Raw genomic sequence first — 69,492 nt, 5'->3', positions numbered from 1 at the left:
GTCAATCACAAGCTGTCTAAGTTTAATGTTTATGAAACACCTTCCAAGTTAATTTTTCCTTAGTAGAATGCAATTTTTTTTTAATTTGTAAGGAGTAATTATCTCCTATAAAACTAGTAAAGAATAACATCATCCTTCCATAGTAGTGAAATATGGTACTTTGACTAGATAGCTTAGTAATTGTTACTTATTTTAATTCAATGAATATAGATTTTTTTTTTTCAGAAAAAGAACAGGAGAATTCATTGAAAATATAGTAGTTTATAATAGTTATTTGTTCAAACGAATTTTTGTTCAATATTTTTCTTGAACATTAATATATTAATTCCTGCAACAAGATGGTTGGAAGAAACATATACTTTTTAAGTATTTGTTTTATATATAACATAGACAACTCCAATAATTTTTTGAAGTATGGATTTATATTAGAAAATACTGTTCATATTTTATATAAAAATATAGTGAAGATACAAAAAGAATAAGTAATTTTTAGAAAAAACAACTGCAAAATTATGGATTCACAGTACAGTTGTATACAACTAATATTCAATAAAAGAGTATTATTATTTTGTAAGTCAAAATAAGTAAAATCAACATATTTAAAGAAACAACCATAACTTTTGATATGAAGTCTACTTGTTCTAATTTTATTTGCCCTTGGAGATTTTCTACTATAACAGTTGACGAACATTAAGGTTACTTTCTCAATAAATAGTGACCTCATTTTCTCCGAATCTAAGCACAGAAGATAAAGATCACTTTCAATCCGAACAAAGAAAAAAAGGATTTGTTATGGAGAACCAAGCTATGTCTTCTTCAGGCTCTTCCACACCAAAACCAGAAAAACTCAAAGGTGTTGTTGTGGCCACGGAGAAGTCCAAGGAGAAGGCAACAAGAAACACTGATCTGAAACTAGGTTCTCCTCAGGAGGTCACCTCTGACAGGAGGACTGAGAACCTTTGTTTTGGATCTAGTGATGTCCGAAGAGGAAGAGAGATCATGAAGATTTACCCGTCAAAATCGAACAAGATCTACACATGTCACTTTTGCAAAAAAGGATTCTCCACCTCTCAAGCCCTAGGTGGTCACCAGAACGCCCACAAGCAAGAGCGAGAGTGGGACAAGAAGCGGAAGGAGATGGAAGCAGACTTCCCTGGACTCGCCTTTTTGAACCCTTACCTAGATAAGCCTCACATTCTGTTAGGTGGGTATTCACAAGATGCTTTATCAAATGAAAATCATCTTGGGATCACTCTTGATCCTTTTAAACGTTTAGTTTACCCATCTTTCAATAGAGGAGTCCTCGGAGGACTCGCGGATATGAACGTGACCGTAGTTCCTCGTGTGACTCCTACTCGTTTCTTCACCGGGAACGCTAGCACCAATGATACTGCTTCAAGGGTCCCTGATCCTTTACCAAAAAGGAGTTGTCCATTAATTTCAAGAAACGTTTTTCCTTTTCCTGCTCCTCGAGCCACCAAACTTTCTAGCGATGTGGCTTTACAAGAGAATGTTTTGACCGAAGAGAATTTCATCTCAAAGATTGGAACAAACAATGTTGTGGTGATTGATGATGATGATGATATTCAGCCAGAAGAAGACAAGTCCAAAAGCGGGGGAATTGATTTATCTCTATCCCTTTGAATATCTTTTTTGTTTCTTTATCTTTTCTATGTGTTATTTAATCTTTTATTTTAGAGGTTTCAAAGTTACTAGAGACCTTCTGTTGTTATCCACCACATCTCTGGATGAAGATTATTTTTATCCTTTTTAAGTTATTGTTTTTCATTTTAAATGTTCATTTCCTTGTATCATCTCTTCTTTTATTCACATGTAATTGTGTTTAGTTGAGTGTTTATCCCCCATTCTCTTTTATTTTATTTTATTTTCATTCTAATGTTAATATCTCATGAGTTTACAATACATCATGATTCTCCCAAGGTTGTGTCTTGAATTAAACTAGTGTATTTGGAAATAAATAAGTACAATAGTAAAGCCAATTGACTAGGAACCGATGTCTTCACTCAATGATTTGAAGAGATAATTTTCCTCACAAAAATATTCATACTTTGATTTTACAAATCTTCCATTTAAAGTATGAATGATTGGAAGTTTCAAATATAGATTAGTAATTTATTTTAATATATATATAATATAAATTTTGGTATTTACTATATGTCAGTTTCTCACTCAAGGTCAAAAAATTAATCAGATCTCAAATATGCAAACCTGAAGCACCATAGTCACTTAAATAAGAACATGTGCTTTCTACTCCACAAAATAGGAAATATGGATAGCTAGTGTTAGTCTTTTAAACGAGCTTGAATTACCTTACTCGGAGTACATAGTATATGATGCGAGATAACGTCACCATGCATGATGTCGCATTGGTGACGCAATTAAAGTGGTTGAAAGGGCCAACTTAGCATAAGTGTGTATCATCTTAAATATGTTTTACTCAATTTTGACTTATGAAGTCTTTTAAGACCTATAAAAGTAATCAAAGAGAACGACCTCAATAATATATATAGAAGTGCAAATTGGAAATCTGTTGTGAGTTCTGAGTATAAGAACGTGTCCGATGAATGATCGGTCGAATAGATGGTATATTAAAATTAGACTCTGATTTGTACAAGAAGCTAGAACCAAATAATGAACTTGGTTACCTAAAGGAAATATCAAACAAATGTTATAATTTAAAAATGAGCCGTCAAAATTGATATTATGTACTATCATAACTTGGTTTAAAGAATATTACACTAAGTATTATCGCGTTGTCACTATGCATGAAAAGCATAAAACTTATCGTTATTTCTCTAGAATTAGTTGTGAATTTTTTTGCTCATCATCAATGGGGTTGATCATGTGGGATTGATTGTATTCTTTACTGAAATTATAGTAGGTATCGGTGGAAAACTTGGAAGTGACTGGATCCATGAAAAGAAAATCTTGGATCATAGAGCCTACTGTTGTGAAAGGGTTAACTTGATTCAAGATCATAATCTATAAAAAAATTCATGAGATTTTGGCTTAATTATTTAATCATTCAGTCTGGATGTGAACCATAATTATCGAACACGTGGAAAACTCCCAAAACTCATATTTGATCGCTTTCAGTGATGTAAAAATACGAAGTCATTTTATAAAATGAGACAAAATCAATACTAGGTCTCATCCTCTATTTGTTTCTCTCTTTTTTTTTTTAAAAATGTAGAATTGTTAACAAAAAAAAAAAAAAAAAAAAAAAAAAAAAAAAAATTGTAGAATTGTTATGATGGATGGTTGAGGAAGATGTTTCACAATGTGATGCAAATATGACACAACTGTAAGGATAGGTACACCAAATACTGCCAAAAACCTCATGAAGATTGTACAAAAGGATCAAAAGAGGTATAGTGAATTTCTATATTTCAATGTACTTTGTTTATTCTTGAAATATTGGTTTAAGTTTCATGTACTGTTACAGATTTAAAGAGATTGAAGATTTTTAAATCTTCAAAAAAATAAGTCAGCTGCTGAAAGATCATATTTCTTGAAGCATATTTTAGATATTTATGTCTCCCCTTCTTTCTCTTTGGTTTTTAGTTTTCTTCTTTTGTATTACAGATTTTTCCAACCAAATTAGAAGGTGGCTTGATTACATACTCATATTTTTTTCAAAACAATATAATACAATTGACTATTTATATCGTGGAAGCATAAATATGTTTTTTTTTTTTTTTTTTTGCGTTGGAGTACTATTAGAAGGTGTTGTGGTTAATATTCTTCTTGGTAATGAACATTACCGCATGAGACGACAACGAAGTCCACTCATCTCCCATCTCTGACATGCACAAGTTTGTATTCTTATGTTCAAGATGACAGATTTGCTACAATCAAGAATGTTACCTTATCGAGGATACTGCAAACGACATAAAAAATTAACAATGAAACCAAATAAAACTCTTTTAGGCATTTCACTCAAATACAAAACTGGGGTTGCACGCAACTGTGTAATCTATGCGGCGAGCCGGTCAAGACACTTGATCATTTGTTTTTTGCCTGACCATATTCTTATACGATGTCGAACTGTATATACATCAAACTTGTAACATCCGTGAACCAAAATGTGTATTTTGGGATAAGTTCGATCGACACCAAAGGGGTGTCGATCGACACCAACATTTATATGGTTCGACCAGTTCGATTTAATTATCGATTTTGGTCGGTTTGGTTTAAAGAAAACCAAGGAACCGTGATATTAAAGTGGGAGAACGACCTAGGTCGTGTTTTCATTGTTTTACGCCGCTTGAAACATAGAGAAAATGAGAGAAACAATTTCTTAAGGTTTTGATGAGAGTTTGTGAGATTTGAAGGAATTTTTGGTGAGATCTTTCTGTGGGAGTGAAGATCCAGGGCTAGAGACGTGTTAGAAGCTTGCTAGGAAGGTTGGATTTGTCGTGGTTGCTCAGAAACTTCCTGCAAAGAGGTGAGTGCATGACCATGGCTGATCTAAGCCTGAGATTCCTTTGTTCTTGCTTGTTTGTTGTTGTTTTGTGTGTTTTTCTTGATGGGAATGGTTGGTATAGGTTCCTACGGATGCATAAGGCTTTGGGTTTGAGTATTGGGCGATTTGGTGGTGAATGGAAGCGAGATGCGACTCTCGGCTTCGAGCGGTTCGCGATTGCAGAGTCAGTGTTGATCGACAGCAGTGAAGCAGTATATTTCGACACTGTGAGGTAGTATCGGTTGACACCAAGAGCCAGCGTCGGTCGACACTTGTTTGGTGTCGGTCAACACCTCCCCTCCAGCGAGACGATGTTTGTTTTCCTGGTTTGTATGCTTTGTTTGTTGATTGTTTGGAACATTGATATCTCAGTTGCTTGTGTGTATAGCCCAGTAGATGGGAGGATTATCTCACTGAGTGTTTATCAAATACTCATGCATCTCAATTTGTGTTTGTGGTACAGGTAAAGGCAAAGTGTGATCGTGGAATCAAGGCAATGAAGAGGAGAATCTTTTAGTGGCTCGCTTGGTTGTGTGACTTTTGTTAGGTTGCTAGAGTTGAGTCCTAGAATGTTGTTTATGATTGTTGGTTCTCTGGTTGATGTTGAATGGATCATTAGTTATGATTGGAATTAATACTATTTATTTATTATTGGTTAGTGGATTATTGGTATTATTATTTCCGCTGTTTGGTGTGGTTGTGGTTAGGTGGTTAGTGTGTATGGACCACTAATTTAGATTATTATTATTAATATTATTTATATACTTATTCTTATTATTATTTATTAAAAAAACGGATTAGATCGTTTCAAAACTAGTCGAACACTCCATCTACAAGATCTGGAAGGAAAGAAAAGGGAGAAAACATAAATAACCGCCGAGATCTCCTTTTTAAACTCCTCAACAATAGACATATTGATCGCCAACTGCATCATCTCCTGCACTTCAGTTCGGACAAACGATGACTCTACACTCCTTAGTAGTTGGAGTCTACTCTATGCAGCCCCAAGAACATAGTGACACTATTCTCTGTTTTTATTACTATTATCTAACCCTCTATTTCCAAACTTTTTGTTTTAACGCTTAAATATCTTTTTTTTTTCCTTTCTAATTTTCCCTTTGTAAATATTTTTTTTGTTGGTTAAATTAATATAACATTTCAAAAAGATATATATATATATATATATATATATACTCATAGAAAAAGTTCTTTTGGTTGCTAATTGTTTCCTAAGGCACAAAAAAGCTTAAATTCAATATTTTGTTTTTTTTTTGCCAGCAATTCAATATTTTGTTTATCCACATTTACATCAATTGTCATGAATGTATTATTATTAATTTCTATGACTCACTTTTATTGCTCATATAAATCAATAATTCAGTAATAATTAGCTGTACATTTAATTTATCAAATTTTATGAAACCAATATAAACACATAAAATATCATTCAAGGAAAAAAGTTAACATTGGGCCTTATTTTTTTCTATATAGTTTAAATTTTTTTTTCCAGTTTCACGAAATTAATGTGATTTTCAAACCCAAAAGATATTATACCAAAAATACTTAAATAAGCTTAATCAAGACAGTTAACCTCTTGAGACTTATAATAAATAGGACATAGTCTTTTTCTCATCAATGTGTGAAGTCATAAAAACAAAAACAAAAAACTTCATAAAAGCAATGTTGGTTAGAGTGTCTCAAAAAATATAGTCTCACAATCTAAGGTTTAATTAAGTTGGCGATTCTACAAGAAAATATTCTCTCAAAACAAAGCCACAGCAAAAGTGTTCTCACATAAAAAATAGAGATATGGAGAAGGAGCTTGACCGATACTCCAAATTTTCTCAAGTTTCACAAGTTCGTCAATCTTTGAATAACTCGTCTTTCAATATTGTATGTACTAATGCTTGTTTCTTTGATGCTTCTCTACTCAAATCAGATGTCGAACCATTTAAGAACATTCGTTATAGTTCTAAACATGGTTGTTTGACCATGAGTTTTGATTCCCCTCCTCCTAGTCCTCCAACCTCATTTTTATGTGATTTATCACTAAATCTTGTATGTGGGAATGCTCATATCCCGGAGTTGTTTACAAGGGATCTCATTTCAACCATTGGAATTCGTGATCGTTACTCGGTAGATCTTATTCCAAAATTCGACAAAAACAGTTCTATCATAAATAATTCTAAAGACTGGGGGCTTGATTTGTCTCTTTAGATGTAATTATTAATAATATTGGTGTCTTTAAATTAAATTCACAATATGTGCTTTTTGTAATATTATAATTATAATAAAAAAAGGTTTGCCTATTTAAAGTATTCAAGTTCCATATCACACACATATATGCCTGTATAACATCAAATAAGTACTTCTAAAGTCATATAATAATGTCGCATATAACCTCGATAAAACTTCAATTCCGAACTAGTTTTTAAATAAATAAAAAATATATCGATATTATTTATAGAGGTACGGTTTTCTTGTATTTTAGAAATCTATTACCATGTACCATTTATTTTTAATAAAATGGGTGAGCTCAGTAAGATTACGATAAATTATATGTTTTATAAAATATGTTTAAGACATATTTCGTGAAACTGGAAAAAAAAGTACACTTTTATAAAATATGTTTAAGACATAAATAAATATCAGTTTTTAAGACAACATTAATTTTTCGTTTGCAACTTTGCATTATGCATGCCATCAAAGAACCCCAATTTTTTTAAAAAAAACAAAAATTAATACCATAACTCTCCTAATTTTGTTTTAATTTTAATAAAGATATGTTGAATGCATCTCATCATATATTCATATAATGTATACATACATATTGTCTTGAAGTGTAAACTTATGGATGCATAAACAATTATTATTGTACACATAAATTTTTCTTAAGTATATGGAAAATAGAAATTATTTATTAACATGCATCAAAGTATAATAATTAATAGTCAAGAGAGAAAAAGATTGTATATTTTTTTTTCTATACTTTACAATCATACAAAAATGACTGGTATATTGTTATCCTTATAAATAAATGTATATCTTGGGAAAAATAGGCATATAAAATGTTCATATAATTATTTTTCATTTTTCTGTCACGTCAATTTTTATTTAACAATTTGAAGTTTTTAGTTAATTTATGTGGAATGTGATTAAAAAGTGAAAATAATAAATCTTATTTACGACATAGGAAATATTCTTTTAAGACTTTTTTAAGAGTATATTAATATTCAAATAGTTTTAGAATAAACACAATATCTTTATATCGTATCAATTAATATTACATGATCCAACTAAAAAGAAAACTCTACGGCTTCAATTGGTGACCAAAATTTAGGAAAAGAATGAGGAGCCAAATCATATTCCTCTATATTCCAAATTTTTTTTACCATTTGAAAGTAATATTTTTTTCTCCTACATTCCTCTACATCCTTCAAAAAATAAAGAACAACATAACAAAAATGTTCCTCCCCAAAATTGATGAGGAACAAATGGAACAAGAAAAAGAACAAATATTAAAATTTGTTTTTTATTTTAAAATAAAAAAATATATGTTTATTAAAAAAAATTAATTTTGTAATATAAAAAATTTCATATTTTCACAATATATTGACAGAAAAGATATTTTTGATAGGAATTTTATGTTAAACTAATCTTAAGTCTCTATTTGAAAACGGTATGAATAGTAAAACAAATTTAAATTACTCTTAAAATTTTATTGTATGTTAATATTAATTATTAATATTTAATATGATATATCTAAAATTTAATTTACAAAGTTTATTTTAAAATCAAATGTAAAATTTATTATATATACATTAAAAATAATATTAGTAATATCATTGAAATTTAATTAATTTAATATTTAATATATTTTATAAACATTTTTATTGTTTGGTTACCATCTACTATTTTGTTTTTCTCTGCAGATTTTCTTTTTATTCCAAAAAATCTGTGTATTCCATTATGCATTGTTCTTTTTATTCTTTTATACATAGAATAAAAAAATTTCATTATGTTTAGTGAATACCATGTTTTCTAGGCACAACCTTTGTAAACACGACAATTATATTATTGATTGACATATTTATTTTATTTTATTTTGGTTAACGGTTGGTTGACATAATGATGAGAGAATGTCAATAACGGGTCTATCGTTGGTGGGAACTCAATTAGTTGGAGGTTAAGTATGCATAATATTGTCGCCATACCCCCTATTTAGTGATGTTAAAACGGGTCTTAAGTCCACGGGTCTAAACGGGCCTAGTTTATTTTTTAAAACCCGAATCCACTTAAAAAACATAAAATTATAAACGGATTTATAAGGGCATACCCTAAGACCCGAATACTAACGGGTTTGAGCAAAACATTATCGGGTAGTCCGTTTATTTCATTTGTTTTTTCAGAATTTTCCAGAATTTTCAAAAAATTTCAAAATTCGCCGAGAGAAACTATCTCCGGCGAATCTCCGATTCAGAACAAGAAGGCCGTGTCTTCTTTCTCTAATTCCAATTTCAGGTATGTGCTTTTGATTCTAATTTGATTGTCGTCATTTTGATTCTAATTTTATCAAATGGGTTCTCATGAATAAGTTGGCATATAATCTCTTATCTCTCAATCCTATGCAAGAACATCACTTACTCCATCGTTTAAGTTGTCATATAATCTCTTAATCTTGTGTTATTAGGCTCTGATTTTGTTGTGTTTGTCTCATTTGTTTATTCAGGGCATTGTGTTATTAGGCTCTGATTTAACTGTGTAAAGAACTCTGGCTTCACGTTTTCAGTTGTAGTTCTTTAGAGTGATTACTGTTTATTTTGATAGTTTTTGTTTCTAGTGATTCTCAATCATCAGATTGGTATGAATTTATACGTTAGCATCATCTTACTGCAATTTTGAATTCGCTCTAAGCATTAAGATGAGCTTAGAGCGAATTTGGTTAGGTTCTACCAAGATTATCAGGCTGTTTCTATGGCAAATGCTTCAGGTGTTTCGCCATACCCCCTATAATAGGGGGCCCCTATCAACTATCAAGTATCAACTACATAAGCATGATGATCATTATGGCTTGGCATAGGCAATCAATGATGTCATTTGGTTGAACAGTTTGGTAAATGACTCATTTAACGGATATGCATTCACAACAAACCGCTACTAACGTTTGATTGATTTTAACGTTTAAGTTTATAAGCACTCTAAACCTATAAGGGTATCGAACTTGCTTGCTTTATTCATACTTCATCATGTCGTTTATATATACACGACTTTAGGGTTACAACACAAGGGATTAGGGTTTACAAACAACCGACATTAACAATTAATGGACTGTAGCCCAACAGAAATAACACCCCAATAGATATAGCCCAATACTCCCCCTCACCTTGGAGCATGAGGATCCGAAATACTCAACGTGGACATTATAGCTTGAAACTGAACTCGACCAAGCGCTTTTGTCAATTATCAGCAAGTTGATCCGATGTACCAATATGATGTGTGACAATAGTTCCATCGGAAACAGCAACGCGTACTGCATGACAATCAGTCTCAATGTGTTTTGTGCGCTCATGGAAGACGGGATTTGCAGCTATATGAATAGCGACTTTACTATCACAGAAGAAACATGTGGAAGACGTTTGTTCGATGCCTAATTCTGTTAACAACCGACGAAGCCATTTGATTTCACGAAGTCTCACTGCCATGGCACGATACTCAGCTTCAGCGGAGGAATGAGAGACTGTCTTTTGTTTCTTTGTCTTCCAAGCATGACCACAAAAGCACTGAGTGAACGATGGGTTAACGGACAAGAAGACCAGTCGGAGTCACAATAAATAGTGAGAGTGAGATCAGAATCGGCTTTAAGGAGAATACCTTGTCCAGGACAACCTTTCAAGAAGCTGACAACACAAAGCGCAACATCCCAATGAGCCGCACGAGGTTTCTGCATGATTTGAGCCAACACATGAACCGAGTAACTCAACTCCGGACGTGTATGCGTAAGATAAATGAGACGACCAACAAGACGACGATAGGGCTTCGGATCAAGCAGAAGCGGACCATCATTAGTGGCGAGATGATGGTTTTGCGGTAAAGGTGTAGCCGCTGCAGGCGTAGCACCAATGTCACCACAATCAAAAATAACGGCCAAAGCATACTTTCATTGAGATAAAAAAATTCCTTCAGGGCCACGACTGACTTCAATACCAAGAAAGTATTCTAATTTGCCCAAATCTTTCATAGCAAAACAACGAGACAAATAATCCTTAAATTTTTGAAGCATATAGGCATCATTCCCATAGATGAGGAGATCATCAACGTAGATCAAGACGCGAAGCTCAATCCCTGCACGAGTGTATGAAAAGAGGGAGTAATCCTCATAAGACTGAATGAAACCAAACCGAAGCAAAGCATCCGAAAACTTCTTGAACCAACAACGAGGTGCCTGTTTAAGTCCGTAAAGTGACTTTTTGAGACGACAAACTTTACCAGGGTGTGAATGATGGAAACCAGGGGGAAGTTGCATGTAAACCTCCTCTTCTAAATCCCCATGAAGGAAGGCATTGTTGACATCCATCAGATATACTTCCCATTGTTTAGCAGCAACTAACCGGAGAACGGAGTGGATTGTGGTCATCTTGATGACCGGCGCAAATGTCTCATTATTATCCTCCCCTTCAACCTGATGATTACCAAGAATGACGAGACGAGCCTTGTATCTCTCAATTGTTCCGTCTGCATGATATTTGGTTTTGTACACCCATTGGCACCCAAGAGCTACTTTACCTTCAGGTAGCGTTGTGACATCCAATGTATCCTTGTCTTCAAGCGCCACAACCTCCGTAGTCATTGCATTGTTCCATACTTTGATGTGTATTGCCTCTTTAAAATTCTTTGGTTCCTTGGATTGAGTAATGGTGGCTAAGAATGTTCGATGCCCTGGAGATAATTGTTCATCAAAAACATAATCTGTCAAGGAAGGGAAAAACATACCTTGGACCGTTTGGGAAGACTCGAGTGGGTGAGCAGGTGGAGCGTGATGGGTGTCCGTAGACGGAGACAACACATGATGATTAACAACATAATCACTCAAACGAACATTTTCTTTGCGTACTCTCTCACTACGATGTAGAGGAACAGGTACGGGAGGCTCGGTAAAGGGAACAACAATCGGAGGTTGAACAATGTCGACAGCCGGAGACACAGGTGACGGTGTCAAAGGTACAGTCGGTGTCACTGGAACAATGACCTCATCATGTTGACTCCCCCTCACGGGAGTATCCGGTGGAAAGACAACCTCATGAGGACTCCCCCTTACGCGAGTATCCGGTGGAAGAAGCCAATCGCCATCAAAGTCACTAGAGATCGGAGGAACAGACGACAAAGTGTCCGTATGATCATCATACAGAAAAACCGTCTCTTGAAAACAACATCACGAGAGACAGAAAAAATATTGTTCTCAATGTAGTAAACCTTCCACCCTTTCTTGCCAAAAGCATAGCCAACAAAGATACAAAGACGACTACGCTCCCCAAATTTATCTGTATCCCTAGAAATGCGATGCACATAACAAGCCGAACCTAACACTCGCAATTGATCATAAGCCGGCTTGCAACCATGAAGAATCTCGTACGGTGAAACACCTTTGTGTATTGACGATGGTGTGCGATTGATCTGGTAAGCCGTAGTAAGGACCACTTCTCCCCAAAACTTGATTGGCAAATGGGCTTGAAATAGCAATGCGCGAGCCACATTAAGAATATGTCTGTGCTTGCGTTCTACTCTTCCATTTTGTTGTGGAGTAGCAACACAAGATGTCTGGTGGAGAATGCCTTGTTCCCGAAAGTGCGAAGACAGACACATGAACTTTGTACCATTATCGCTCTGCACCACCTTGACAGTTTTACCGAACTGTTTTTCAGCATACACAAGAAAATTCTGTAAAATACCACAGACCTCTGATTTCTCCAACATTAAGAAGGTCCAAACAGCTCTCGAGAAATCATCAACAATGGTCAAAAAATAAACACCACCACAAGAAGCCGGAACCCGATAAGGTCCCCAAACATCGCAATGAATCATAGAAAAACAGTCGTCTGCTTTATTAAAACTATCATGAAAAATTTATCTTTTCTGCTTGGCTCTAAAACAAGTGTCACAAGAACTATAGCCAGCCAATTTATTTGAACTAGAAAACATAGGTAAATCGGAAAGCACAGAAAACGAAGGATGTCTAAGACGTCGATGCCACAATTGTCGTCAACGGTGGCTTTGACACTGTGTATCTTAGCTGAAACAACCTCTGTCAAGTGGTAAACCCCATCACGCTCTTCACCGCTTCCAATCAAAGTCTTCAAAGAACGGTCCTGCAAAGCACAAAACTCATCAGTGAACCACACAACACACTTAGTTTGCTTGAGGATTTTTGAAACAGAAATTAGTGTGCAATTGAAACTCGGCACATAAAGAACATTGTCTAAAGAGGCTGTGCTTGACAAAGGCAAACGGCCAACACACAACGCAAAGGTCTTGCTTCCATCCGCAAAGCCAACAGAACAAGGAGAAATCCTCTCAATGTTTTGAAGAGAAGAGAGATTTCCTGTCATATGGTGAGAAGCTCTTGTATCAAGAATAATATCACCTAGAGCTTTCTTACCAGATAATCGATCACCACTGGTTCCTTGCTTTTCTTTGCTTGCTTTCTCATCAAGCAACTGCAGCAATAACTTCAGCTGATCTTGTGAAAACTCAGGGAAAGCCGATTGATTTGAAGTTGTAGCATGAGCTGTGACCTCACCTCGACCACGACCTGCTCCTGTTCCTCTTCCTCTCATCCCTCTTCCATTGCCACGTCCTTGAGGAAACTCTTCCCACCAGTCAGGAAAACCGACAAGCTGCCAACAATCGCGTTTTTTGTGCCCTGTTCTGCCACAGTGAGAATAGAGTGTCCTACCTCCTAGTTTGAGAATGGAAGAGGATCCAATCTTATGACTGCCTTGATGATCAGACCGTCCCAAATACGCAACTGATTCTGGTGTTGCTTCCTTGACTAGGGACGACTCATGAGATTCACCTTTGGCTACGAAACCAACGACATCACGTAGCTGTTCACGACTGCGAGCAGATGACAACCATTGTTTTTCACGAATGATCTTCGAATATGCTTCACCAAGAGAAGGTAAGGGTGTTGTGCCAACCAAATTCGTACACAATCCACCAAACCGTGCATCATCATGTCCTAACAAGAATTGATGAACCTTCTCTTTCTCTGTTTCTTTGGCAAACTTGGTTGTTACACCACACGAACACCCGCCGCAAGAACACACCGAAGGGGGACAATAGTTACGCAACTCATCCCACAAAGTACACAATTTTCCATAATAATCCAAGACACTTTGTCCATCTTGTCTACACGAAACAAGTTGAGCCTTGATCTGATGAACACGAACTTCGTTTCCAACAGAGAAACGCTGCTTCAAATCTTCCCACAATTGATGCGTGTTAGAGACAAAAGTCGCAGTAGACTTTACCTTTGACGCAATCGACGAGCGGATCCAGCTGACAATCATCGAGTTAACTGTTTTCCAATTTTCATAGTCATAATCATCAGGAGGAGGTTGCAGAATCGTTCCATTAATGAAACCTGTCTTCCGTTTGGCCTGAAGGGCGTTCATCATCTCCTCAGACCACTCATTGTAGTTATCTTCGTTCAAAGTAATAGAGGAGATAGACGTTCCGAGATTGTCAGAACTGGACAGTAAATACGGTGACACCGCCACTGTCTTTTGCGCAACAAGAGCCGTAGTAGCTGCTTTACTTTCGTCACTTGACATCATCGAAGAACACCAAATTCTCAACTAGAGAAAAGACAATTATCGAAACTATCGATTAACAAAGAAAAACGTTTTATGATTGAGAAGTTTTGATCTTTAGCTCTGATACCACGTAGAATTAGATATCGAACTTGCTTGCTTTATTCATACTTCATCACGTCGTTTATATACACACGACTTTAGGGTTACAACACAAGGGATTAGGGTTTACAAACAACCAACATTTACAAGTAATGGACTGTAGCCCAACAGAAATAACACCCCAATAGATATAGCCCAATACAACGCAAGAAACCTTATCGTTCTTGATGTCTTCAGTCCCACCTAATGCGGCAACCACGAGCATGAAGCGTCTCGAGCAATTCTGATGAGAGCAAGAATCTGAGAGGTGCGAGTAGTTTAAGCTTCTTGAGCCTATTGCAACAGGCTCTCAGAGCAAACTCAAACCCTTCTACAGTCACACGGTTCAGATGAACTAAGTCAACGTCTTGAACCCGACTCAGATTGCTCATCAACATGCATAAAGCCTTATCAGACACCGAGCAATTGCACAAGTTTATCTGCCAAACCAAACACAAGACAACAAATCAAATATGTTTTCAGTTGATGCTTCTCAATTTACGCCTGTAAATATATTTTTTTACCTGTCTTAGGTTTCTTGAGAAGTAAGCTAGTGCCCAGAAACCCGAATCATCAATATTCTCGCAGAGTTTCAGGTCCAAGTAGCCCAATTTTTTGCAGCCGCACGCTATTGCAGCTAAACCAACACCGGTTATATTCTTTAGCCCTCGGAGTTCAAGGTGACTTAGATGTTCTAGCTGGCGGATTTGTTCAACCCCAGTGTCCGTTAGTTCACTGCAGTACGATAGAATGAGTCGGTTCAAGCTCTTGCAACCTCGAGACAAAGCTGCTAAACCATCATCTCCAAAACCGGCACAGCTGCACTCAAAAACCAGAAACGATTAGAAAATGAAACATGTCCTATGCATTTTCCATCAAGAACCTACCAAGAAAAGAAGGAGACGGGTTTGAGGGAAGGAATTTTACCGATATAGATCAAGTTCTAGAAGCTTCGAGCATTTGGAACCAATATGAAAGATCCCTTTGTCTGAGATATTTGTGCAGAGTCCAAGTTTCAATCTTTGAAGATTTGAACACTTTGAGATATATTCTAGCCCTGCGGTAAAATTTCCCAAAGGAATCAAAAACTGTAAGTTACCAAAGCTGATAAGATCTAAAACACAAACGGAGGTTGATGAGTAGTACACATAAATCTGTTTTACCTCTGTCATTTACGCCACAACAGTCAGTAAGATCGAGTTCTTGAAGAAGCTTGGAGTAACATCCAAGCGATTGAAGACCTTTTTCGGATATCAAATGACAAGACTCTAACTTTAAAATCTCCAGATTCCGGCAAGTCTGAGCTAAAGCAGAGATGGCTACATCAGTCACAAATCCGCAGCACGCTAGATTTACAGTTTTCAAATTCAAACAGTTGCGTGCAAGTGCCATCATCCCAACATCCGTTACATCAACACATCTGCTCAGTCCAATCTCCATTAAAGATCTACAGCTAGAGCTTAAGGTTACAAGAGAGGAATCAGAAACACGAGCTCCATCAATCCATATAACCTTGAGATGCTTCAAACCTTTGATGTACTGTAAGAAGCTTGCAGAAACTTCCTGTGAATCACAAAGACCGGAGAGTAAATACAGATTCCGCAGAGTACATTTTCGGGTAACTAGACTAATCCAAGGCCTTAATCGCAAACTTACTGATACACAGTGACTGGCTTTAAGGACTTGAATATCAGGATGGCCTCTAACTATAGAGATCAAGCTAGACAAACTCACACGCTCACACCTTGTTACATCGATCTCCTGTTCATAGCACTTAAACGTTATAAAAAAAACTCGAAAAATAAAGCTTTGTGTGTGATTGTGAAGGCAAAGTAACTACCTGTAATGAAGGAGAACCATTCTCTAGCATTTGTAAGCCAACATCATCTATCAAAGGACAGCTTACCATATCTAAAACCTCAAGCTTTGGCAGCAAAGCTATAGAACGAATCGAATCATTCGTGATCTGAATAAAAAATTCAGAAACCCAACTATTCATATTAGCCAAATCTCACATTGATCACTACAACGATAGAAACTTTGAATCCCATCTCCATCAAATCCCACAAACCAATCAATAAAGTTTTCAAAATTATGCCATTTACCTTAAGATAAGAGACATCAAGAGATTTCAATCCTTTGCAAATCTTACAGAGAAGATCAATCCCAAGATCAGAGATCTCCATACACCATTTCAAGCTAATCTTATTCAGATTACTACATCCAACAACGATCCTCGCTAATCCAACGTCGCTTAAACTCAAACACTTATCCATCCTCAGCTCCCTCAGCCCCTTGGCAGACGACAGCGCCGCCGCTTCCCTATCTCCGAATCCCCAGCAGTGAGACACGTCAACGCGCTCAAGAGCGTGACACATACGAGCCAACGTCTCAAGTCCCCTGGCTCGAACCGCGGTGGATCGGCTCAGGTTCAGCGACTTAATGCCTGACGTAGAAACCGTGCCGTCTAATGCTAAACGTAAAACGACGTCGTCGTCGAGTTTAGGACAGACGGAGAGGTCGAGGGAAGAGAGGTTTTGGTACTTGAGGAGAAGCGCCGGGAGAAACTCGACTCGGAGGAGTCGGATCGTGGTACGACTCAACGAGTCGACTCGGAGACACTCTTTGCTGATTAAACGCCATGTTTTCCGACACGGTGGGTCTAAAAAGCAGTAGATACGAACCAGAAGATCTTCAGACAAAACGGATAAAATTGATGTAGACATTGACATTTGCAACAGAAAGAACAACAAAAAAACAAAAAAACGAAACTTTTTGAGGGGGAAATAAAAAAGGGTTTTCTCCTATATTGGATTTGGAATCAGAAAGTTTGAAGCTTTTTGTTTTATTTAAGTCGGGATGAAGAGGAACACAGCTCGGAGATAGAGTAGAGAATGGTGAACCGGTTTTTCAAGAATCTGAATTCGGTTAACGGATTTCAATTTCGTGTTCATTACTCTGTGAAATCAGTCACACACAGACCTTTCGGATTTTCCCGGTGAGGAAAAAAAAAACAAAAACCGAACGCTCTTCTAGTTTTAGTTTTCTCCTTTTTTTCCCAAGGTTTTATTTATATAAAGGAGAAGGAAAAAAAAAAAAAAACAAGAAAAGGGAGAAGATGAAGAAAGAAGCGGAAATGACAAACACACCCCCTGGAGTACGGAAACACAAGTGTTAAGTTATCTGTGAACGCGTGGTTAGTTTCCCACGTGGTGATGTATGAGTGGTTAGTTACGGAGGCTGTATCGTAAGATCTGGAGCAGGTGATTAGTTTTGTACTAATTGCGGGTCCCACGTAACGTGCATCGACCGTACCTATCTGTTTGACTCACAAACTATATGATAAATCTGAGAAAATGTCATTATAAAACATATAAATAAATAAATATATGAAGAAAGCATTATTCGTTTGTCTGACGTGGATAGTACGCGAGATCGTCGTTTCATGAAGGAGTTAAATAATTGTGACCTTTACAAATTGCTAATTTTTAAAACGATGAACGTGCAATAGTTTATTATTAGTTAAGTAAGTCATACATTAAACATAATAATTATATACTACACTAAATTAAATTCTAATTCGAGTTTTATTACAAAAAGTTTGCAACGTCATGTATATATTAAACAAATAATTATATACTACTAAATTCTAATTTGAACTTATTCCAAAGTTTGCAACGTCATGTATATACTAGGCCTGGCAATATAGCATAAACCATGCCGCTTCGCGTTGGGAATTTCGCTGGATATTATCATATAGTAATTCATACGAATAAGATAAGGGTAGGAGTTGGTTCTACTATAACTTATATATATATAGCATGTATATATAGTTTGATAAGTTGTAATTAAATGGAAGTCATGGATACTTTTTCAACCTCTAAATTAAAATGCTTACATGCTGACATTTGTAATGCGCAGTGGTACTTTGGTGTACGGAACTTCAGAAGTTGACATTTTTTTAGAGAAAAGACATGCACACGTGTGACCAAACTTTCTATCTAAAAATTTTCTCACTGGGTTATCGACATAAAATTACGCTTTTATAAAATACGTCAGCACAATTGAAAGAACAAAAACTACGATAAGAAACCAAAAACAAAAAGAATTATGGATCTAATAATTAGTGACTATTGAATTCTATATTGTTTTTAACATGTTAGACGTTCATTGAATTAGACTTATGTATATTCTATAATTTTTGGTTGAAGAAACTGAACTAATGGTATTATAGCTAGTAGTAGTGGCAATAAAAATCATAATAGTAATGATATATTCAATATATTAATATATATATACATATATAGATGTATTGTTGCTTCTTATTTTTTATGTGAAATCCATAACACAATTGACACATTATTTAGGGGCATATATATAGACTGAAGGATGAGATAACAAGTTGTACAAAGTTTTTGACGTGTTATATATGCATAATCACATATAGCTAGAGAGAGATGTTCGGTTTAATTTGATGTCAAATAAACCCGTTAAATATACTGCAAGAACTAACACGCCTATATATATATTGGAAATCTTATTCAGATTAATGTGTGCTTCAACAGGAGGTAGAACTAAATATGAGTTTTATTTGTTTTCTGATTAATATAAACTCATATTTGTTCCACCACCTGTCAATACACACTTAATCTAAAAGTAAGATAGATTAGTTGGAAACAAAAAAGATAGATTAGTTGGTAAGTTTTTGAACTCTTCTATTATTTTCTTAAATTTATAATTTTTTAAATGTTAAAGATACTTATTAAGCTAGCCATTTAAAATTAACAAATATCTTTCCATTCTCAATCTGAACCTCTTGGTTTATAATGTCACTCATAAAAGGTAAATTGGTTGAGAGTTGAGACAATTTCAATAACTAATAGGTTACTGAAATTTTCAACTATTGAATGGTTTGAATGCAATATGACATCAAATATGCGATTTTTTGTGAAAAGTTATGTGGTAGACAATTAGGCATAACTAAATGCATGATCCTATGTCAAAAAAAAACAAAAACAAAAACATGGAAGCATACCACATTATTGCAACAAATCATCAAAATCAAACCAAATACAAAATGATAGTGGTAGAACCAATTTGTTGTAAGATAAACGAATCCCTAAAGTGAATCTAGAAACCAAAACAACAACGAAAAAAATGACAAACAACATTTTTTTGAGTTTTTTCTTGTCTTTCATTTCATTTAAGTAAACACCAGTTAAAATAAATATATCGATTTTATGTTCATCTAGAGTCAACATTTCTACCACTCAAATCTGAAAGAGTAGTGTGTTTCAATCAACTACACTTTGATCATTCGTTGATTTAGTTAGCTTTATCAAGTTTCGAATATAGTACAAATATGAAGGTTTATATACACTACCACTTTCTATGTTTAGTTTTCCTAAATTATGATTGAATTTTTAAATTCCAAAATACCACAGATCTTACACAATGAGGATTAGAAGGGGTTTACTAGTTCCTAAATAATTAGGATTTTTCTTCATGTGGTAGCTTGAGGATTTTAATATATTGTGATATTTTTAAAAAAATATCAAGCAAAAAAAAAAGGTATTTTTAAAAACCATTCTTGAAAATAGTAATCTCTCAAATCTTTTCAAATGATGATATTAACAACAATTTCTATCTTTTTGGTTTTTACAACCTTGAAGTACTGTCGATCTAAAGGACAAATAATTTTATTCTAGTCAAACCTATTAAAATGTAATGCTACTCAATTAAGTCTCTTATGGACAGCCTAAAGACATATGTAAGCTGTCTTTTAAAAAAATATATATATATATATGTAAGCTGTCTTTAAAAAACAAAAAAAAAAAACATTGTAATACATATCAATAACAATTCGAGCTCGTTCACAAAAAAAAATCAAACATTATATGCTTGATTGCTTGATTGTTAACGATTATATGAAAATAGCCAAACATTTTATGCCACTACAATATAAGCTTAATTAATGAGTAATGGAGACTGATTGGTGATCCACATCAATAACACTGCTATTTCTTAGCTGTAGTTTCTCTTTTCGTGTTTTAGTAGCTTTTTAAATTGTATTTATATCTCACCTGCAATTAAGCTTTTTAAGTTTATACTATTCGAATGCAGAATCTATAGATAAAAGGGCCAATATTTAAATGATTTTTAAAATGTACATAGAATTTTTTGTTTTATATAGAATAAAATGCAATATTTAAAATGTAGATAGGTGGCTGGCTGTGATATACCTGACCAGAATAAGATCTACCCGACTTGAGCCTACAGAAGAAAAAAAGATGACGACAAAGGTGAAAGACTTACCTTGATCTACAAGTTGCGAGATTCTCGCACCTCACGTTCTTCTCTACTTCGTTGACTTCATTTCATTGACCATTGGCTTGGAGAAGGACCAATATAATGGACCCAAATTTTTTATATATATCTTCTTTACTTTTATCCTCTCTTTTAAATACTAGTCACGTAAAATATGTATACATTAATATCCATTTATCATATACCAATTCGTGTTTTATACAACCCGATTGTAACTTGTTTTTAAGAGACGCAACAATGTAGAGAAACAAAACACTTTTATCAAAAAGAAAAAGAAAAAAAAATTACACATGGAAGATTTTAAGTAAATGTTTAAAAAGGCTTTTAAAAAAATCTCATCAAGTGATAGATAGATTTTAGAATAATTAAGATATATCAACAAGACTTACGAACCGTGTGGCAAAAAGTATATACGTACGTATTTTTATCCAAAACAAAATAAAGTACATACGTACATGGTGATATATATATATATACAATGATGTGTTTCCTTTCGTATTGATATAACATTCATTGATTTAAAACAAAGTGAAGAGTAGTGGGGGTTTTATATAAGGGAAACTAATGATGATGATCACATTTTCTTGGTCTAAGACTACACCGAATATGTAGATATTGTTCATATGATGACATCAAATGCAAAAATGAGTTCATTGTCTTCCCAAAGGAAGAATACGAATCTATGCTCATGTGTCACCTCAAATGTTATGGTCCATACAGAAATTTCAATATAATTACCATACATTAAATATGCACCTATTTTATTGATTTTGTTCTATTGTTCAAATTTGGTATCGAATTTAACGCATTTGTTCTCTACTTAACAATTTCTGTCACCGTATTATGTGTTAAGGTTGGTGTCATCGTCTATTACATTTGCTGTTTTTAGGTCTTGTCCTAGCAACAACGGTTTTGTACCATTGGTTGAGTAAATTAAATAGATAAATCGGATCAACCCGGTTTACTATCAGTCCATCACATTTGGCACCGTAGCCTATGTCAATCTTTTTCTCAGTGGATAAATTGAACATGTTTCAATGCAAAGACAATTTGGGCCAAATCACACAGTTGACCTTGATTTAACCTTGGTGACGCTAAAATTAAACCGGGACTTTTCAAGTGGGAAACTGAAGCTGCTTATTAGATTTGCGCTTTAAGTTTAAAATGTTAGATTTGCACTTTATAAACAAAAATAATGAAAGAGTTCGTGACATTATTTTTGTTTTGACTTAAAACTTCAGATGGAAGCACAGAAGAGCTTATTATCTCTGATAAGTTCGTAACGTAATTGCACGCAATGGAAACGAAACTAAACTGGGCCAAACCCATTAATTGAAAAAGAGACACCCAACATTACAGAACTACTTTAGTCCATTGGTGGAATGTTTAATAATGGACTAAACCCATTTTAATAGAAAAGGATTTTTTTCTTATGGTTTACTTTCATTGTTACGTTCTTTCTTTTGGTATCAACTTATTTTTTGGGTATCAACACAACTTACAAACAATGAGACAATTGAATCAACTCATCCTCATGTCATGATGACTGTGACCAAAAAACGCATTTCGAACTTCAAGATGAATGTCACAAACGCAAGGCTATCGCTGATCTATTTACAAGGCAAAGTGTTACTTAAAAGTCGTGGCATGTTGTGATAGAGATGAAGATGAAGAAGAATGGAGGAAGAGACAGACCACAGACATATCGTCCATGGAGATTCCTCGTCTCTTTTTCTTCCAAGCCCGAACTGCTTGCTCTACTAACCGCTTAGCCGCCTTTGGCCGCTCAGCCGTGGAGGAAACAATCTCTACAGCCTCTTGGTTAGAGATCACATCCCATATCTGTTATATTCAATCCAAAGAAATGTAAAGATTGGTTAATAACTTTGCTGATAAGTAATAAATTAGGAGTGTGTACAACTCAGATGATGATTGTAAGTATTTACAATGTAAAGATGATTGTAACCAATATATATTAGGTTTGTAAATATTTACCCCATCACTAGCCAAGATGATGAAGTGGTCTTTAGTAGAGATATGCCTTTGAGTGACTTCAGGGACTGAGACCAATCCGTAATCTTTGATACAGTAGTCACCGAATGCTCTCGACATTGCGAGCCCCGGTGTTTTTGCGTCCGGCTGCCACACACGGTGTACTCCAGGCTCATCTTCTAGACAGAAAACCCGCCCTTGGCATCCAAGTATCCGCTCCTCCTCCTCTGTTTTTTTTTTTTTTTTTTTCAAAGCAAAACAAATTCAAGAATTACGAATCAAGAGTTTACCACAATAAGATTCATATTTTGTATGCTACTCTGAATTCTAGGACCATGGAATCCGAGTTTAAGAGGGATTAAGAAAACTAACGTGGTAGATTCGGTTTGAAATCAAGGGTGAGCTGAACCGCAACCAAGCTTTCCTCGTCCGAAACCGTGGCTAGTACTGCTCTTGAATCGCCTACATTCGCTACATAAATAACGTCACCCTACATACGCCAAAACAAAGCCATAAATTCTCAATGAAGTTTACTAACCATAGGAAATGTATTTCATATTAATTAAGTTTTACCTGTCTGACAATAGTTAGAGCTGTTGAGCCGCTGTAGTAAGCATCGATCTTGCGGTGATGTTCAAGCTCTTGATCAACGGTTGCACATGTTTTGAGATAAGATTGCTTCCATATGTCGAATCTCGAGAGCTTTTTATTAGAGCCTTCGAGATCTAGGTCGGGATATAGTGTGGCCTGAGCAAGAATATTTTGCCAGTTGCAGAGAAGCGATGAAGGCAGTGAGTTTCTTACATGTTTGGATACATAGTGACCCCATGGACCGTGTCCATCGAATATCCCGCAAAATATCATGTCTTCTTGGCACCCAAATCCCTGATTACCAAAGATATACGAGATTTTTACTAACATATAAGATCATTTTCAAAAGATAAATATACTCATCAACGTGGTAAATAGCATAACAGATTATAAAAACCTAGCTGCTGTTGAGTTGCTAACATCAAAAAGAAGCAAGCAAACTAGCAAACAAAAGCAAACACAGAAAGAAAACACCAAATACTAACTTAAGAGAGTAGTAATGTACCTCCCAAACGAGAGCACAGTCCTGGTTAACGCCTTTTTCGCCGCGTTTAGAGAAAATAGAAGCGGAGTTATTAGAACCTTGTGCATTAACATAACCAGAGGATTTCAGAATCAATTCTTTCTTCTTCGCGTCTTTAGCCATATCATCAGCAGCTTCCTTTGCGTCGCTGTTTCCATTGTTGTTCTTCACTCTCTTTATCGAAAATGTTCGAGCTAACCCATTGAACATCGAAGAGAAATGCCCCATTTTTTAATCACCCCAAAAGATGAAAATATCAAGAAACAACGACCTTAACTTTTTTTTGTTATGCTTAACTTGATCCTGAATCTGTTATTAAAAAAAAAACAAGAAAGAAGAAATTGTTTAGTAACTTTTATATATAATACAAGTGTTTAGGGTGAGATATAATGTGAAAAGTAGCAAAAACAAAAAGAATCAAATTTTGCGAGGAAAAAAACAGAGGTTAAAACTTAAAACGTAAGAAGATGAGTCATAGTGTTATGAATCTAGACTACCCAAAAAAAAGTTTAAACACCTTTAGTGGAATATTCGTAAGTATGACATGGATTCCATTGAAACAAGTTTCTGAGATTTATCTTTTTCATATAAATATATATGAGAAAAAAATGATTTTTGACGTGAAGGGAAATCGAGTTTCTGTTTATAGAAAACACATCTAGAGATATTTCTTAATAAGGAAATGAAAAAAAACAAGTTGCAAGAATCCAAGATTCTTCTCTTTTGCTTTTTCCAGGAAAACTAACACAACTTTCTCAGCATGTTGTTGCTTAATACAATATATTAATATATGAATACCCAAAAGGGTAAAGAAGCAAACACACTTAATCTCCATAGATTTGCTTCAAAAATTAGTTTAAAGCTTTTCTGATTTTTATAACCATTTTGGATAAGATAAAATTTCTAAATCTTTACTGACTGAGAAAAAGAAAGTAGAAGAACCCAAGAAAGGTGTCTCTTAAGCTTTCATTTGGATCTTCATTTTCTCAATCAGATTCTTAATAGATGTATAAAGATAGAGAAAGAGAGAGAGACCTTTGAAATGTCACGTAAGGATGAAGCGCCGGAGGTATGATGTAAGCTCGGGAAAAAGCTGACGTAACACCTCAACGGTGAAGAAGATTTAGCTAATGGAGCATCGATGAGAGAAAAATATATCAGAATCCATTTTAATGCTCCAAAGAGATTTAAATGAAACAATTAAGGAATGGAATTGAATTTTTAATTAAAAGTTTTCTGGTACGTTTGTTCCGATCGCTGTTCATTTTTTTTTCTTAATCTTGTGGTAGGAGAAAGGACAAAGAAGTAGCACGACATCGTCTTCGGTTTGGTCTTTTGTGGTTGATATTAAAAAATTCATATAATTCAATTATTACGTTTCTCCAAGATATTTGTAGCATATGTATGAATTCAAATGTACCACAAATATTATTCAATATAATTACATTTCTCCACGATATTTTTTTGATTATGATGATTTATATATATGTTCTCAAAGGAAATCAGTTTGCAATTTAAATTGGTTGATTCGAACAATATTATATAGGTATATAAGGAACAGCGACGACTAAAGAAGTTAAACAATTATCTCAAATTCAAACTCTTTAATTTGAGATATTATAAAATTTTAACAAACATAAAGAACTTAAACAATTTAAAATGGTGTCGAGATTTGACTGTACATTTATATGATTAAGATATTAATATCAGAAAATGTGTAAATTATGAAATGGGTTATGCGATGGCTGGCTAGATGTGTCCCAATCGTTATATCAAAGGCCAAATAAAGCAGTTCCAAAAAAATGAAAAAAAAAACAGTAAAAATTCACAGTTCTTCAAGAATAATAATCAAATATTTTCTGATAATTTTATATTATTGTTATTCTTCACTTATTTTATAGCTGGTATTTTTTCTTTCTTCAATTGCAGAAGTCAAACTACCGTAATTTTTATTTATGCATAAGATAAAGTGATATACATCTTTAGCATTATCCGTAGAGAATGTCAACAGTTCCGTTATGTGTTCTTTAACTATTTATCAAATTATGCTGTGTGTTTAATCATTATTTGAATAATAGCAAGAACAAATGTTCTTAATTAGCATAAAATTAGGTAAGCGAGAGATACAAAACAATAAAATTAGGCAAGCAAGTAAAAAAAATCAAATTCGATAGTTGGAGAATTCAATCATACATATATAAGAATGTTTGATCAAAAAAACATATATAATAGTGTTATCATTGATATTAGGGATTATTTATTTTAAAAAAATTGTTATGAAAGATATTGCTACTTTTTTATATGGCATTGCATCATATGATTATCGTGGTAAACTATATACTCTGGCATGTTAACGACATCAATCTAAAGTAAAATATACACAATATTGTCTGGGAGTGAGTATATTTAAATAAAACCCTTTAACAAAATATATATATATATATATATCTTTAAATACGCGAGCATAGTTGATGTATTATATATGTTTGAATAAAATATTATCAAATTTGCACACATCAAAAAAACAATAATAAATTATTATCAATTATTTTTTCCAACCAAACAAAATTTAGGTCAATATCCCATACTAGTGTAATTTTTAAATTGTATAACTTTCAGTGTGCATATACAAATGTCAGTTTCATTATATTTTGTAAGTACAGTAAAACCTCTATAAATTAATAAGGTCGGAACTATGAAATTTTATTAATTTATAGAGGTTTTAATTTATCGATAAATTAATATTTTATTAATTTATGAAGAGATTTTCTCATTTTCATAATTTTGAAAATTTTCTATTACAACATAAATATTTTTGTTATCATTTACATTTTAAAGAATTTTTTTAATTTATAATATTGGTTATCGTAATTGGAAAATTTTTAATTGTTTACTAAATTAGCTAGGTAAAAATGATAAATGTTAAAAGTTTAGAGTTTAAAATAAATTGCTACTATTATCCTTTATGGTAATGATGAAGTCGAAGAAGATATTGCGGTACCTTTAGAACTAGTTACTAAATAATCAATTCTCATATCTAGACTCTCCATAATTTTTGGATGCGATTGAGAAGACAACAATGCAAAAAATTAGAGCAGAGTTCCAACAAGAATTCAAATTCAAGAATAGGCAAACAACAATAGAGTCACATTTCAATAGATTTTCTTAGATATATATATATATGTTTAGATAATTTGATTATTAATTTATGATATTGATGGGACCATATTTTTACATAGAATTTCCAAAAAAAATATTATCTTATTATTTTATCGAAAAGTGTCATTTTTTACACCGGCCTAACTTGGGACCAGAAAAATTTATTAATTTATAGCGAGTATTAATTTAAAGAGTATTAATTTATAGAAGTTCTAGTGTATATAAAATCTTCTACCATCACCTTCAGATTGAAATGCCTTTTTCTTATCAAAATGAATTGTAGGCTTTCCCGTAAAGAATACAATCATATATTAAGATTATGGTTATCAAACAAATAAATAAAATAATAACAGTACTGATCTAAAACTAGTGTCACCAAAAATAAATGACACAAGAAAACAAGAGAAAAAGTGTTCTAATTGATATTTACCGCAATATAGTGAGAATTTTTTTTTTTTTTTTTTACCTATAAGTCTTATTATGATCGATATAGTTTGTATGGGATTCGGTGAGTTAATAAAAAAATACTAGATATTAAGATATTTTAATGTTTTTGATTGTATTTGGATATGGATTTTGACTACCGACCAAATAAGATGGGTAGAAAAAGCATGAACTCGATAGAAATGACTTGACAATAATGCTCTATTTAACTTTTAGGAAAGTCTAATATAGAAGAAGCCACTGATTATTATTATTTTTCTTAACTCAAGCATTGCTATTTGCATCAACAAAATACTGGTAATTGTAATTCCATCAGAATTTTTCATCAATGTTGAAAAAAAAACTGCTAGAAATAACAAGCAATACACGTAAAAATTCATGCAGACTCTATATCAATTTTTAAAATAAAAAATAATCTCGAAGTTTAAATATATATATATATATAGTATCTGCTATAATTATATCAATATTTACTACATTAGATAATTATACAGAATTTTAAATAATAAATCATCCATTTATATCATAAAAATAAATAATATCTTTTGATATATCAAAGTTTTACAAATTTTTCCGATATTTATAGTACTTAAACTATGTATTTTTTTGGTTGTATAATCAATTTCATAAATTAGAAGTCGATATTGAAAAATAACATTATACATTGATAAATCAACGGTCCCATAACTGTTAATGATAATGACAAAATCGTCTAAAATCACTTACACTCAATTTTGTCTCTATAACTCGAGCACCATCTTGTCATTTTCATAAATACAAATTTTTCTTTGCTATAAGATGTAAATTTCCTAGATATTACATTGAAATTAAGATTAGTTTTATATTTACTGGTTGAAAACCATATATGTTTAGTATTCAATTCATTTATAGTGGCTACAAAAACATGGTTTTTTTTGGGCAAAAAGCTACAAAAATATACCTAGCTTCTTAGCAATCAGGCATTTGTTCATAAATGTTGAGATCTATTGAAACTAAAGTTTAGTACTCTATTGTTCGAGTATAACAATTTTCTTCCAAAAAGTCATAATTTACAAAACATAAACATTTTTCTTATAATGTTTTTACCAACTTACACCTAAAACCTTGATACCCAACAAAAAAAGAGGACATGACCAAGAAATAGTTCTAAGCAATTCCAAAAATAGTTCTATACCATTGACATTTCCACATCTCCACGTTCATGCACAGGCCGCCTGGTAAACCATATAGTTTTAAATATATATAATAATGTTTTGTCTTATATATTTGTATTTTTTTGAAATAATAATTTAATAACTAATTTTCATATACCAAGATATACATGCATTTTAGATCTCTGTAAGTTTAGACTCTGTGCCCAAGAGGATAGTGAATGACAAAACCAATTCTCGACAACTCAAACTTCACCGTTGATAAGAATAAAACGATCACGATAACATCTATATTATAAGTATTATATTCGGTTTAACATAACGATAACATCTATATTATAAGTATTATATTCGGTTTACCATAACGATTGCATCTAAATAAGTATGTCTTTCTCAACAATTAATTAAAAATAAAATAAAAAAACGTACCAAAAAAAAAATAATATCACTCTCAGATATAAATCATTGAATTCAAACTCAAAAACGAATAATTCGAACTAATCATTTGCATAAGTTATTCGAATTTTGAAAGAGCCAATTTATCTTAATCTTTTTATGTATAAAAAATCGAATTGAATGGTTTGCACGCTAGTATAATAACAATATATAAACGTATTGGCTTAGTAATCATTTAACTTCAACATGCGAACTACATGTGCAATTGCTAATTAAAAAACCAACTGATGAGTACTTACTTAAATGGGTAAAAGCTAATGGAGAAAGCCAATTTGAGTAATGCAAAATACATTCTAGTATACTACTATTAAAGTACGTAGGCCGCGCGTACACGTTTTACATAAGGGAACCTAAAGCATAGATAAACAATTTTATATAAAGTATACAAAAAACAATCATATAATATTGGACATGTGAAATGGGCCATGTTTGATTGTACCTAAATCATTGAAACTATAAAAGTAATACTTTATAAAAGGTGCATATCTATATAATTAATAGATTAACATCGATTTAGTGTACTATTTCAAAAAGCTATATAAATAATCATCAAATCACATATAAATATCTCAAACAACAACATTGCTTGTTTGAACGTTTACAAAGTGTAAATATATACAATAGTCAGCTCACGGAAAAAGAGTTGATTGGTTTGGTTCGATTCGCTATTATATCATCATGAGTCCTATATTCCGGTCTAATCAAAGATATTTTTGATTCGCTTACTACTATATTCCGGTCTAATCAAAGGGAATGAACCGAAATTGGAAACCGTAACGTGAGAGGTCGCAATAATAATAATAGTTAGACGCCGTGACGAAATTGGACGTTGAAGGTTCTCTATCGAGTTTCACATTACTCGAGAAGGGGAATAAGTCAGTGGGACAATTATGGGGACTGTGGTTGTGACCGCTTGTGACGGTAGTGGGACCTAAAAAACACGCATAAGAAAACAAGAAACACTGATTCTTCTGTTCTGTGTATTGGTTGGATGACATGAATCCCCAATATGTCGGCAACAATCATGCAACACCAAATCTTTTTCTCTGTTTATAATAATTTTTTGACGTTTTGATTGTAGTAAATAAAGAGAGGGGGTTTTTGACAGGTTGGATAATTGAATTTTCAAACCATTTAACTGCACATTCAAAAAAAAAATTTAAGTAAACAAATAGTCTAGTGTGTATTTAAAAACAGTAACATACTAAAAATAGACCAAAAGATATCCGTCTCTTTCCAATCTTGTGAAACTAAAAGAATACGTGTTCGGTGTTCTTATTAGATCTGAGCCGACGTGGTAATGAGTCATATGACCTATGCATGAACACGTGATGAGAGAGACTCACTAGCTAGCTACTCCACCAAGAGACCTTTTTGGTGTGGCCGTGTGAGCGGAGAGAGGCTCGATTAGTGATCGGTTCCCATTTTTGTGGGGAAGTTTTACAATTCGGCAACCGAACCTAGTCTTCTAGACTAGGTTTTCGCGGGGGCCACTCGCGAGCACAACCTTTCAGAACTTTTTGGATGAAACGTTACATTCTAGGACACATGGCACATGAGAGGCGGTGCACCCGGCTAAGTCACTCTCAAGTTTTAAGTAGAGTCTCATCACAGCCTTTTAAAGATTTTCAAACGGAAGTTACGGAACACTTTTTTTTGGTTTTAAAATCTATTCTGCTAAAATAATGAATTGTATTTGAAATATTTTTCGATGATTAAGAAAATACTAGCTATAGTTTACTAATTAACGGAAATATATATACATAAACTAGATACTGGAAGAAAAAACAATGTAAATAAAGTTACATGGATATACTCTTAGAGCATAATTAGTGGGAGTTGCTGAGGAAGAGAATTGCTTAGAAAATAATATATAATAATAAGAGAAGAAAAAAATAAGAGAACCGAGACTTAAGTTGCTCTGGCAAGAATCAATCCTTTTAATAAATAGACAGGTGTCGTTTTTTTATTGGTTACTACAAATAAAATATAACAAAAATATATATATGATTAAAGTACATTTTTTTATTCTTTTAAAGACATGTTAGAGTGTTCATGGAGTAAAGATGGTCTTAAGCATTGGATTGGTTAATCTCAAAAACTGTTGTTATACAGTTTTGGTGTGGTCGACAAATAAAAAACTAAATTTATTTTTGTGAAAAGAGTTCATGGAAAATGAAATGGGGGGGGGGGGGGGGGGGGGGGCAAACTGTTAACTGATTTTTTTTTCATTGCCTGATTTATGGGGTAAAAAAAGAAAACCCGAATGTTGCATGATCTTGAAGCAGAAAAGCCCATTAGATTAGCAGCATAAGCCCTATAATAATTAATTATACACATACACCCATGAAATTGAGGTGATTTTTTCCAGAACCGGTTCAGTAAACCGACTTCATGAAATTGATATTGAGATTTCGTTGGGTTCGATTTACTCGATACACAGACCAAAACATCAAAACAAACTTTGCAAAGAGATGAAAAACAAACAAACTTACCTGACTTGAATTCGAGCTGTGTTGAATCTAATCTCCTGTATATCTCGACAAAGTTGTAGGTGTTGAACCAGAAAGTAATTTGAGCTGACAGTTATAAAAAAAACATACAATAGAGAAGGAAACGATCAAGAAGCAAAAGATCTTCTGGATTAGGTAAAAAAAGCAAATAAATTTAGGGGAAAAAACGACAAAAGAGCTTAAAGCACATGATTGTTTGTTGGTACCGACGAATCATGATTTGGTAATTACCTTGGTCAAGGGGCAACCGGGCAAGAACAACGAGTCAACATGTGGTCGGTTTGTTTTTTTATTGCGTACGTGTTCACTTCACTGTTCATTCTTAAACTAAGCTATGGACAAACGTGGACACGTACCTCACAAGAACTCATAGAAATTATTATGTACTTGAACTGATTATGATTTTACTTTTTTGTTATATCATCTTCGAATTTTAGATACTAGAGCATAGGATCGGAGCATCAATCAAAACCTCTGTACCTTCATGTTCAAAAACAAGAGCATTAGCTTCCGTTTCATAACATCCTCAAGATATTAGAACTGTGGCCAGTCTTGTTAGACAGAACAAATTGCGAACCATGTAGGATAGACTCATAGACTTAACCGTCACTTGCAAAACTGTGGTCTTGCAAACAATACAAATTGCAAAACTGTGGTAGCAGTTCTATTTTCAATTTGCAAAATTGTGGTAAGTTAAAGCAGAGTTTTGCCACCTCTTGGACAAAAAACTAGTTCTAACAATATCATCTGTCCGAAGCCGCAACAAGAGCATCTGACATAAGTGTCAGGTAACTTGCTTATCCAATCCTCTTCTTCTCTTGCACTACACTTTTCGCATTCATGGCATAGTGCATTAGTGCTTCTCTTTCGAAAAGCTCTTCCTCCATTACATCCATTCGTAAAATTGAACAGAAGATTTCACAGAAACAATGTTCAATTACTCAATTAGTTTACTTGTCTACACCAATTATGGACATTTTACTTTCCATGTCTATTGCACAAAAACCCTTAATATAGTAGTTTGATCAAACTCAAATTTAAGACTTAGAAAAAAAGTAGAAGAAGCCAAGACTATGTTAGAAACTTGAGAAAAAAAAAATACATTCATACTTAGAAAAACATACAATACAAAGGATGATAACAAAAATTGTCGACTTCTTACAAACCCTAAATCTAAATCGGTCACAACAAAGTTAACTAACAGAGTTAAAACTCATAATAATCTAACATTCATAATCATACATATAGAAAATAATAAACCATTGACCTAGTCAAAGACCTAATTCAATTGTAAGAAGAGAATATCATTGGATCAGCAAAAGACGACGGAGTTTGATTATTCCACCCCGCAAACCGATCAAAGTGGACAGGTGGTGGGGTTTGTGTCTGCATCTGAGGAGGAAATACCATGAGAAGATCAGATTCGTTACTTCTTAGACAAAGTCCTTGTGCCCCAAGTGAAGCCGTACTCATCGATGGGTCAAAGGTAGAAATAGAGTTAGGGAGTTGACATAAGCTATCGTTGTCATGGTTATAGAGAAAGACTGAAACTTTGCTCTGTTGTTGTTGAGTCAATGATGGCGTCGATAGGTCTTGCTCTGTTTTTGACACACCGCTCATCAATGATGGATCTGTTGTGAAGAAGCCGACGGAAGACACCACATGGTTCTGATCGGGTTCTGTCTGGTTCTGTAACCGAAGCAGCTTATCTTGTAACACCCGTAGAGAACTCTCTAACGAAGCCTCCATCTCCAATACTTTCTCAGAGCATTTGTTGTCCGTGATATCAAAAGATGTCTTCTTGTCTTTGAGGGTCTTCTTATTCAGAAACAGAGAAAGGTCTGTGCTTTTCTTGCGTCTCTCTCTATCGTCGAGTTTGCTGAATCTCTCCGCCATGTCCCGAACCTTGGATTGATCTTCCGGCCATGTCCTGACGAGTTCTCCGTCACGGTTGTAGTATATAACACAGACTTCGACATCGCAAAGGATCGAAAGCTCGGAGGCTTTCTTAAACATGGTTTGTTCTCTCAAAGGAAGATTTGTTGTCTTCTTTGAAACGGAAGAGAGCGAGGTTTGTTTCTTGAAACATCTTCGATTTCTCACCGAAAACAATTTCGTTGTTTTGTCCTTCGTCAACATTGAAGAAGAAGCCATTGTACGTTTGTTTGTTTACAGAGAGAAAAAAAAAAGTAAGCTTTACTTTCTTGACAGAGAGAAAATAATAACAATCTTTGAGAATTAGGGTAAAACACAATACGGTTAAGGGTTATTATATAGAATTCGATTTCCATATTTGAGGTTTAATTTCCTTTTTTATTTTATTTTGAAGCGTATCTTCTCTTCATTAAATGATGATGATACACTTTTATTAATCTAACCGTTGTAGTATTTCTGTATATATATACATATATACACTTTTATTAATCTAACCGTTGTAGTATATATATATGTATGACAAGAAACCATCATTGTTTCAGTTTCATCATACTAAAATCATATTTTAAGTTTCCATTTTGTATATGGACGAGTAGATAGGGTTCTGAGAAATTTTCCTAGTACTTAATCGTTTGTATCTTTACCTTGCAGGTTATGTATGACTATGAAGACAAAATAAACCAAGCTGTATTTCCTGGATTGCAAGGTGGTCCACATAATCACACAATTACGGGTCTAGCAGTTGCTCTGAAGCAGGTTCAGTCATCAACTTTGTTTTGAAAGTGTGTTCCATTGTCTAATATGTACATATGAACTCCAATCACTAGTGTAATTAAGTTCTAATCTAGAATTATATTGGTCTTGTTAATGATCTTCCTGACTTGTTGTCATTTACTCTATTTTTTTTTTTGAATGAATGTAAAATTTTATTCATCAAAAAAACCTTTTCTTTACAACATGTGTAACACTGTCTAGTTTGTTTAGCTTGTATGCAAAAAGATTAACTTAAGTTCTAGTTGAAAACCATCGAACAAGGATATCCCTGTAGTCTTGGTGGCCCAAGTTCAGAAGGAGGAGTAGCTTATTGCGAATGATCCGATCTATCCGTTTACCAAGTCGCTGAGCAGAGAGGGGATGCTCTCCTGTCATTTACTCTATTGTAGGCGAGAACACCTGAGTATAAGGCCTAGCTACCAGGATCAAGTTCTCCGTAATTGCTCAAGGTTTACTGATTGTCGGTAATTAGTTGACATGCCTTAGATATACATACTGCCATGTTTGGAACAGCTGGGTATAAGACCTACTGTAACCATCTCACTTCTTTTTTAATATATAAAATGGCTTGGAATTGCAGACTTTGCTTGCAAAAGGATATGATTTAATGTGAGGAGGCACTTACAATCATTTAGTTTTGGTGAATCTGAAAAGCAAGGTACTTCTTATTCTATCTTTTATTCCCTTTGATATCTAGATGGAATTGTTTGCTTTGGACGTACTAGTTTGCATATGAAAGGGTTAATCCCATTGGTAATGATAAAACTAAAATAATGATGGTTTCTTTGTTTCTCGTATCTGTTGTGTGATTTGATTTTTTTACTAACTATATGCTGACCAGGTTATAGCAAATCAAGTTAAAATGTTTGGTTTTGTACTGTGAACCTCAGTAAGCAGTGCATAGTGTATACTTTTTCTCTGGTTACATATATGATGTTGGGTTTTGCCGGGAATAGATGGATCAAGAGTGGAAAAAGTATTAGAATCAGTACATATTGCAGCAAACAAAAACACTGCTCCTGGTGATGTTTTTGCCATGGTTCCAGGTGGCATCCGTATGGGTAAGGCTCTTAAAGGAACACTGAAAAAAGTAACGTGTTAGTATGTCGAAAAAGTAGTAGATGTTCATGCTTTAGCTAGAAAAACGTGAATCAAATCAAAAAGATGAGTTCTTGAACTTTTTGGGTACCTATAGTTCTCTGTTATATGCTCTTGTTTCAGCTTAGGATGTTAATTGAGAGTTTCATTGTTTCCTGTCACTCACTTAAGACATCTTTCCTTTCATGAAACATGTTATAATAGGTTTGGTGAACCACACCATCATATGTTTTGATTTGTTGGCTCGATTCTTCAATTCTCTTATTTACTCAGATCATTATGGATTCTGATTTTGCAGAGGAAACTCATACTCAAATACAGTCACAAATACAGGCTAGGGCTACTGAAATGAGTTGTCTTGAGTGTGATCGTAGGCATAGCAATGTTTTCATTTACTTGAATCTTTTCTGCATGTATCTTCTTGGGGGTATCCATAAGGCATAACTTGTCTCCATATATCAAGACTGCCTACAAAGTTGCCTTTTTGCCCTGTTAAACATATTCTTATTCTGATTCTAGTTCATGAACATGAAATCGTTTTTATGGCTAGATGGATCATGAGTATTTTGTAATTTTGCCCATCATAATCTTTTCTTATGGAAGAACAGAACCACTTATAACAGTTTATAATGGTCCAAGCTGAGTCGAGTCTTTCGGATCTAATTCAGTTACGAAAAATGAAAAAAGGAAAACTACAATTACTGGAAAAATTTCCAACCGTTAGATTAATAAACGTGTATGGAAATACACTTCAAAAAAAAGAAAGATTAAACCTCAAATATGGAAATCTAATTCTATTGAAATTATAATTATGGAAATATGGAAATCAAATTCTATATAATAACCCTCAACCGTGTTGTATTTTACCCTAATTCTCAAAGATTGTTATTATTTTCTCTCTGTCAAGAAAGTAAAGCTTCTTCTTTTACCTTTTTCTCTCTGTAAACAAACAAACGTACAATGGCTTCTTCTTCAATGTTGACGAAGGACAAAACAACGAAATTGTTGTCGGTGAGAAACCAAAGATGTTTCAAGAAACAAACCTCGCTCTCTTCCGTATCAAAGAAGATAACAAATCTTTCTTTGAGAGAACAGACCATGTTTAAGAAAGCCTCCGAGCTTTCAATCCTATGCGATATCGAAGTCTGTGTTATATACTACGACCGTGACGGAGAACTCGTCAAGACATGGCCGGAAGATCAATCCAAGGTTCGAGACATGGCGGAGAGATTCAGCAAATTAAACGATAGAGAGAGATGCAAGAAAAGCTCAAACCTTTCTCTGTTTCTGAATAGGAAGACCCTCAAAGACAAGAAGACATCTTTTGATAACAAGGACAACAAATTCTAAGAGAAAGTATTGGAGATGGAGGCTTCGTTAGAGAGTTCTTTGCGGGTGTTACAAGATAAGCTTCTTCCGTTACAGAACCAGTCATAACCCAATCAGAACCCTGTGGTGTCTTCCGCCCGCTTCTTCACAACAGACCCATCATTGATGAGCGGTGTGTCAAAAACAGAGCAAGACCTATCAACGCCATCATTGACTCAACAACATCAGAGCAAAGTTTCAGTCTTTCTCTATAACCATGACAACGGTAGCTTCTGTCAACTCCCTCACTCTATTTCTACCTTTGACCCATCGATGAGTACGGCTTCACTTGGGGCACAAGGACTTTGTCTAAGAAGTAACGACTCTGATCTTCCCATGGTGTTTCCTCCTCAGATGATGCAGACACAAACCCCACCAATTATCTGTGGGAAAGTGAATAAATCATCTTATTGAGAGAATATGATACAGTATATATAGTCATGTACATAAGGGTTTTAGCACTATCTAATTACATTTATGACCCTATTCTATGTCTCTCCTTTACACGCCCCCTCAAGATGGAGGCAGTTGCTTGACTCCAATCTTATTGTTAAGTTCTGTGAAACGTGGTCCATGTAACGGTTTGGTTAAAGCATCGGCAAGCTGATCAGCGATGTGCACATGTGTGACGCGAAGCATGCCTATCTGAATGTGTTCCCGTACAAAGTGATAGTCGAGTGCAACATGTTTCATTTTGGAGTGAAATACTGGATTGACACAGAGATACATAGCCCCTACATTGTCACAATAAATCACCGGAGCAGAGGGCAGTAGTACACCCATTTCAGTGAGTAAGGAGCAGATCCATCTTAGTTCGGATACAATGTTAGCAACCGCGCGGTATTCGGCCTCTGTAGATGACCGCGAGACGCTGCGTTGTTTCTTTGATGACCAGGAGATAGGACTCCCTCCCAAATAGACAATATACGCATTAGTTGATCGATACGTACCTTTATCACAACCCCAGTCAGCATCGGAGAAAGCATGGAGGGACAGAGGGGCATTGCGACGAAGGAAGATCCCAAGTGTTGGTGTGCCCACAAGATATCGGAGAACTCGCTTAGCCACCTGCCAGTGCTCAGTTGTTGGTTTGTGCATGAACTGAGATAAGCGGTTTACCACAAAGGCAATGTCGGGTCGCGTAAAAGATAAATATTGGAGGATGCCAATGACCATACGATAGTCAGAGGCATTAGCAAGTGGTGTTCCCGAGTATAGCGTGAGCGGTTTTTGAGTCATGGGGGTTGGAACCGGATGAGCATTGATCATATTCGTCTTTGCTAAGAGGTCCATGATATACTTCCTCTGCATTAAGTGAAGACCAGCGGTGGTACGAGTAGCTTCGATGCCCAAGAAGTAGTTGATGGGTCCGAGGTCCTTGAGTGAAAAACGAGCTGCCAGAGACTTATTAAACGCATCAACCATAAATTGTTCACCAGCAATGATAACGTCATCTACGTACACAAGGACGTAAACACAGTGACCAGAATTCTTGTAAATGAAAAGGGATGCATCAGCAAGAGAAGCTTTGAACTCGGATTGAAGAAGGAATGTACGTAGTTCTTGATACCACGCCCTTGGTGCTTGCTTAAGACCGTATAGTGACTTGCGAAGCCGGCACACATGATGTGGTCTATCCTTATCAATGAATCCCGGTGGCTGAGTGACATAGACCTCATCATGTAGCGTTCCTTGTAAGAACGCGTTGTTTATATCAACTTGATTGATTTCCCAATTCCGCTTGACCGCCACTTCAAGGACTGCTCGTATTGTGGTTGATTTGATTACGGGACTGAACGTCTCTGAGTAATCGAGACCATACCGTTGGTTGAAACCGCGAGCCACCAAACGAGCCTTGTACCTATCAATAGAGCCATCAGGGCAATATTTTAGGGTGAAAATCCACTTACAAGAGATCACGTTCTTGGCTGTGCTAGGATCGGACATGTCCCAAGTATGATTCCGCATCTGAGCATTGTATTCTTCCATCATTGCATTGCGCCAATTGGGGTCTTTTAGGGCTTGTGCGACGGTTGTTGGTATTGTCGGAGGTTTGGAGGTGTGGAGACTAAACTTTTGTTTTGGCTTTTTGATATGGTTTTTGGCTCTTGTTTTCATGGGGTGGAGATTCTGAGGGGCTGGGGTCTTCACTCGAGTTTGTAGACATGACTACGAGAGACGTGTGCAGCAGCAAGGCTTATGTGAGAAGAAAGGAGAAAGAAGGAGAGGAGAAGAGAAGCGGCGAGAGGAAAAATTTAGGGTTTTAGGTCTCAGGAAATTACTGCTCTGATACCATGTGGGAAAATGAATAAATCATCTTATTGAGAGAATATGATACAGTATATATAGTCATGTACATAAGGGTTTTAGCACTATCTAATTATATTTATGACCCTATTCTATGTCTCTCCTTTACATTATCCACTTTGATCAGTTTGCGGAATGGAGGAATCAGACTCTGTCGTCTTTTGCTGATCCAAAGATGTTCTCTTATTACAACTGAATTAGGTCTTTGACTAGGTCAACGTTTTTTTTTGTTTTTTATTATATAGGATTATGAAGTTAGTTTATGAGTTTAACTCTGTTAGCAAAAAGTCTCTTCTTGTGGCCTATTTAGGGTTTGTTAGAAGTCGACAATTTTTGTTATCATCCTTTGAATTGTATGTTTTCCTAAGTATGAATACTAAAATAAATATCAAAGTTGGTTTGGTAAATCAGAGAGTTAAACGTTTGCCCTTTTATTATTCCTTAAAACAAAACACTCTGCAATTGCCAACACTATTCTAGGTAGCCCAGTGTAGGATTATGTATGCGCCATTTTATTTCAAAAGCATATTGATCTTTATAGTTGCTTTACAAAATCACAAGGATTCTTTGTAATTTTTCTCCCATTTTTGCTACATTTGATTGTTCAAGTAATTATTAAAATTAAAGTACATATGCATACACATACTTTTAATATCCAAAAGAAGATTGTATAATAAGGAATCCTTCTTTGTACACTCAATGCAACAAATTTGAGATTTTATCATAATGACACAATAAGAGTGGCCAAAACAGAGAAAGCTCTCGCAATATACAAATAACAAATCTTTTTGTCTCCTTCCTTTAAAAACTCTTTACAAAACTGGTGAGAAAACATGTTCATGTGCCTAAACTCAGTCTGCGTTTCCCATCTCTGGTTGGTCGCTGCGGCTGCGAATTTACTGTGTTAGGAAGTCTCTTGCTTGGTGCTGGGATCAGCGATGGAATTAAGCTTCTGTCACAAGCAAAAAAAAAGACAAAAGCTCCCAATTAAATCGATAAAATTAGCTGCAAACACTTGTAAAATTATATATATTTTTTTACCTAGTTTCTGAGAGTTTGGCAGTTCTTGGCTGAATTTTCTTTGGTTTGGGGTTTGCTGAGTTTTGGACATTAGAAACTCTGGGAACATTCACTTGAACGCTCAATCGCCACAGCAAATCGGAATCTGAGCAATCGCTTGCTGTGGCTTCATCAGATTCGTTATCCGTAATACTCTGCACTTCGAAATCTTGTTTCCCACCATTTCTGTCGTTTGAAAGATCAAGATTAAGAAGATGAAGAGTTACATACAGTAAAGTATAAAATGTAATGTGAGTTACTTACAGTGAATGTTGTTGAGGGACCATTGACTGGTAAAACTGCTCAGCAGAATTCGGATTATGATCTTGAATTAGTTCTTCGTGCTTATCGATCCACTCCCCTGACTTAGATTCTCTATCCTCGAGTGATTGCCTCGGCCAAGCCGGAGAAGAAGATTTCATAAGCTCATGGATATCTAAGCTGTGTCTTCTTGAAGATGCAGTAGAGTCGCTAAAAGCCTGCATATGTTTCACAGGGTATATTACATTTATACACAAATGACATAAATTTATAAATTCTAGTTAGTTTAAATCAGCAGCATTTGTTGCTCATGAAAGAAGGCAGAGCATACCTCTGGTCCACTTAGATCCATGATCTGGGGCTTACTGTTGCTTGATGTGTTTCCCATAGTAGGTAATTTGGGTCGAATAGTAGGAGTTTCAAGTGATCTTCTTCTCGATATTCTCTCACGGTTGGTTGGTATAGTGGTTGGTTGTGCATCATTACCATTTCCTTTCCTCACTAGAGCCATCTTAAGATTAGCAATCTAAGAACCCCCAAGAACAGTAGCAGATTAGTGATATGATATACACTTATGGCGAGAATGAACGAAAACAGCAAATGAGTATGTAGGACAACCACATTCTAGTCATGGTGTATGGTTTACGAACCTGTTCTTTAAGCTCCTTAACCTCTGAGTTATCTTTGTTCACACGAGCAGCGCCTAGCTCAACACTTCCCACTCGTTCAGCAAACTTCAGAGTGCTAATAGTTTCTCCGAGAGTGTCAGCTTCTGGACTTATGTGGACAAACATAAGCGTCTTGGCTGATCCTCCTGATAATGTAGAAAATTTGTTGTATAAGATTCAAGTCCATGTACAGACACAAAATGCAACAAGGTAAGATGGTTTCGAGAATTTCACCGAGGGAGTCCTGCAGAAGCTGAGTGAGTTTACTATTTCTGTAAGGCACATGAGAAGTCTTCTGGGAAAGCGAGGAGATGACATCTCCAAGAGCCGAGAGGGATTTGTTGATGTGCTGAGCCTCCTTTAGTCTGTCTCCAGTCACCTCAGACTTGTCTACTCTCTCACTCCCTGCAAGATCAACCAGATGCATAGAACCATGTAGGATAGTACCAGATGTGAGGTCTCTGCCTTGAACATGAACAGTTACACAACTGCCAAAGAAAAGAAAAATTGGAGTTAGAACGAATTATGCAAGAGAGTACTCATAATAAAATAGAAGAATATAAAGCACAACAAACCTGTGGGATCGACTACTTCTATCATTCATAGCTGTAGAGCTCACTGCACGGTTCGTTTGTCCCAGATCCATCAGATGTATAACGTCATCCGTCGATGAGACAGGCACTAAACTTGCTTCCGGCACATTAATTCCATTTTGAGAGTTGTTTCTGATCTCTAACGTAATCAAGAATTAAGGAACAAACAAAATCGAAGTATCTCAGAGTTTCTAAAAGATGAAGACAACAGTCAAACCTATATTATTAACACAAAGGATATCTTTTAGTCTGGCCATCAGTTGCAAGAAGATCTCTGACTTGCTCGTTGTAAATCTCCAGCATCTGAACTGAAATTTCGTAGCTGGTCGTGTCTTTTCTTTGATTTGATAGAAGAAACAGATCTGCCAGTGCCCTGTAGTTTACACCTAGGCTTTCTTCAGTCAGCTCCTTAGGCCCTGTCTAGAGTAGTTAGGAAAATTAGGAATTTGGTGTTGTATAAAGACAAACTAAAGCCATAATATCAAATCAAAACAATCTAGTCATCTTAAAAAGATTGGAAAGACAAGTAAAGTAGTTCTAACCATGGTAAAAGTTTTCCCTGACCCGGTTTGGCCATAAGCAAAGATGCAGACATTGTAGCCATCAAGAACTGACCGTACCAAAGGCTGCATGTCTGAAAACACTTCCTCTGAAGAACAATGGATCCATTCCCTAATGTTATATTCACAGCGAAACAAACTAAACATTACAGGGACATAAACTTCAAAGCCTTTCTAACCTTGTGTTGCAGAAGGACCAAAGACTTTGTTGAACATAAATGGTTTATTCCCTGCTTTCCCATACTTTGATGGCACTCTGATCGTGATGGTCCCTTCTTCTATGTGTTCCACAGCACTCAAGTCAGTTGGTTGCCCAGGCATGAAAGGCCTGACCCGGCAGTACACCCGTATGTTTCCTATACATTACCAAGTGTGAGGTACGCAGGTTATAGGAACTGTCTTTGTGATTCAAGATCCTGAAAGTATGAGTAACACAAATAAAGTTACCTTTTAGATCCTGCACTAGATTGTACAGTTTGCGGTTTTCTTCAAGAACCCTTTTGTATCCCGTGGCCGCATAAGCTAAACCATTTAAATGCTTGCCTGTGTGACCAAACCCAAAACGATGACTAATTAAATATTTACTGATTGAAAATTGAGGCCTCAACAAGAAGATAGCAAGAACATGATCTGAGTTGACACCTAGGTGAAAGAAATCTTCTTGATACTTCATCTGCAGTAACTGCATTCCCGCTTTTGTAGTGTTTAAGGTTTGCTTCAACTCCTGTAAACAAGAAAAACCAATGCTTAAATTCCCTTTTAACTTGTGATTGCTATACTGAGCATGGAAGATAGAATAAGAAACCACTTTCATGATATGGTTGTTAGATCCTCCAGTGCCATAGAAAATGGAACTTACCTGGATGTGTTTTTGTTGATTCCGAAGAATCTCTTGTTCTTCGTAATGTTCAAAATGTGTCCTTTGAAACTTTTCTTCTACAACCTGGGACGGACTGGTTTCTTCTGCTTCCTCATCTTCTCTTGCATCACACTGCTGAGACCGGACCACTGTCTCACAGGATGATACATCTTCTGGAATAGGTTTTGAACTTGGTTTCATCTGAACAAAATTGAAATCCAGTTTCAGTGCATCAATGAGCCAGATCAATCAAAACCTCAGACTGACTGTACGTGTTCACTCCAAAGAAAATAACAGTATAATTGACTTCACTTGCCCACACCATTTCATTGTGGATTGATAACCGCTGGTGGACTTCTTCCATAACTCTGTTCAATACAGACTCTACAACCTGAAAAGTAGGAAAAGAAGTTAGATTTCTCAATAAGTGTTTTCGAAATGGTGTCTAGTACTAGTCTTGCTAACAATTACTGAGCCTACGAATGGTGATAAATAAAGATCAGTTTTTTAATATGAAGCGTTTCAATTCATATTATACAGACCAATGCGAAGCTTTCATTAAGAAAGGGAACTGCAAAAAGAACTATAAAGGCAGAGTTTTTGAGTTGGTTACATTTGGAATATCGTCATGCTTTCTGTCTGCAATGAATGACCGAACAAGCCCATTTATGGATCTAGAATCTCCCTGCAAAAATTAAACAGTATAGTGAACAACCTCACACAATCCACTGCTATAGAAACAAACATTTCCACCATGCATGAATTTTATCCACTTACTTTGTCACAAAGATCTTGCCCAACATCAGGTTGATCAGTTCTTGAAATGGAACTCATGAAGGGCTCAGAATTTTTCCTCAGGAATGGTTTTCTCAAACCAAAGTTATTCTTCATGTTGGATCCATACCTCCATGGACCATTTTCACCTTTGAGTTTCCACTCACTGTAAGATTTCAGAGCAAGAATGCAGTTCACTATCCTTACAGACTTGCCTCCCTAGAAAAAAATAACAAATCAATCAAGAAAAAAAGCTACACATCTGTATCTTGTTAAATCAAACTAGTTTCTACATACCTTCTCCATATCTGAAGCCTCAAATGAAGGCAAACCCATATCCTCAATAGCAACTAAAAAGTTCCTGATGTTTTCAAAGTACTGGAAAGCTGAGAGTGCAGCTCCATCCGCAACATCATCAGGCGCTTCAACAACCTGTAAAGCAGAGCAAAAAGTTGAGCCTAATCCTTCATCTCCATCAACAGATACATCAACACCCATAAATAAAACTTTACCTTAGACACTGAGCCAGGATTAACTTTGTTAAGAACATTACAAAGAACAATCCCACTTCGCAACCCAAGCCTAAAATCTTCTTCAGAAGGCTCAGCTGGGAAATCTTTACCATTGGAAACTCCAACCATTTCTCTAAGCCACCCAGCAGCTTCATATCTTCTTATAGCTTTTTTTTACATAACCAGAAAAAAAATAATTATAAAACTTTCTTCAGACTAACAACAAAACCTAATTTTCATATAATTAAAAAAAAAAAAAAACCTAATTTTCACCAAAATTAAAATTAAAAAAAAAAAAAAAAGAATTGATCCAAGCTCATCAAAATAACTAGTTGAAACCCAGAATTGAACGATATTGAAAAGGATCTAAAATCTAACAAAAAAAAAAAAAAAAAAGACTCACAAGATTCTTCAACTTTGCGGGAAACCAAACCGACGTCGCTTGATCGGGTACTATGCTGTTGAAGAACATCTTCAACGATCGATACTACGGAGAAGGATAGATCATTGTTGTTCATCTCCGCCGCCATCGACACAAAGAGAGAGAGAGAGAGATTTGGTGAATTTTGTTTTGTTTTTTGTTTTATGAGATACAGAGAATTTTCCGGTGGTGTGTGTTTGTTTATAAAAGGATGAAGAAGAAAGCAACGGGAGGAAGAGGAAGAAGAAGCGAGAAAAAAGGTGTTTTGAAATGCAATATTTTTCCCTCACTTTCTCTCTTCTCTCTCTCTCGTGAGATTTGGCAAAGGTGGCGAAATACGCTCCGAACCTGACTCCAAACGTCCCAGCTTCGTTTCATTATTATAATTTAATTTCTTTCTTCTTCGGCTATTATGTAATTCTCTTTTTTTTTGTTTGATAATATAATTTACAAACCAATAAATACAATAATTTGGAGTCAGAAACATGCTGTTATATTGGTATATATATAATTTTTGAATCAGAAACATGCTGGCATACACAAAAAGTTTTCAGTTCACAAAAGCAAACATCAATTTCTGAACCTCCCACATTTTTTTTTCTCTTTTTTCAACTTTTTAGAACTAAAAATCAGTTTTCCACTATTTAACTACATGTCATCTCCCCATAAATCGACAAAATTTTGTTTTCTTTTTTTCACTCATGATCTCTGAATAGATAATGGTGTTAAAATTTAAGCTAGTTGGGGATAATATAATCTTATTATCATCCTCTCTTTTAGAAAAATAAATAATCATTGTCTCTTTATTGACATTGAAGATACAGAAATCTAAGTACCAACTTTTAGAAATGAACAGGAGCCTTTCGCCGAACACAGTGAACACACCAACCTGTAAAAGTATAGCTTTGCTTAGCCTTAGATATAGTATGCAGGTAAAGTATTAATGAGTGTGTATGGTACGTGTGTGTATGATTTTGGGTGGTCCAATTCAATGGATCTTAATAATAATCAATTGATTATTGCCTCTGAAATGGGACCGTTTATTACTAAATTTGTAACAATTAGGACACTTACGTGATAGTTTTAAATAGTTGAGGCAGTTATTAGCTTTTTGGGGAAGAACTTTTTTTTAATAAAGTTGTTTAAAACTTCTAAGTGGACGAAATCATATCATTTTGCTTCCTAATTAGTAGGAAACACAGACCAAACATCCCTTGCACTAATGACATGTTTATCTCTGTTTAGATATCTAACGGTGTTACTTATTAGTCTATGAATTATGATATGAATACACCATGAATCCAAACATATATAACATTAATGTAAGTTTATATCAGTAATTTAGTTTAAAACTTCTAAAATCTATTGTTATCCAGCTAATAGTTTGATGTTCAATGTTATCAAAGTTAAAAGCACATTTTCTGCATATCGAGATATTTAAAATGAAATTTAAAACTTATAAAATCTAGTGTTATCAACTAAATAATTAAACATTTTATTGATATTCGGCGTTATCGAAGTTAAAAGAATTATAAAACATTTGCATACCCAAATACTTTTTAAAAAAAGTACATTTGAATATTGAAAAATTATAATGGATTTTAATATATTTTTATAAATAAAATAAAATATCCAATTTTCAAAATGTTATCATTAAAGTTAGAAATTTTTAAAAATTGAAACCTATAGCATCTACTTTTAATTATTAATCCTACTACTTCTTCTTCTTTTCTTGTCAAAAACTACTCATAAACTAATTGAGTGGTTTTATCAACTAATTCTCGGAAACAAAGAGGCTATACAAACAAAACCACATTAGTGAATCCTAACACAATCCCTTCTTTAAATTGTCAAATAAAATATATCGATATGAGATCAATACTATGTTATATAATGTATAGGGCTATTTGGATTGAAGTATACAGATAATAAGATATATAAAAAGCATAGATAATAACAATGCTTAACATAATTATTAAAGATCGGATAAATGGTAGACGACAAAAGAGGTTAAGGTGATAATGATTTGATGTACTTGAAAAAACACTTTTGATTTGGTAAGCCTTTGGACTGGGTCCTCAAGTGTCTACTTTATCAATGGGATTGGAACATTTTAAATAGCAAACAAGGTCTACTGTCTCTCCCGACCTAAACACTTCGGCCTTGAATAGATGTTGTGGTAACATAACAGCGATTGTAGTGATAGCAACCAAGTATCTTATCTTAATTGTTATAGTTGTAGATTATTGCTAGTAAGGTTATAGATTATTGGATTGTAAAATTTGCTATTTTCTACACTTATAATTGCTGGAAAAATAATAGATGGCCAGATGGGTCTTTAAAATCAATTAGTTGAATAATGTTTACAAAAAAAATGTGCTATATCAAGATCTTAGGTTCGATTGGACCTTTCAAATGAAGTGTGTTTCAAGGTTTCAAGTTCGACTTTTGCTATTGGGGAGAAGGACTAATTAACATTTTTTTTTTCGTAAAGGGGCTTGCAATTAGACTAATTAAAATGTTATAGTCTCTGATCCAAAGAAATTATGAGACTAAAAATGTGTCTAGACTTTAGAGGGAATAGGCCAATACTGCAATACACTACTCCTTTCATGTTTTCTAAAGAGTTTCTTATATCAATCGATCATATGATTTTAAAACTCACAAATCTATAAAAACTCTGTTGATTTTCTAATTTATGGGTATGAACAAGAAATCTATGGTTATGCTTCTTTCATTTTGGCATAACGTTTTGTGGGGTAATTTAGCTTTAATGCGGATACATGTCATTTAACTAGATTCGGCTACGTGTTTAAAAAGTGTCTACTAGATGTTATGTTGTCGTAGAGTCAGGAGATCAACAAATGCATATAAGTATATACAACTATATAAGAGCACTAAAAGTTTGATCAATATGGGAAACAAACGACTAAACAAATAAAGAACAACCATACAATAATTGGGCCTAGACTTATCGGCCCATGTTGAAAACACAAAAATTTATGCAGTTTCGAGAAAACAGCACGTTGTTAGAAACCAGGAACTTCACACGGCAGGATGTGTTAACATCAAATTATCCCACATCGCTCGGACCCAATGTAATGACTGGGGAAACAGGAGTATAAATAGAGAAGCAGATGGAACGAAAAAATTACTTACCTGGACGGGGTCAACTCGCGATCATGAAGACGAGTGGCCTAGGCTAGTGACCACATTGCACATATCGTGGGGTGCTAAGCTTAAGGTCTTCCCAAGAGGAAGAGCTTGCGTCATTATTTGTGGCAGAGGGGGTTTGCGTTCGCGCAGCCCCTACCATATGTAGTCCTAATCTTTTAATGCTTATTTGATCTTCATGACTTTTATTCTTCTTGTCAACGTAATTTGACAAGAAAAATGTTTTTTTTGTTGTTGTTCAGGACCAAAGTCCCACATCGGAAGCACATATAAAGTTGATGGGTATTGTGTGACTATAAAAGAAGGAGGCTCTCGTTATGTAAAAACCATCTTTGCGCTTGGGGCAATGACGCAGCTAATGAGGTTCTAACCGAGGCGCGTCTATTGCTGGTTGAAAACTATTTCCAAACCCCCTCCTAGGCCTTTGCTTGTCTTTGGCCTTCGAGAATTTCTGGAAGAGCTCCCTTCGGGGTAAAGCTCTACAATTCCTAGTATCAATCTTATATCTTTTAAAATGTTGGCTTATCTCCAATTTTAAAATGATGTGTGTATCGTCGTTTGCTAAACACAGTTTTTGCTTTTGCTTGCATTAAAAAGATCTAATAGTTTGTTAATGTGCACTTTATATTAAAACATACAAACTTGAAACAAAACACCAAAGTAAAATCTGGAGCAAACTGAAAAAGATCTCAAGTGCAAATATGATCATACATACATTTTTTTTTTTGACTTTTCTAAGACATACAGTCTACAGACACAATTCGAGTGTTTCATTAGAGCAAATATGTGTTTCATAAGTTAATTAATAGTACTCATTATCATGTCTCTCTTTAACATTATTCTGCTTATTCCCAAACCCTTTCCCCCCTCCCAACTCACTTGTTGCGATAAATAACACAACAAAGCCGTTACATTTTCCAATCGTTGAATGATCTAATCGTAGAGAGGTAATCGGAAATATGTCTCTTTATAAGTTGTCGTCAAGAATCATAGAGCTCAGAATCCCTTGAACGAACTCGCTCTGTTTCAACTTCTCTCTGTGATCCTCTGCTGAAAGAGACTGCTTCTCAACATTCCTATAAAATTTTGGACCAAGAAAAGAATCATCAGAGAAACTTCTACGGTTTGTGTTTCCCACAACAACAAAAAATATCACAAGAGCTTTAGGTTAGTGGTAAAACAAGGGATCAACAAAACTTCATGAAGGCTCATCAAAATTAAGTTTGTGGGATTATGCAATGACTAAGCATCTAGATTCTAGATGTTAGGCATAATCTCCACAACTTACTAGAAACGTAAGATTTCAACTAACAAGAATGGTAAAGAAAAGGGCTATCACAATAGCATTATGCTTTTGGTAATAAGGAATCAACTAAGTTCTATGAAGGCTCATAAAAACTATGTTTGTGAGATTTCATTGATATCCAAATTATGAAATTTTACTACAAAATGGCAAAGAAAAGGGCAAATCACAAGAGCTTTATGCTTATGGTAATAAAGGATCGACTAAACTCTATGAAGGTTCATTCGCAGATTTGTAATCATAATGAGAATGAGGAAGCATACCTTTCAGGCAAACTCTGGTTCGATATTTTCTTGGCAGAACTTGTTTCTGCACATAGACTTGACTCAGAAATGAAAAAGTCATCAGCCATTGGTGAAATGAACGAAGACAGCAAAGGATCAGCAGCTATACTGGCAGAAGAAGAAGGTACCGCACGCGACGATCCTTGAAATAGGCTCTGAAAATTTCCATCAGGAAACTCCCTCTTCAAGATTGATAGCATGGACTGAGCCCCACCTCTTCTTGTTTTTCTTTTCCGTGTCACGTAATATTTCGTTAAGGAAATGAAAACACAACTCTTTAGACAAATCACAAAAGTAACTGATCGTTAAAACTAGTTGAAGGAAGAAGAAAAAAAAGGATATCTTGAACATATTTGCATGTTGAAGTGTTATATGAGCAATCATATCAGAGCTCACTTTCACCGCACAAACGGGACATACCTACAATGAAAAATATGTCACGTCTCCATGATTTAAACGCTGAATCGAAAACACATCTACTTGATTTATTCTGTGAGGCACACTGAGTGGCAATTCCAATCCTATTACGATGAAATTCTAATCTTACATCCAAGATGAGAAACGACTAACAAACCCAATCTACCAAGAATCATGTGAATATGTGATGAAACAATAAATAGACTTTGGTAACTGTTTAGTATTGAGGTAATAGTTACCCCATTTTTGGCGTCCATAGGATGATCTTCATCAATGTGGCAGCAAAGAGACACGATATCAAAATAGTCTGAGCAGAAGGGGCAAGCATACTCCTCCCTGAAGTCATCTTCTCCCTCTATCTCCTCAAATCCCAAGAAATTGTCTGCGTTTTAGAAAGATAAAAACAAGAAAAGTCCTAGTCAAATACCACAAAACAACGATGCAAAGAGCACATTCTGAAATGCTACAAGTACAAAAAAAATAAAATGGGAATACTAAAAACGCGTTCCATTTCCATCCTCTTAGTTACAAAATACAAAATGTAAGAAATGGGGTTTAAAAGGAACATCAAGATCATGATAAAACTTTCCTGGCAAAGATGTTTACGTTTGAGATGAAAAAAACTAAGCTTGGAAAACGTTTTACCCAACAAGAAAGTTTTTGTATATTCTTCTTGTTGGTCAAACAAGAATCATCAAGATTCAAGATTCCAACTTTAAGACAAGTTGACGATACCAAAAAACCAAAACACAAACTCTTCGTATAAACAAAACACACACGCTTAATCAATCCTTCAAAGCCCCACACAGATGAGTAAAATGCCTCAAAAGACAGAAACTTCTTTTTTATAATTTCTTTCTTTCCATCCTCTACCATTTCAACATCATCAACAAAAATCTCCGTTTCGATATTCAGACCAAACACATCAAGTCTTTGTTTCATTTTGTAGGAAAATAAGTCAGCAAAAAAGAACAGTAACAAATGTCAATCTCTCTCATTCAACCTCAACCTCGAGATCCTTATCGATCAAATTAAAAGAAAACAAATTGAGCACTAGAATCATTGGTTTCGGCATTAAACATATAGACATTAAATTTTAAGAAGACAACCAAATCAAATCTCAAATCAAGATTAATTGACAAAGAACATATCCAAATTCTTTTTTTCTTTTTTTTTTTCAACTCACCAGATCGAGATAAGAAATCGAGCTGATATCTTCTTGAAGCCGATGCGAGACGATCACTCCAAGAATCAGAATCCATTTCCTCTTTTTTATTTCTCTACAAAAACTATTACAAAATACAAATCGGGATAAAGAAAACACAGATATTCCGATTCAAGAATCAAAATATTCCGGCGAAATGCAAAGACGGAGACGACGACGACGACGATTCTGCGTTTTGTTGTTTCTTCTTTAAATGGCTTTTCTTTGTTTTTAATTCTTTGGATAGAGAAAGAGAGAGAGTGAGAGAGACATTAGGACGAGATGAGTTTATATTACATTTACAACTCTTTGTTTTTTAATTACGAAAAAAAAAAACTTAATTACCTTTTTTAAAATCTCTCGCTTTCAGCAGCTCGCACGAATGCATGCCGTTTTAATCCTTTTTACCCGCCGTGTATTTCCAATTTGAAATATGGAAACGTCATGCTGTTAACTATACACTTACGTGTTATTCGTTTACTTTTTGGTAAGTTGGTGTGATACAATTAGAGAAGAACTAAACAGAGATTTTTTAATTAATTTTGGGAAAATAATAGTTGAAAACCTCATCGGAAAAGTTTTGTTGATCACGCCGGTCGCCGTCGGTGTCCCAATTTAGGCGCCACAATTCGTGTTTTTATTTATTCTCTTGCTCGATGATGAAGCCGCGATCGTGGTCAGATCTATAGCTTTTCAAATCGGAGACGAAGCTCTGATCATCTCTAATTGCTTAATTTCGAAATTTGGATGTTTAAATTGAGATTCTAGGGATTTCGATTCTAATTTGGCAATCAATCATGGCGACGAGGAATCGTACGTTGTTGTTCAGGAAGTATAGGAACTCTCTGAGGAGCGTTCGAGCTCCATTGTCGTCATCATCTTCATTGACGGGAACACGATCCGGCGTTGGTCCAGTTATAGAGATGGCGAGCACATCTTTAATGAATCCGAATCGCTCTTACGCTCCTGTTAGTACCGAAGATCCTGGGAATTCGAGGTACTCTTTTGCCGGTGAAAATGTTTAAGTAATTGATCAGTTAGGGTTTTGCTAATCGTATGTTAAGCTTAGATGCTTGAGCTTGAGGATCACAGAGCTGGTTCATTAGTAGTTTACGGAGCTTTTTTTTTTTTCTTACTTGTATCTCAGTAAAGGTGCGATAACAGTGGGATTACCACCAGCTTGGGTTGATGTCTCTGAAGAGATCTCTGTGAACATACAGCGTGCGAGGACTAAAATGGCTGAGTTGGGAAAGGCTCATGCCAAGGCGTTAATGCCGTCGTTTGGAGATGGTAAAGAAGATCAACATAATATTGAGTCTTTGACACAAGAGATCACTTTTCTATTGAAAAAGTCTGAGAAGCAACTTCAGAGGCTTTCTGCAGCTGGACCTTCTGAAGATTCTAATGTTAGGAAAAACGTGCAGGTAGTCTTTGACTTGATGGGCACTGACATACATATGTTTAAAGGGTTTGCCTCTTTTTTTTGGGCAACATTGTTATAGCCATCTGAGCTTAATTCTTTTGTGTTGTTATATAAACAGCGATCTCTTGCCACTGATCTCCAACTTCTTTCTATGGAGCTCCGCAAGAAACAATCAACCTATTTGAAACGCTTGAGACAGCAAAAAGAGGTATGATGCTAGTAGCTATTTAGTTGTAACTATTAACGTTCTGGTCAATTCTGATGCCAGAAACGTTGTGATGTTGCAATTTATTGTTTGTCGGAGTTTTTGTTTGTGTTTCGTCGATGCTGCAACCTAATAAAACTTTTTTACATGGATGATAGATTCTTTTGAGACTTGTATATTTTCAAATTATGGGACAATTATATAATTATGTCCTCTCAAGAAGCTTTGTTTGACTTGAAATGTATTATCATTTATCAGGATGGGGTAGATTTAGAGATGAATCTGAGCAGAAACAGATATAGACCTGAAGAAGATGATTTTGGCGATATGGTTTGACTCCTTTATTTGTTTCATTCTTTCGATTCATAGCCATCCGTTTCTTATGTACTTCTTTATTGATGAAATATATTCTCCAATTCTTTTTAGTTAAATGAGCATCAGATGTCTAAGATTAAAAAAAGCGAGGAAGTATCCGTAGAGAGGGAGAAAGAGATACAACAGGCTAGTGCTTTAGTCTGTGTTCGTTGTTGTTATTTGCTCACCGATGGTTTTTTTTCTTATACAATCAAGCATAATCTATTTTCTTGTTCTTGTTCTGTATCATTGTCCAGGTTGTAGAATCAGTAAACGACCTTGCTCAAATCATGAAAGATCTTTCTGCACTTGTGATAGATCAGGTAAAACTACTTGAGCCCATGTTCTCTTTGTCTTGCTCTTGAGTCTACTTCCTTTGGAAAACAAACTCAAAACAACCGGTTTCGCTGCAGGGTACAATAGTTGATCGGATAGACTATAATATTGAAAACGTCGCTACTACTGTTGAAGATGGCCTCAAACAACTGCAGAAGGTAAAATTGTGTACTCTCTTCAACATTAATGGCCAATCATATGGTTGTCCCAAATTTAATTAAAAGCAAAGTGCATAAAACTTCACAGGCAGAGCGAACACAGAGACATGGAGGGATGGTGAAGTGTGCGTCTGTGCTTGTCATCCTCTGTTTCATCATGCTGTTACTCTTAATTCTTAAGGAAATATTCTTGTGATCGGAACAACTTCTCTTTCACAGAAGAGCTAAGTTCCGTGGACCGTCATCCCTGGTCTGGTTAGATCAATAAGAAAAGTTTGATCCGTAATTCTTTCATTCTTTAGACCCTGACATCGTATATTTTCTTCTTGCGGTTGTTTCTGTACGGATATGAAAACAGTGTCCGAGATGTTATTAAGAAACGAAAAAAAAAGAAGAAAAAAAGAGACAGTTTATGTTCTTCCTTGATGCCTGATGGCGTTGGTTTCGACTTCTTTTGCATTTGCATTTACATTACTGAAGATCCTTTGCAGAGTAGTGACCATGGTCAAGGTCATAATTTGATGGGTTATCAACAATAAGAAAACAAGTCAAATTCCACATTTTCCCAAATGTTACCTTAGCTCTATAATTTTAACTGCATCGCCAACGGATTTAGTACCTAACTCAAATTACAAAAAAAAAATTGTAGTTAAAAGAAAACTTCATCAATTAAATTAAAAGAGGGTTAGTACTTTAGTAGATAACCCATAAACACAAGTTAAGTAGAGTTGTATAAACATGTGTGTATGTTACTTTCTTAAATGACACTTCCCTCTCTCTCTCTCTCTCAGGGGTCAAATTCTCAGTGACTCTCATACACAACATTTTTATTTTGTTTATTTCTAAAGAGAATCTCAGAAGATATCTAATTCTATCCTCTCTGATGTCAGAGCATTGCAACTCTCGGCACTTCTCATGGCTGATGAAATCTTGTTTACCAAATCCCTCCGACGCCAAATCACTCGTTCCGATTCACCAACCGTCGGCGAATCTTTCTACAACGATAGCTTCTCTACCTGACGATTTGCTCCTCGAATGTATCTCCAGAGTCCCTTCCTCTTCGATTCCTTCTCTCTCCGTCGTTTGTCGCCGCTGGTCTCGTCTCCTCCACTCTCCTTACTTCCTCCACCTCCGCCGTCGTTCAGGTCTTCTCCGGCATTCTCTCATCGCTATCTCCGCCGTCGATTCTGGGCTTTTCGCCGCGGATTTGCAGTTTCTTCAGTCCGAGGTCGCCACTTGGAAAGTGTCTCTCGCGGTTTCGAGTAGGTCTGTTGACGGTAGTTATGCAAGTTTGTCTCATGCTCGCGCGGCGGCGATCGGACCTAGGGTTTATGTTGTTAGTAGAAATGCTGTTTTGAGATACGATTCGTGGATGGGGACGCTTCTTTTGAGATCTCCGATGCTTTTCCCCAGGAAAAAATTCGCAATCGCGGTGGTTTCGGGTAAGATCTACGTTGCCGGAGGTGGCGGTGGTTCGGAAGTCGCGGCCGCGGTTGAAGAGTACGATCCTGAGTTGAATCGGTGGGAAGTTGTGACTCAATCGGCGAGGAAGAGATACGGTTGCATCGGAGCAGCTGTTGACGGAGTTTTTTATGTCATCGGTGGTTTGAAAATTGGGAATGAGACTTCACGCGCGGTTGCGGCGCGTGCTTACGCTAGCTCTATGGATCTTTTCGATGTGGAATCGCGTCAGTGGTTGAGGAGTCGTTCCGTTCCTGGCGGTGGATGTGTTGTGGCGGCGTGTGCGGCGGTTGGATATGTGTACGTGTTAAGCAGCCACGCCGTGGAGCTTTCGTTCTGGCGATTTGACGCGCGTCGTCGCGGCGGTAACAGCGGGTTCGGAGAATGGCGGAGGCTGAAAAGTCCGCCGTTGCCGGCTCAAGTGCGGTTAGACGGAACGGTGAGGTTTAGCTGTGTTGGAGTGGAAGATAAAGTGGCGGTGGTACAGGTGGTGGGATGCATTGACGATTTGCTCCGGCGAAGTGGGAGGAGTGAGCGAGGGCTGAGAGAGAGCCTTGTGTTGATGTACGATACGGTGGATGGAGAGTGGAGAAGAGCGGCGGATCTACCGGAGATGATTACACGCGCCGCATGTGCGTGTGTGGAGTGGTAAGAGTGGAGACAACGGCGCAGGATTAATAAGGCTAACGTACGCGGGATATATTAAAGTGGACAAAAACAAACTCATTATTGGATTGGTGCACATGTTTACTCATGAAAAGCATACAGCGTCTTGGGCTCTCAGTGACCTTATTGGCTCTTTTGCTTTCCCAATAGAGAGAAACAAAACTTTTTATCTCTTTGGATTTGAACTTTAGATTAATTGTGTGTATTCTTAATTTTAATTTGGAGAGAGAGTAATCAATTACTACTACATTAACAAATTAAATTCACAAAACAATTATTTATGATGTTGTTTTCAAATCAGGACATATGTTTCAGCTTGTTGGACTATGTTCTCCTTAGAACCCAAATGCACAAGAAAAATGTGTAACTATGAAGAAATAAACAAGTCAATCCCTTCTGACCAAAGAGAAAGCATAAATTTGATTTTGTTGAATGTTCATCCCATTTCAAAGCTTCACACAGTATGATCTTGATAGTGATAAGTCAGTCATGCTTCTAGATGCCGGATTCTGAGTGAAAAGAAACATGATTCAAAAGATGACATAAAGGAAACAATACCTATACACTATGTGTAAACTGTTCCTTCCACACACCATTGATTGATACCTCTGGATTCCTTTTGACAAAGTTAAACAACTAATCTTTCTTACAAGGATTGTGGTTTTGGGTCCTGTATAAAAAGTTACATCTTTTTATTTAGGTTGATTGATTTTAGAATCAAATTAAATAATTGGTTACATAATTGCAGAGAATACATTTGATAATAGAATGAGAGATGAATATCCCAAAAGAAGCTTAGCTAGCTGTCTAAAAATGTCTCAGGCCTTCTTGTTCTTGGCCATGGCAGTCGCGATATCGGATGCAGTGTGAGAGCGGAGAACGAGATCAGAAACGGAGAGCTTGAGATCAATGGTGAGTTTCTGGAACACCTGAGATAGGAGTAAAACATCTGACATGGCTCTGTGAGCGTCACCATCCCTTGTAAGACTATAGTGTTCTGCAAGAACTTCTAATCCTGCTTTTGGCTTTACTGTTGGGTCTGCAAGAAAACATGTTTGTTCTCTTTAGGTTTAGAGTATTCAGTTTAACCAACTAAGATACAAAACAAGACCATACAGGCTTTATTATATGCATCTCAGTGAAATAGAAGCAAAGGGATTTTAGGTATGTTACCTATAATTTTCATGTGCTCTCTGCCGAGTGGGAGCGAGTCGAGTAACAACCAATTATGAGGAATCTCGAAAGAACAACGGTTAAACTCATTGATCAAAAACTGGAAGTCAAATGACTTTCCATTGTGTGCAACTAACATCACATAGCCTCCAGGCTTCTGTCGACTCTCAACATACCGCAGAAATATGGGTATCAGGTCTTCCATCCTACAACGCAAAACGTTCATTAGTTTGATCCAATGGAAGCCACACAAGCATATAAACAAAACTAATCACACAAATTCAAAGAGTACTGAACTGGAAAAAATAACTCTACATGATGCCATTTTATCTACAGACAAATGGTATACCTTGGAACCTCGGGTCGACGAACCATATCATTCCTGATTCCGTGGATATGTGTGTTAGTTACAGGAACATATCCCGGGTTGACGAGAGTCTGAAATGTGCTGTTCTCACCACCAGCTAAATCCTGTGCTGCAATTTCAATTATCCGCTCCTTCGTTCTATTAAAGCCGGTTGTCTCAAGATCAGAGACTATAACCGTGAGGAGTTTAGGCAGATCTTTGTCTTGGGAAAGCCGTTGCTGAAGATTTCCAAAAGGCTGCTGCTGTATCTTGGTCCTGCTCTCTTCATCTATAATCCTGGTTACAGGAATTGTTCCTCCCAACACACTGCTCTTAGTGTTGTTGCTTCTACTACCTTGTGTAGTTGTACTCACGTTTCGTCTGACCCATCTGGCTTTACCATCAACCGAAGAAGCTCTAACATCAAGCAGCTTCAGGCTTGAGCTGTTCTTGAGCCAGCCATGAACACGTTCACAGCAAGAACTTCCAAATGAATGGAATCTAAGTCTAGAGACTTGCGAGATTGAGACACACATCAGACCCTCTCTCGCTTTCTCTCCCTAAATAAGCTCAAGAAGAATCAAAGAGACAATGTCTCCTCTGTTCGTGAAGACAACTGCCTCCAGAGACGACTATTGCAATCTGTAGATCCACAAGAATGTAAAACGAAGCTCATATTAACACCAATTGGATACAAATCTAACAGTTTCATTTATATAATACCCTTCTGATCCTAAAGACGAGCAGTTTTCACAACATCATTACAAAGTTTGTTCAAAACCCAATAGAAAAGTTAATAACTTAGACTCAAATTTTTGAGTTACTCGGTAGAGATAAAGAAGGGAACAAGCTAAGAACAGTAGAACACGAGTTACTCTAGATCCCATCATAAGAAAGAAGAAAGCAAAGCAGAGAAAACGTCATCCAAAAGCATGAATTTTAAAATTCCAATCAGAAAAAATGAAAACAGACTACGTGTAATCAATTTCAGAGACTCGATTCAAGCCAATAAGAGTAGTCAAAACCTTCAAATTTCAAATCTTTAGCATCGTTTGAACATCTAAGAAGCAAATAAAAAATCATAGCTCTCCCCTAATTGTGTCAGCATCCAAACAAATCAAATAGAAACGGTAATTTAGATTTTGATTAGAAAACGACTGAGGAATTGCAGAAATGAAGATTTAAGCTTTATTCAAATCGCTCATCGAGGAGAGACCAAGAAAGGTACGAACTTTGGCTTAAATTTTCAGAGAATCTTAAAATGACCCAGAAGGAGAAAAATGAATCGGGAAAGGAGAAGAGATACACTTACTTGCCTTGTGTAATCCAAACTCGAAACAAAACTGCATTTGCTTGCACGAAAGTATCGAATTTTAAGAAATGGACAGAGTTTAATAGAGAGAGAGAGAGAGAGAGAGAGAGAGGGAGGGAGAGAGCGTAATTGAGATTAGAGTAAACAAACACAAGTTGCGTGAGGGGAGGGGAGGGGGGGGGGGGGGGCGAGTGGGAGAGAGAGAGAGACCCGTCCGTTTTATTCGGATCTGTTACCCGATCCGACAAATACGGATCTACGTGGCTTGGGTCGTATTTGTTGTTTCCACTTTTGGCAAAAATAAAAATAATCTTACCTCAGTTTTAACTTTTTAACCTATTCAAACCTTATAAAAAAAAAACAAACGCCTCTGTCAAATAATATTTATAACAGTTATGCAATTTTTATCTTCTGGAAGCGATAGAACATTTAATTATGAACATTACATATTTGTTTCTATATCCTGTTTAAAAAAATAATAGTGTTGTAATCTTACAAAGAAAAGAATATTCCCATGTTTTTGGAAAAACATCCCGGCAAGTCACTTGATAATGTCGGTTGGTTTAAACTTTGTTTAAGGAGAAATATTTTAGGATGACACTATTTTAGGTTTCCAAAATTAACACATGCTTAAATGTTTCAATTTAGTATATTTTTTAATATTGAGTATTAATAAAGAACAATATTTATTATTTAAAAAATCTTAAAAAAATCAAACTCGATCTTTCTTACATCTCTTTCCGGCGAAGCTTTTGATGAATCTTCCGATCGAAAATCTTCATTTCTGATCTCAGATTTTTAAATTAGCCTAAATCGCTTAATTGAAGCTTTCATTAAGTTACTTTGATCCCGTGAAACTTCAGTTAAGTGCTATATCGATGGCTATCAATCTTTCCTACATCTCTCTCCGGCGAAGCTTTTGATGAATCTTTCGATGAATCTTTCGATGAATCTTTCGATGAATCTTTCGATCGAAAATCTTCATTTATGATCTCAGATTTTTCAATTAGACTAAATCGCTCAATTGAAGCTTTCATTAAGCGTTACTTTGATCCCGTGAAACTTCAGTTAGGTGCTAAATCGATGGCTATCAATCTTTCTTACATCTCTCTCCGGCGAAGCTTTTGATGAATATTCCGATCGAAAATCTTCATTTCTGATCTCAAATGTTTCAATTAGACTAAATCGGTCAATTGAAGCTTTCATTAAGCGTTACTTTGATCCCGTGAAACTTCAGTTAGGTGCTAAATCGATGGCTGTCAATCTTTCTTACATTTCTCTCCTGCGAAGCTTTTGATGAATCTTCCGATCGAAAATCTTCATTTCTGATCTCAGATTTTTCAATTAGACTAAATCGCTCGATTGAAGCTTTCATTAAGCGTTACTTTGATCCCGTGAAACTTCAGCTAGGTGCTAAATCGATGGCTATCATATGTACCATCCAAAAAATTCAAGCAATTCATCTCTGATCTAATTGTAAGTTTTTCTGTTTGATTAACTAAAGAATATCATTGATATTGTCTAGGTGAATAGAGAATAGAAATGAATCATTTTTGTGGGTGTTATTGGTAATATAACATCAATTTTGTTGTAGTATACATATGACTTCTGGTTGGTGCTATGATGTTTTTGAAGGTTTGTCTAAGTTGTGTATGTAATTATATGTATGGTGTAAGTATGGTGGAAATATACTCAGTTTTTGGTGAGTGGAAACTAAATGACAAACTTCATTGGAGATTTTTCATCAATGCAAACAAAGGTGGATCACTTTGTGAAGTTAATGAGAATATCACGTACAAGGAATTAGTTGAAACTGTTTTTGATGATTTCAGACTTGATGGTCTAGTTAAAGAGATTACACTCAGCTATGAACTTCCAAGGATGAAATTAGTGGTAGAAGATTCTCCACCAATCTTTCTTTGCAATGACCGCCAAGTGTGCACTTTCATCAGAAAGATACAAGGAAATCCTGAAATAGGACGTTTGTGTGTATCAGTAATTAATATATACATGACTCTTATTTTTGTTTTAGCTGTAACTTTCTTATACTTAAATTTGTCATAGTGATATAAATTAATTCTTCCTGTAGGAATTTGATCAATCATTTGGTAGTGACATCTCAGTTTCTAAGCCATATTGTGATACATGTTCAACCGCTGAAAAAGAAAAGACCAATAATTCATTTCTTTTGCCTGCTGCTGGAGATCCTATTCTGATCCCTACAAGAATTTTACATCCGATTGCACATGAAATACACAAGGTTAAATTACTTAATATATGTTTTTAGACAAGATTCATATATTTTTATGAAAACCTTCCTAAATCATAAAATGATGAATATCAAGAATTCTAAGGATGATATTCGAGCTATAATTACTTGCAAATGTCGTTTTGCATTTACTAATATATGTATTTTTTCTAGGAACTTGATCGGTCTATTGGAAATGATTTCTCTACGACACATAATGATATGGAGATCTCAACGGCTGAAAAAGGAAAATGATTTTATTCATAGCATTTGGTTCCTTTTCCAGATCCTATTCCTATATCTATAGTAAGTTCACATTCGACTAGAGGGGCTGATTATATATATGTGAACAAATATTTCAAGAACAAGGAAGAGTTGATGTTGAAGATGAGAAAGTGGCACTTGAATGGAAGTTTGAGTTCAGATGTTTATGGTCAAACAAAACGAGAGTTATTTTGGGATGTGTTAATGATAAATGCAGTTGGAAAGTGCGTGCAACTAGGTTACTATCATCTGAATTCTTTGTGGTGAAGAAGTATTGTCATGAACACAATTGTGACATAACCCATAGAAATGAAAACCATAGACAAGAAACTGCAAAATTGTTTGGGAGTTTTTACTGCAGCAATTATGGAGAAAAGAAAGTTGGACTGAAACCAAAACAAATTATGGAGTTGGTCAGGAAAGATCATGGAGTATAATACCATACAAAAAAGCCTGGAGAGCAAAAGAGGAAGGTCAGAATTTGGTTAAAGGCACTGCTAAGGATAGTTATTTAAATCTAGCGAAATGGTTGTACATGGCAAGGAAAAAAAATCCAGGAACAGTTGTTTACCTTGAGTTGGATCCTGTTGGGAAATTCAAATATGTGTTCATCGCATTTGGACATTCGATTAGAGGTTTTTCTTTAATGAGAAGAGTGATTGTTGTTGATGGTACATTTCTAAAAGAAAACTATAAGGGAACTTTGCTAGCAAGTACTGCACAAGATGGAGATTTTCACTTATATCCGATAGCATTTGCAATTGTTGATTCAGAAAATGATATTGCATGGAATTGGTTCTTTAGGTGTTTGCTCTCTATCATCCCTAATGAACCAGATTTGGTATTTGTTTCTGACCATGCTCAATCCATTGAAAAAGCAATTTCAGAATTGTATCCAGCATCCCATCATGGCATTTGCAAATTTCATCTCCAAAACAACATCAAAGTAAAGTTCAGGAGTAAAAGCTTCTTGCCTCTTGTCGAAGCAGCAGCTAATGCTTATACGTTTCAGGAATTTGAAGTTGCTTTTAGGGATATACAAAATTATAATCCAAAACTGGCCAAATATTTAGAAGAGGCTGATTTCAGGAAGTGGGCTCGTGGTTATGCACCATCTAACTACTACAATATTATGACAACCAACATTACTAAGTCATTGAATTCTATGTTAAATGATCCTCGGGAGCTACCAGTGATTTCACTTCTTGAGACAATTAGGTTAACCCTTACAACATGGTTTAATGAGCGACAGGAAAAAGCTGTCAAGCACAACAAGTGTGCTACACCAAATGTTACAAAGGAGATATTATTAAGCTTCAATGATGCAATGAAATAAGATGTTTTTCAAGTGGATCAACATGAGTTTGAGGTCAAAGATGATAAGAATAAGTTTGTTGTTCACCTTTGCATTCACGCCATTGCTGCTGCAAAGCGTACAAACATGGATGAATACAAACTAGTTGATCATTTCTATTTGACAGATATATGGGCTAAAGCATATGCTGAGAGATCTAAGTGGAGATTTGAAGAGTTAGGTATTTCCAGATTCTTTAGCTGTATTTTTCTGTGCACCACCACAAACTAGGATAAAGAGTGGAAGACTGCCTAAAAAGAGAAATAGATCAGTTGGAGAGTTTGGTGTACCAGATTCTAAATCTCAAAGACACAAGTGCGGTAGATGTGGTAGAGAATGACATAATAAAAATAGTTGCAGATTCCCAATATGATGAATTTTATGCATTTGATTTTTTCAACGTTACTAGATTTATTCAAGAACACTCTACACTCTACAGATGTAAACTTCATAGGATATTGATATTCATAAGACATTTTCATGAAGGATATCCTGAGTTTCAAGGAGTCCTTCCAGAATATTATAAATTTTAAACAAATGTGTTTCTAAATCTCTATTGTGTGTGTGTTTTACCTCAACATTTTACTGTAAAAAAAAATATTTCATACTGAATTCACCCAATATTGTTATTTTCCCTTAACCCTTCCTAAAATATGTCATTATATTATTTAAAGTTTTGACCAATAATCAAATAATAGGCTTTGGCCCAGATTTCTGAATCATATTTTGCCTTAATATTCTCGCCAATACCAAAACTGTCTACAAAAATTTAACAAGGATCATATATGTACCAAAACAGCTTGTATAACAAGCAACATGCAAGTCTAAAAAACAGCCAAAGTAAAACTTGATAAACAAACATTGTCCTATGATAAACAAACATTGTCCTACGAAATGTTAAGGCACTCCTTAAAGACCAGCATACTTGCATCTTATGTCGTCCTCACTTGCATCACATAAGAAATCTTCAATGCCCATCGAGTGGCATTCAATCATCTTCAGTAGATAAAAACTACAATTCGCCTCGTTCATTATGTGAATGATGTTCTTTTTCAGACTCACTAGATGATATGAAGTGATATCCACACATTCACTAGCCTAAGAGGGCTGGAATCAACTTTGCAAAACATAAAAATAGTCATTTTCCATTCTCCATCATAGGTTTTCATTCAAAAAAACTAGGTTTGTATTGGTGAAGGTTTATTGTACCTGTAAATGGTGTCACATGATTTGCTACGATATCCTTGTTTTTGTCAGATCGACAATCAAAGACTGTTACTCTTTTATCTTTGAAGCTGATTTCCACTCCAACCCATTGGTTATACTCATTGCTTGATATAAGACCATAGAAACCATCATTTTCTTTTCCCCATTTCTTGTTTGGAGGAAAAATAGGTGGAAATCTTCCTTTGACAGCTTCAATTAACTCCTCAGGAAACATATATCCTGTTTTATCTTTTTTAAAATCAGGATAACAGTTGGCCAGATCCCTCAAAAACCATGTACTCACAAAACTCGATCATGACAGTCTTCTGTTGTGGAAAAAGGTTGGATCATTATTCCTTCGCTTACACATCATTGTTAATGCTGCATTGATATGCTTCATATACAAAATTAATTATATCAAACAATAATTAATGGTATCAGTTTAATAAGAAATAAAACATTAAACACTTAATGTTTCTTGAATATATGTTTTTGCTTTCTCAAGCTCACTAAACCATTGTGTTGTAAATGGCGTGCGACAATTTAGATCAATACTGCAATTATGTTAAACAATTATTAACATTTTTAAGAATAATAATACTAAGTAGTTCCTAAAATGAATGGAGTTCTTCCTGAATTAATTTAAAAAATTTATTGTAGTTCAAAACAAAGAACTTTCATGATATCAGAAACAAACAGTTATGACAGAAAACTAACATTGAGGTATTTGAGGTTTTCCAATTCAACAACTCTTCAATATCCTTGAAATCCGAAGACAAAATGAATCAAACCGCGGATGCCTACCTGTGGCAGGGTTTCTTGGTGCTTTATAAGGAATAAAAGTAGGTTGGGAGGGAGTTATTACTAGGCCACTACGCCTTGGAAGTTGCTGCTTATTAACAATCACCTTACCAACATTCTTGTTTCTTGGACAATGAAGGGTTTCAAATTTAGTTTTCTTCATAGGAATATTAGTCTCAGCATTTTTACACATTTTCTTCTATTTCTTATCAACTTCCATCAATTCAATTGTAGTTGGAATATCAAAGAGAATAAAAATGTTTTACAACATCTCCATGAATACAAAACATCAACCAAAAGTTTTCAACATATAAAATCTAACAGCATCAAATGAAAACTAGGAAACATATATATACCTTCTTCTTCACATGTGGTCCATGTGGAGAACAAGCTTTAGTTGTGGTAGTATTTTTCTGCAAACAAATATTTAATTTAGATCCTTATATTACATAATTGTCAATAAACAAGTCATTCTAAACAATAGTTTTATTTACCTCTATTAGCAGTTCATTCACCTTTTCAATGTTCTCCTTCTATTCGTTAAAACAAACAAATTAAAGTAAGTAGAAATTTGGATAACTTTTCTAAGTTTACAAAAAACATTATAGTAATAGGGGAGTACATACCATCTCTTTTGGATTATCTTCACTTTCTTTCTCTTTTGACAGGTACCGTACCTTTTCTTTTAAAATCAAGTATGACCAATGAGTCATAGACAAAAACACGGATGTGTTCTTCTAGAATTGCTCGCACATGTGTTTTTCTCTATTTGTTCTTGTAGTTAACGTCAATAACATCATATGCTGTACACCATCATGTCTTGTTCTCCATTTGTTCTCCATATCATGGTTTTCATTGCCTTCTAGATCATCATCATTCACACTATCTGTAGCCATCTCAGGAACATCTTCTGTGTCACACTACAATTTATAAACTTTCTAGCACCATGGTTATAAGACTTTCCTGAATATCTAAAATACAAGTTAAAAACATAAAATCCTTACCTTAACAGTAAAAAACTCTTCGGTTTGGGTTTCATTATTTGTTTCACCCTTGTCGTTATGAGAAACTAGCTGGCTTTGATTGTGTTTAAAATCATCACCATCCCTATCCATCTCAAGAACATCTTATGTGTCACACTACAATTACCAAAACGCTTTTATGAAACTTTTATCACAATCCAAAATTCAAAATTCAAGTTAAAAAACTTTGAATCCTTACCTCAGCAATCGAATCCAGCTTTTATGTCAACTCTTCCGTTTGGGTTTCATCATTTGTTTCACCCATGTCGTTCTGAGTAACTGGATGGCTGTGATTGTGTTCTAAATTATCACCATTCACACCATCCCTATCCATCTCAGGAACATCTTCTATGTCACACTACAATTACCAAAACACTTTTATGAAACTTTTATCACAATGGTTGTAATACTTTCCTGAAAATTCAAAATTTAAGTTACAAAACATAGAATCCTTACCTCAATAGTCGAATCCAGCTTTTGTGTTAACTCTTCGGTTTGGGTTTCATCATTTGTTTCACCCTTGTCATTACCATCCTTATCATTACCTATCTTAGGAACATCTTCTGTGTCACACTACAATTACCAAAACGTTTTTAAGAACTGTTTAGTAAAATGGTGGTAAGATTTTCCTGAGTATTCAAAATTTTTCCTGAATATTCAAAACAAAAGTTAAAAAGCTTATAAACTTAAAATTCTTACCTCGGCAGTTGAATCCAGCTTTTGAGTTATCTTCAGTTTAGGTTTCTTCATTTGTTTCATCTTTGTCGTTCTGAGTCACTGGTACAATGACATGAATGGTATCTTGTTGGGTTGGTGAAAAACTTTTAAATGGAGGGATTTCCCAATTGTCATTATTGCACTGCAATAGAAAATGAAAATAGACACTGTTATTTGCAAGCTATGTTGCACTGAAACGGGTACGGGAACAGGAATCGGGTACGGAAACGGGGACCGAAAACGGCAAAGTAAAAATTAGTAGATATGGATACGGCATGGATACTTCAATAAACTTTTAAGAAAATTATAAATATAAGTCTCAAAATAGAAGACAAATAGTCTTAAGTAACAATCAAAAACTAATATAGAGGAATTGATTTTCAAAATCCGGATCATCTAATGAAAGGTTTGATAACTCCATAATCCCTGCTTCCATCACTTTCATCTCCACCAACATCCCACTGCTTGGTCTTTTCATTTTGATAGTCATCAGTATTTCTTGATAGAAGCCGCAAAATTTTGTGGATGTAAACCAAGTCTTCAGCACGACTTGTAGTCAATCTATTTCTTTTGAGTGAGTGGATGAACGAGTAAGTACTCTAATTGCGTTCAGCATGCACAAGAAAAAAGGCTAGGTTGTCCAAGAAGTTTTAAAGCCAAAGTCGGAGGAGAGGAGTTTGAGCACCAAAGTTCACCCACCAGTTCATAGGTTCCATATTCTCCATCCTCAAAATGCATATCAAATCCTGAAAAGGACCACTCTTCGTCGAGAATAATGCATACTCATTTATCACTTTATTATGATCATCATTATTAGGAAACAATCTTTGGAAACATTTCATCCTCTTCGTTGAGATTTCAGCATCCTTATGAGGACTAATTCTAGTTTCATCTTCAAGTAGCCAAGCTTCACTATAAAATCTACGACATACAAAAAATGTGTTATATTTATATATCATGTGGCAAGGTAACAAAAAAAAACATTTATTTTAAAATCACATACCATGAATTTAGAGAGTGAGCTAAACAAAGTAAATTAGTGTTATTCTTTGCCCAACGAGCTACCAAGATATTATAAAGAACATCATAAAAGAGACTATATTCAGATCCTTGAAGTCCTTCTTTCTTGTATATCTCAACTTTCACCTTCTCAATCATGGAATCCACATCTCATATACCAAGTGAAGGTATGGCTTATCGGTATCACAATATCTAATCATATCATGGATTGGTCTTGTGAAATCGATAATATAAGTGACTTTGTCCCACTAGTCATCATTCAAAAGCTTCTCCTTAACAAATTTCGCTTTCCTTGTGTCATCCTCTCTATAAGTAGGCATGGCTTATCGGTATCACAATATATCACAATATCTAATCATATCATAGATTGGTCTTGTGAAATCGATAATATAAGTGACTTTGTCCCACTAGTCATCATTCAAAAGCTTCTCCTTAACAAAGTTCGCTTTCCCTGTGTCATCCTCTCTATAAGTAGACCATTGCTCACTTATAACCATGGACTGGAGGCCGGTTTTGATAACCTTCAATCTCTTAAGCATTACAAAAATGGAAGCAATATGAGTATCAGCCACCGCAAGTAACTTAAGAGGAGAGAACTTACCGAATATTTCTAGTCTCATGTTGTGGTTCATGATAAAATTGTTTGATTGCAAGAGCATCCACATGAACATTTGTTATCCAATTGCATGCATCATATGTTTCAGAATTTGATTCCACATTCCTTGTCGCCTTCAAAGCAAGGTTAAGAGTTGGTACCACACAAGGTGTCCAATAAATGTGAGGATAAGTACACTCAATAATCTCTCCAGCCGCCTTACAGTTTGCTGCATTATTAGTGATGATTTGCACAATTTTTTGTTGACCCACTTCATTTATAACTTCTTTCATCAAATTAGAGATGAAGAACACATCTTTCACTTCCCCATCACAATCCACAACTTTCATAAAAAGAGGAGTATTTCCTGAAACACTAATAAAATTAATCAGAGGCTTTCTTGTAGGATCGCTCCAACCATCAGACACAATTGTCACCCCTTTTTCATTCCATGTTGACTTAAGCAGTACTAATAAACTCTCAACATGATTTCTTTCTTTCTGTAGCAAAGTCGTCCTCGACTTATTATAACCATGAGGCACATAACCATCAATTTTATTGGCAGCACCAAACTGATATGACCTATGATAATGTAGATTCCTTGCTAGATTAAAAGCCAAACCTCCGGTATAAAGCATTCTGGCGATTTCTTGATCCAACTGGTCTCTGGCTGCAATCTCAAATGCTCTTTCAATAGGTGAAAAACTAGACTTCCTCTTCTTGAAAGCAGAATCCGTCTCACAAGGCAAAGACACTTCTTTTAGTCTAGACTCTTTTTTCCTCTCCTCAAACTCGTTTTCCAACCTTTGCATGTCAAGCTTTTCACTCATTTGTACTTTCTTACGTGCCATGATTCCAGCATTTTATATTGCAAGCAAGTGAGCTTTAACTCAAGAATACGAACCTGATCGCTGTTCACAAAAATAGTTACACTTGAATTTCCATGTTCCTCTGGTTGCTCCTACTTTCTCTATTTTCATCACTTTCATTTGTAGAATTTGTAGATTCATTACCAGCGCTACTACTAACAATATTATCACTTGGTCCTTGAGAATTGTTCATCTGATTAAACAACATAACTTTAAATTAAAATTAAGCAAAAACCAGTAAACCAAATAAGCAAGGCAGTGAATCGTTTATATAAAAGCCTTATGCCCTAGAATTCCTTTTTTGTTTGAGTAAATTACCAATTCTAGAAAGGGGACAGTTCAATTATGTTAAAAACGACTTAGAGACGTCCCCGTATCTGTTTAGTCCCGTTTCCTTTTTTTGCTTGTCGTTTCTGCTTTCTCTTAAACGGCTGAGAAACGTTTCAGTGTTGTCCCCGTCAGGTATCCGTCCCCAAACGAATCCGAGACGAGAGACGGCTGCCCACTGGCGTCCCCGTGCATCATAGTTTGCAAGAATATTTTTTTTAAACAGTATTTATAAATACATCCTTACTCTATCATTTGCTTTCGCCACAACAAGTTTTTTCATCTCCTCCTCTAATTTGGATAAACGTTGATCTGTTTTGTCAAACCCCTCCTTGAAAACTTTGCAAAGTCTGTCTATCATTTCTACAATTGACTCTCCTACAGATGAAGCTTTACATTTCTCCTTGTGATGAAACGGAAAATCGGTAATTTCATACCCCAGCTAAGGAGGTATGTTGAATTCCTACCCCAG

General features: G+C 35.3%; 8 protein-coding genes, 1 long non-coding RNA gene, 2 other non-coding genes and 3 pseudogenes across 18 annotated transcripts; 8 read left to right on the top strand and 6 right to left on the bottom strand.

Moving 5' to 3' along the window:
• Window positions 1–743: 743 nt before the first annotated feature.
• On the top strand, window positions 744–1,865 carry LOC104738235 (uncharacterized). The gene has a single exon (XM_010458441.2). It carries the CDS (start codon window positions 793–795, stop codon window positions 1,642–1,644), a length of 852 nt encoding a protein of 283 aa, XP_010456743.2. The 5' UTR covers window positions 744–792; the 3' UTR covers window positions 1,645–1,865.
• A 12,569-nt stretch (window positions 1,866–14,434) lies between these two features.
• LOC104736726 (F-box/LRR-repeat protein 3) lies at window positions 14,435–17,591 on the bottom strand. The gene is made up of 7 exons (XM_010456771.3): window positions 16,542–17,591; window positions 16,277–16,402; window positions 16,093–16,197; window positions 15,600–15,999; window positions 15,364–15,493; window positions 14,961–15,255; window positions 14,435–14,876 (listed from the first exon to the last, which is right to left on the bottom strand). Exons 1-7 carry the CDS (start codon window positions 17,166–17,168, stop codon window positions 14,631–14,633), a joined length of 1,929 nt encoding a protein of 642 aa, XP_010455073.1. The 5' UTR covers window positions 17,169–17,591; the 3' UTR covers window positions 14,435–14,630.
• Window positions 17,592–22,220: 4,629 nt separating this feature from the next.
• Window positions 22,221–31,763, bottom strand: LOC104736725 (putative protein phosphatase 2C 73). 4 transcript variants are annotated; one of them, XM_087480961.1, is made up of 7 exons: window positions 31,575–31,763; window positions 24,905–24,996; window positions 23,852–24,178; window positions 23,329–23,640; window positions 23,128–23,245; window positions 22,759–22,982; window positions 22,221–22,605 (listed from the first exon to the last, which is right to left on the bottom strand). In XM_087480961.1, exons 3-7 carry the CDS (start codon window positions 24,095–24,097, stop codon window positions 22,393–22,395), a joined length of 1,113 nt encoding a protein of 370 aa, XP_087337087.1. In that variant the 5' UTR covers window positions 24,098–24,178; window positions 24,905–24,996; window positions 31,575–31,763; the 3' UTR covers window positions 22,221–22,392. The 4 variants fall into 4 exon arrangements, with proteins under 4 accessions (XP_087337087.1, XP_087337088.1, XP_087337089.1 ...); XM_087480962.1 differs by lacking the exon at window positions 31,575–31,763 and adding an exon at window positions 25,113–25,240; XM_087480963.1 differs by lacking the exon at window positions 24,905–24,996 and having other exon boundaries at window positions 31,575–31,760.
• Window positions 31,764–32,798: 1,035 nt separating this feature from the next.
• Window positions 32,799–33,792, bottom strand: LOC104736722 (agamous-like MADS-box protein AGL93 pseudogene; annotated as a pseudogene). The gene has a single exon (XR_015577791.1). The product of XR_015577791.1 is annotated as an agamous-like MADS-box protein AGL93 pseudogene (transcript).
• A 2,582-nt stretch (window positions 33,793–36,374) lies between these two features.
• LOC104738234 (agamous-like MADS-box protein AGL93 pseudogene) lies at window positions 36,375–39,270 on the top strand (annotated as a pseudogene).
• A 450-nt stretch (window positions 39,271–39,720) lies between these two features.
• Window positions 39,721–45,260, bottom strand: LOC104736720 (kinesin-like protein KIN-14G). The gene is made up of 19 exons (XM_010456768.2): window positions 44,764–45,260; window positions 44,361–44,527; window positions 44,146–44,280; window positions 43,852–44,067; window positions 43,688–43,759; window positions 43,397–43,465; window positions 43,075–43,275; window positions 42,858–42,939; window positions 42,663–42,758; window positions 42,395–42,571; window positions 42,198–42,304; window positions 41,897–42,075; window positions 41,638–41,799; window positions 41,297–41,550; window positions 41,045–41,208; window positions 40,726–40,920; window positions 40,398–40,612; window positions 40,116–40,319; window positions 39,721–40,026 (listed from the first exon to the last, which is right to left on the bottom strand). Exons 1-19 carry the CDS (start codon window positions 44,888–44,890, stop codon window positions 39,912–39,914), a joined length of 2,937 nt encoding a protein of 978 aa, XP_010455070.2. The 5' UTR covers window positions 44,891–45,260; the 3' UTR covers window positions 39,721–39,911.
• A 2,672-nt stretch (window positions 45,261–47,932) lies between these two features.
• Window positions 47,933–48,093, top strand: LOC147929476 (U1 spliceosomal RNA). The gene has a single exon (XR_015579125.1). It is a non-coding gene; the product is annotated as a U1 spliceosomal RNA (small nuclear RNA).
• LOC104736719 (uncharacterized) lies at window positions 47,935–48,569 on the top strand. Its single transcript, XR_759621.3, has 2 exons — window positions 47,935–48,099; window positions 48,198–48,569. It is a non-coding gene; the product is annotated as an uncharacterized LOC104736719 (long non-coding RNA).
• On the top strand, window positions 48,284–48,434 carry LOC147929475 (U4 spliceosomal RNA). Its single transcript, XR_015579124.1, has one exon. It is a non-coding gene; the product is annotated as a U4 spliceosomal RNA (small nuclear RNA).
• A 135-nt stretch (window positions 48,570–48,704) lies between the features above and the next one.
• LOC104736718 (protein DEHYDRATION-INDUCED 19 homolog 6-like) lies at window positions 48,705–51,285 on the bottom strand. Its single transcript, XM_010456767.3, has 5 exons — window positions 51,146–51,285; window positions 50,199–50,341; window positions 49,885–49,962; window positions 49,522–49,784; window positions 48,705–49,031 (listed from the first exon to the last, which is right to left on the bottom strand). Exons 1-5 carry the CDS (start codon window positions 51,219–51,221, stop codon window positions 48,923–48,925), a joined length of 669 nt encoding a protein of 222 aa, XP_010455069.1. The 5' UTR covers window positions 51,222–51,285; the 3' UTR covers window positions 48,705–48,922.
• A 71-nt stretch (window positions 51,286–51,356) lies between these two features.
• On the top strand, window positions 51,357–54,057 carry LOC104736717 (tlg2p-like protein a). The gene is made up of 8 exons (XM_010456765.3): window positions 51,357–52,160; window positions 52,311–52,587; window positions 52,705–52,794; window positions 53,050–53,121; window positions 53,218–53,292; window positions 53,403–53,468; window positions 53,559–53,639; window positions 53,728–54,057. The coding sequence occupies exons 1-8, from the start codon at window positions 51,961–51,963 to the stop codon at window positions 53,833–53,835; spliced, it is 969 nt and encodes a 322-aa protein (XP_010455067.1). The 5' UTR covers window positions 51,357–51,960; the 3' UTR covers window positions 53,836–54,057.
• A 141-nt stretch (window positions 54,058–54,198) lies between these two features.
• Window positions 54,199–56,023, top strand: LOC104736715 (F-box/kelch-repeat protein At5g26960). The gene has a single exon (XM_087480958.1). The coding sequence runs from the start codon at window positions 54,523–54,525 to the stop codon at window positions 55,750–55,752; it is 1,230 nt and encodes a 409-aa protein (XP_087337084.1). The 5' UTR covers window positions 54,199–54,522; the 3' UTR covers window positions 55,753–56,023.
• Window positions 56,024–56,361: 338 nt separating this feature from the next.
• On the bottom strand, window positions 56,362–58,843 carry LOC104736716 (exonuclease DPD1, chloroplastic/mitochondrial). 4 transcript variants are annotated; one of them, XM_010456759.3, is made up of 4 exons: window positions 58,598–58,843; window positions 57,289–57,927; window positions 56,940–57,145; window positions 56,362–56,805 (listed from the first exon to the last, which is right to left on the bottom strand). In XM_010456759.3, exons 2-4 carry the CDS (start codon window positions 57,819–57,821, stop codon window positions 56,585–56,587), a joined length of 960 nt encoding a protein of 319 aa, XP_010455061.1. In that variant the 5' UTR covers window positions 57,822–57,927; window positions 58,598–58,843; the 3' UTR covers window positions 56,362–56,584. The 4 variants fall into 4 exon arrangements, with proteins under 4 accessions (XP_010455061.1, XP_087337085.1, XP_010455065.1 ...); XM_087480959.1 differs by having other exon boundaries at window positions 58,602–58,786; XM_010456763.3 differs by lacking the exon at window positions 58,598–58,843 and adding an exon at window positions 58,311–58,577.
• Window positions 58,844–60,274: 1,431 nt separating this feature from the next.
• Window positions 60,275–62,445, top strand: LOC104738231 (uncharacterized; annotated as a pseudogene).
• The last annotated feature ends 7,047 nt before the right edge of the window (window positions 62,446–69,492 follow it).

Source organism: Camelina sativa, chromosome 13 (genome assembly GCF_030686135.1).
Source record: "Camelina sativa cultivar CO46 ecotype springtype chromosome 13, ASM3068613v1".
NCBI lineage: Eukaryota > Viridiplantae > Streptophyta > Magnoliopsida > Brassicales > Brassicaceae > Camelina > Camelina sativa.
This window is presented reverse-complemented; position numbering and strand designations above follow the sequence as displayed.

Excerpts from the sequence above, each read along its gene's own strand:
- LOC104738235 (XM_010458441.2), top strand. The coding sequence starts at position 793 with ATGGAGAACCAAGCTATGTCTTCTTCAGGCTCTTCCACACCAAAACCA.
- LOC104736726 (XM_010456771.3), bottom strand. The coding sequence starts at position 17,168 with ATGTCAATGTCTACATCAATTTTATCCGTTTTGTCTGAAGATCTTCTG. Across the intron at positions 16,403-16,541 it reads TTGATGTCTCTTATCTTAAG|ATCACGAATGATTCGATTCG; the intron begins GTAAATGGCATA and ends TTTTTTATTCAG. Across the intron at positions 15,256-15,363 it reads CTAGAACTTGATCTATATCG|CTGTGCCGGTTTTGGAGATG; the intron begins GTAAAATTCCTT and ends TTTTGAGTGCAG.
- LOC104736725 (XM_087480961.1), bottom strand. The coding sequence starts at position 24,097 with ATGGGGCATTTCTCTTCGATGTTCAATGGGTTAGCTCGAACATTTTCG. Across the intron at positions 23,246-23,328 it reads CTCTAACTATTGTCAGACAG|GGTGACGTTATTTATGTAGC; the intron begins GTAAAACTTAAT and ends TGGCGTATGTAG. Across the intron at positions 22,983-23,127 it reads TTTCAAACCGAATCTACCAC|AGGAGGAGGAGCGGATACTT; the intron begins GTTAGTTTTCTT and ends AAAAAAAAACAG.
- LOC104736720 (XM_010456768.2), bottom strand. The coding sequence starts at position 44,890 with ATGGCGGCGGAGATGAACAACAATGATCTATCCTTCTCCGTAGTATCG. Across the intron at positions 44,528-44,763 it reads CCGCAAAGTTGAAGAATCTT|CTATAAGAAGATATGAAGCT; the intron begins GTGAGTCTTTTT and ends TGTAAAAAAAAG. Across the intron at positions 42,759-42,857 it reads AGAAGATTTCTTTCACCTAG|GCAAGCATTTAAATGGTTTA; the intron begins GTGTCAACTCAG and ends TTGGTCACACAG.
- LOC104736718 (XM_010456767.3), bottom strand. The coding sequence starts at position 51,221 with ATGGATTCTGATTCTTGGAGTGATCGTCTCGCATCGGCTTCAAGAAGA. Across the intron at positions 50,342-51,145 it reads CGATTTCTTATCTCGATCTG|ACAATTTCTTGGGATTTGAG; the intron begins GTGAGTTGAAAA and ends TCTAAAACGCAG. Across the intron at positions 49,963-50,198 it reads CTATGGACGCCAAAAATGGG|GTATGTCCCGTTTGTGCGGT; the intron begins GTAACTATTACC and ends TTTTCATTGTAG.
- LOC104736717 (XM_010456765.3), top strand. The coding sequence starts at position 51,961 with ATGGCGACGAGGAATCGTACGTTGTTGTTCAGGAAGTATAGGAACTCT. Across the intron at positions 52,161-52,310 it reads GAAGATCCTGGGAATTCGAG|TAAAGGTGCGATAACAGTGG; the intron begins GTACTCTTTTGC and ends CTTGTATCTCAG. Across the intron at positions 52,795-53,049 it reads GCTTGAGACAGCAAAAAGAG|GATGGGGTAGATTTAGAGAT; the intron begins GTATGATGCTAG and ends ATCATTTATCAG.
- LOC104736715 (XM_087480958.1), top strand. The coding sequence starts at position 54,523 with ATGTCAGAGCATTGCAACTCTCGGCACTTCTCATGGCTGATGAAATCT.
- LOC104736716 (XM_010456759.3), bottom strand. The coding sequence starts at position 57,821 with ATGTGTGTCTCAATCTCGCAAGTCTCTAGACTTAGATTCCATTCATTT. Across the intron at positions 57,146-57,288 it reads CGTCGACCCGAGGTTCCAAG|GATGGAAGACCTGATACCCA; the intron begins GTATACCATTTG and ends TTTGCGTTGTAG. Across the intron at positions 56,806-56,939 it reads AGAGCACATGAAAATTATAG|ACCCAACAGTAAAGCCAAAA; the intron begins GTAACATACCTA and ends GTTTTCTTGCAG.